Here is a 72089-nt window from a genome sequence, read left to right as displayed (position 1 = left end):
CAGACTGATTGAAGTTAGCAAAGCCAGCTGCTTTTAATAAAGAAGAGTTTGTATTTCTAAACTGCTTTTCACAATGTCAGGACGGGAAGTCCCTTACGGCCAAAGAAGTACTTTTTTAAATGTCGATCTGTAGTAATGTAGGAAAACTAGCAGCCAATTTACACATTGCAAGCTCCCAAAAACAGCAATGAAGTAAATAACCAGCTAATCTGTTTTCTTGGTGTTGGTGGCTAAGGGTTAAGTGTTGGCCAGAGCCTCAGGAAACTTCTTCTGCTTTTTAAAAATTCATTCACGGGATGTGGGCTTCACTGGCTGGGCCAGCATTTATTGCCCATCCCTAGTTGATGAGAAGGTGGTGTGAGCTGCCTTCATCAACCGCTGCAGTCCATGTGGTGTAGGTACACCTACATTGCTGTTAGGAAGAGAGTTCCAGGACTTTGACCCAGTGACAGTGAAGGAATGGTGATATATTTCCAAGTCAGGATGGTGGGTGGCTTGGAGGGGAACTTCCAGGTGGTGGTGTTCCCGTCTATCTGCTGCCCTTGTCCTTCTAGGTGGTTAGTGGTTGTGGATTTGGGAGGTGCTGCCTAAGGAACCTTGGTGAATTCCTGCCGTGCATCTTGTAGAAGCTACACACTGCTGCTACTGTGCGTCGGTGATGGAGGGAGTGAATGTTTGTGGTTGTGGTGCCAGTCAAGTAGGCTGCTTTGTCCTGGACGGTGCCCAACTTCTTCAGTGTTGTAGGAACCGCACTCATCCAGGCAAGTGGGGAGTATTCCATCACATTCCTGACTTGAGCCTTGTAGATGGTGGACAGGCTTTGGGGAGTCAGGAGGTGGGTTACTCGTCGCACAATTCATGGCCTCTGACCTGCCCTTGTAGCCACAGTATTTATATGGCTAGTCCAGTTCAGTTTCTAGTCAATGGTAACCCCCAGGATGTTGATTGTGGGGCATTCAGTGATGGTAATGCCATTGAACATCAAGGGGGCAAGATGGTTGGATCCTCTCTTGTCGGAGATGGTCATTGCGTGACACATGTGTGGTGCGAATGTTACTTGCCACTTGTCAGCCCAAGCCTGGATATTGTCCAGGTCTTGTTGCATTTGGAACAAAAACAAAAACAGAATTACCTGGAAAAACTCAGCAGGTCTGGCAGCATCAGTGGAGAAGAAATCAGTTAACGTTTCGAGCCTTCATGGCCCTTCGGCAGAACTGAAGCATAGTTAGGAGAAAGGAGAAATATAAGCTGGTTTAAGGTGGGGGGGCAGGAGGAGAGAGAAGTTGAGGGTGTGGTGATTGTGGAGATAAGCAAGCAGTGATAGGAGCAGATAATCAAAAGATGTCACAGACAAAAGGATCAAAGAGGTGTTGAAGGTGGTGATATTTGTCTAAGAAAAGTGCTAATTAAGAATGGAAGACAGGACACTCAAAGTACAGCTCTAGTGGGGGTGGGGTGGAAAGATTAACAAGGTTTTAGTTTTAGATTTAAAAATAATGGAAATAGGTGGGGAAAGAAGAATCTATATAAATTATTGAAAAAAAAGGGGGGAGGGGGGAGAAATGGGGTGGGGATGGGGGGAGGGGGAGTTTAAGATCTAAAGTTGTTGAATTCAGTATTCAGCCCGGAAGGCTGTAAAGTGCCTAGTCGGAAGATGAGGTGCTGTTCCTCCAGTTTGCGTTGGGCTTCACTGGAACAATGCAGCAAGCCAAGGACAGACATGTGGGCAAGAGAACAGGGTGGAGTGTTAAAATGGCAAGCGACAGGGAGGTTTGGGTCTTTCTTGCGGACAGACCGCAAGTGTTCTGCAAAACGGTCGCCTAGTTTGCGTTTAGTCTCTCCAATGTAGAGGAGACCGCATTGGGAGCAACGAATGCAGTAGACTAAGTTAGGGGAAATGCAAGTGAAATGCTGCTTCACTTGAAAGGAGTGTTTGGGCCCTTGGACGGTGAGGAGAGAGGAATTGAAGGGGCAGGTGTTGCATCTTCTGCGTGGGCATGGGGAGGTGCCATAGGTGGGGGTTGAGGAGTAGGGGGTGATGGAGGAGTGGACCAGGGTGTCCCGGAGGGAACAATCCCTACGGAATGCCGTCAGGGGGGGTGAAGGGAAGATGTGTTTGGTGGTGGCATCATGCTGGAGTTGGCGGAAATGGCGGAGGATGATCCTTTGAATGCGGAGGCTGGTGGGGTGATAAGTGAGGACAAGGGGGACCCTATCATGTTTCTGGGAGGGAGGAGAAGGCGTGAGGGAGGATGCGCGGGATATGGGCCGGACACGGTTGAGGGCCCTGTCAACGACCGTGGATGGAAAACCTCGGTTAAGGAAGAAGGAGGACATGTCAGAGGAGCTGTTTTTGAAGGTAGCGTCATCAGAACAGATGCGACGGAGGCGGAGGAACTGAGAGAATGGGATGGAGTCTTTACAGGAAGCGGGGTGTGAGGAGCTGTAGTCGAGGTAGCTGTGGGAGTCGGTAGGCTTGTAATGGATATTGGTGGACAGTCTATCATCAGAAATTGAGACAGAGAGGTCAAGGAAGGGAAGAGAAGTGTCAGAGATGGACCATGTGAAAATGATGGAGGGGTGGAGATTGGAAGCAAAATTAATAAATTTTTCCAGGTCCCGACGAGAGCATGAAGCAGCACCGAAGTAATCATCGATGTACCGGAGAAAGAGTTGTGGGAGGGGGCCGGAGTAGGACTGGAACAAGGAATGTTCCACATACCCCATAAAGAGACAGGCATAGCTGGGGCCCATGCGGGTACCCATAGCCACACCTTTTATTTGGAGGAAGTGAGAGGAGTTAAAGGAGAAATTGTTCAGTGTGAGAACAAGTTCAGCCAGACGGAGGAGAGTAGTGGTGGATGGGGATTGTTGGGGCCTCTGTTCAAGGAAGAAGCTAAGGGCCCTCAGACCATCCTGGTGGGGGATGGAGGTGTAGAGAGATTGGACATCCATGGTGAAGAGGAAGCGGTTGGGGCCAGGGAACTGGAAATTGTTGATGTGACGTAAGGTGTCAGAGGAATCACGGATGTAGGTGGGAAGGGACTGGACAAGGGGAGAGAGAAGGGAGTCAAGATAAGACCTGCTGAGTTTTTCCAGGTAATTCTGTTTTTGTTTTTGTTTTGGATTTCCAGAATCCGCAGTAGCTTTTAGCTTTTTGTTTTTATCTTGTTGCATTTGGACTGCTTCAGTATCTGAGGAGTCACTAATGGTGCTGAACATAGTGCAATCAACAGCGAACATCCCCACCTCTGACCTTAAGATGGAGGGAAGGTCATTGATGAAGCAGCTGAATATGGTTGGGCCTAGAACACTACCCTGAGGAACTCCTGCAGTGATGTCCTGGAGCTGTGATGACTGACCTCCAACAACCACAGCCATATTCCTTTGTGCTAGGTATGACTCCAACCAGCGGAGGGCTTTTCTCCAAAGTAGTATTGTGCCATCTTTAATGCACACCTGGGACGTTGGTTTGTGCCCAAAATTAGGCACAAAGGGGAACATGCACACACCCGTTAGCATCAACTAAGGCAGCACGTAATCTTTGTGTCACCTTCTGATTATCTAGGTCAAGCATGCGGTTGGCATTATTCATTGCCTGCACACCAGTATGGGGAGCCAGATATTGGACCTCTTTGATGTTACATAAAGGTAGCCAGCACCTGTTTAAACAGAAAGTACACCCTGGCTACAGACAACAGAGGGACAGTTGTGAATTGGAGAAATGGTTGTTCAACTTTTAGATCATGGCCCAGGTTCGCTGATGCTGCCTTGGAGGTACCTGGTCAAGGCAGTAGACAGCAGGAAGGATGCCCTCTCCCTGCCCTCCACAAATTTTATTAAATTCATTTTTGGGATGTGGGCATCACTGGCAAGGCCAGCATTTATTGCCTATCCAGCCTTGCCTTTGAGAAGGTGCTGGCAGCAGCCTTTTAAACAGCTGCAGCTGATGTGGTGAAGGGACACCCGCAGTGCTGTTAGGTGGAGAGTTCTAGGATCTTGACCCAATGAAGGAACAGCAATATATTTTCAAGCCAGGTTGGTGTGTGATGTGGTGGCTTGGAGGGGAACTTGCAGGTGGTGGTGTTCCCATGCATCTGCTGCCCTTGTCCTTCTGGGTGGTGGAGCTGATGGATTTATCAGGCCAAGCTTGCATGTTGTCCAGATCTTGCTACATGTGGGCATGCACTACTTCAGATCTGAGGACTGGTGAATGCTACTGAATTCTTGTCAAGTTGCTGCAGCGCGTCTTGTAGATGGTACATACTGCAGCTACTGTGCGCTGTTGGTGGAGGGAGTGAAACTTTAAGGTGGTGAATGAGTTGCCAATCAAGCAGGAAGGTTGCTTTGTCCTGGACGGTGTTGAGCTTCTTGGGTGTTGATGGAGCTGCACTCATCTAATCAAGTGGTGAGTATTCCTTCACACTCTTAACTTGTGCCTTGTAGATGGTGGACGGGCATGGGGGAATCAGGGGTGAGTTACTCACCACAGAATTCCTAGCCTCTGACCTGTACCACAGTGGGCTGGAGTTTCCCTGCATTACTGAACCCCAACGTTAGGCTCAAATGTGGGTCACAAGCCCGCAGTGTGTGGGAAACAGTCACTCGTTATGATTTTCCCTGGAGCAGCAAATTGATGGCCAGAGGGTGAGCTTGCCATCCTGGCAGGGCCTAAAAATCAGGCCCAGTATTTAGTGGCTGGTCCAGTTAAGATCTGGTTAATGTGAACCCCAGGATGTTAATGAATGTAATGTAATTGAATGTCAAGAGGAGATGGCTAGATTCTCTCTTTTTGGAGATGGCGTGAATGTTTCTTACCATTTATCAGGCCAAGCTTGCACGTTGTCCAGATCTTGCTACATGTGGGTATGCGCTACTTCAGTATCTGAGGATTGATGAATGCTACTGAACATTGTGCAATCATCAGCGAACATCCCCACTTCTGACCTCATTTATGAAGCAGTTGGAGATGGTTAGGCCTAGGACGCTACCCTGAGGAACTCCTGTAGTGATGTCCTGGAGCTGAGGTGATTGACCTCACAACAATCATTGGCTATTGTGCACAGAACATGCAGAGAAGGTCTCTTTGTTCACTCAAGCATTGAAACATAAAGGAGCTACTGAAAAAACTGGGGAGTGTGACATGCAAGGGAGTTACACATCTGTGAACTGCAAGGCCAGGACAATCAAATCATTGTTGAGCGATGTATTAGGTAATGCTATGAAACATGCTAATTGTTACCAAAAGGTTATAAATAATGGGTGGTACTTTGGAATTCATAATTTTGGCCGATCTAGAACACTGAACTCAGAACTGTAACACATTTTGGATTTCCTGACTATAGCTCTCAACATTTTGCAGTAAATGTTGTATCTACGTTTAATTATTGTCAACAATTGTTATTGCTTTATATGTAATAGATCTGTAAATGTCTACTTTCAACACTGTCAACTATTTTATTTTGAGGAGTAGCAGTTTGTATTTGAGAAAGGTAACATTTATAACAAAAACAAAAATACCTGGAAAAACTCAGCAGATCTGACAGCATCTGCGGAGAGGGGGACAGTTGACGTTTCGAGTCCGTATGACCCTTCATCCGAACTAAAAAATATAGAAATGAGATGAAATATAAACTGGTAGAGGGGGGTGGGAGGGACAGGTAGAGCTCGATAGGGGGCCAGTGATAGGTGGAGGCCAAGAAGAGACTGCTAAAGATGTCATAGACAAAAGGACAAAGGGGTGTTGACAGTGGTGATATTATCTAAAGGATGTGCTACATAAAGGCTAGCAAGCAGGACAAGCTAGTGGCAGATGGCCCTAGTGGGGGTGGGATGGGGGAAGGGATCGAAATGGGCTAAAAGGTGGAGATGAAACAATAGATCAAAATAAATTTTAAAATAGGTGGGAAAAGAAAAATAAATTTGTAAAAAAAAATTATAAATTATTGGAAAAGGGGGGATCGGAATGGGGTGGGGATGGAGGAGCGAGTTCATGATCTGAAACATTTATGTTGACCTAAAGGAGTGAGATGATAGTGATTCTTAAAATGTTGAAGGGTTTGATGGGGTAAATATGGAGAAGATGCTTCCACTTGTGATGGTGTCCAAAATTAGGGATCATAAATATAAAATAGTCACTAATAAATCCAATAGAGAATTCAGGAGAAACTCCTTTACCCAGAGAGTGGTGAAAATATTGCTACCACAAGGAGTAGTTGAAGTGAATAACATAATAAAAAAGACTTGCATTTCTATAGCACCTGTCATGACCACCGGATATCTCAAAGCGCTTTACAGCCAATGAAGTACTTTTGAAATGTGGTCACTGCCGTAATGTAGGAAACACAGCAGCCAATTTCTGCACATCAAACTCACACAAACAGCAATACGATAATGACCAGATACTGTAATACTGTAATTTGTGATGTTGATTGAAGGATAACTATTGGCCAGTTTATCGATAATGTATTTAAGAGGAAGCTGATTAAGTACATGAGGGGGAAAGGAAGAAAAGGGTATACCGATTGGGTTAGAAGAAGTAGGATGGGAAGAGGCACATGTGGAGCCGCTAATAAACACCATTAGAATCCAGTTGGGGTGCTTCTGTGTTGTAGATTTTATGTAATTATGTGCATCATAGAATGGAGTCTTATGGGTCGCATCCTGCTTTCTTTCATAGTGCTTCAAGCCAATTACACTGACTTTCAATTACAATTAAAATTCATCGAACAAGTCACAGTCAAAATCTAAACTACATGAAAGTTCACAGAAACTTATCCTCAAACATCAAGGGTCACAATTTGTGTTGGACACAAAGATGGATTTAAGTAGTTTGGAGAATTCCTTGATGAGGAGTCTTGGACCAAAAAGAGACTGATATAACCTGCCATGTCTTGATCAAGCAGTTGCAACACCATGTAAAATAAATCTAGTGAGAAATATGTAAGGAGTGTACCCATAGCTTTTAAAGGAATGTGGTGGAGTGGTTGTTTAGAGTTGAGGCCAGCAGTGAGAGAGGCAATCTTAAACATGGACTTTTGCCTGGTGCCCCAATGCCCCATTCCCCCCTTGTACACTGTGGCATTACACATCTTCCTTTGACCAAAGTGAAGACAAATAAATTAAAAGCTCACAGAAAACATCAGAAATTCAAATGGCTGGAAAGAAAAAATTGGTACACGCAAAAGGCTACAGGATTTCTTTTGTTTTCGTCTGTGGCTTTAAAATACCTGTGAAAAAAAGCCTGGCATCTACAGCTGGCTCTACCCCATTTCCAGCTGCAGTGTTAACCCTTTCCTGTAAGCCTTAACTTAGACTGCCTTAAATATACTACAATGGTTTTAATCTTTGTTTAACTGCAAAAGCTAATGTTTCCTTCAGGTATATTCAGTTTTACAGCCATTTGGAAAGGAGACTGAAGAATGAACAAGAGGAAGATGACTTTTGGTTCATCACTGGGTATTTGTAAGCATGTATTGTTCTACAACTTTTCATATATGCGTTTTTTATATATGTGTGTTATTTTTTGATACTGGGAGAATTTTAACCCCAAAGAATTTTTGAGTTTGGTTGGGTGGAAGCTAACAGTTTTTAAATTCTCAACTCCAATCCCACCCAGCTTCAACTTGCCCACTTCCAGCTTTAATCCATGCAGGCTGAGCTTCCCTGGCCTTAGAAGTCCTGGCAGGTAAAAGAAGATAAGAAAAGTTGGATCTCAGGTAAGTGCCTTTATTGCACCCCTTGTGGGGGTAGGGCCAGGAGTGATTCCCTGGGACCAAAAAATGTATCGCATCACCACTCCCCACGATGTCTGATTCTCTCCCAGTAATATGCAACACCCCTCCTACAAAGTCGCATCTCCCCATGATGTCCGAATCGCCTGCAATGCCCCATCTCCCCCACAATGTCCCATCTGTCCTGTAATGTTCCATCTCCTGCATAATGTTCCACCTGTCTTGCAATGTACCCGTCTCCCCCACAATGTCCCATCTGTCCTATAATGTCCTATCTTCCTCACGTTGTTCCATCTCCCCCACAATGTCCCAGCTCCCCCACAATGTCCCATCTCTCCCACAACGTCCCATCTCCCTCACAACGTCCCATCTCCCTCACAATGTCCCATCTGTCCTGCAATGTTCCATCTATCCTGTAATGTCCCAACTGCCCTGTAAAGACCAAACTCCCCCGCAATGTCCGATCTTTCTCATGATTCCCATCTGTCCTGAAATGTCCTATCTGTCCTGTAATGTCCCATTTGCCCTGCAATGTCTCATCTATCCTGTAATGACCCATCTACCCCATAATGTCCCATCCGTCTTGCAATGTACCCGTCTCCCCCACAATGTCCCACCTGCCCTGTAATATTCATCTCCCCCACAATGTCCCATCTGTCATGTAATGTCCCACCTCCCCCACAATGTCCCATCTGTCATGTAATGTCCCACCTCCCCCACAATATCCCATCTCCCCCACAATATCCCATCTGTCATGTAATGTCCCATTTTCTCCACAATGTCCCATCTCCCCCACAATATCCCATCTGTCATGTAATGTCCCATCTCCCCCACAATGTCCCATCTCCCCCACATTGTCCCATCTCCCCCACAATATCCCATCTCCCCCACAATGTCCCATCTCCCCCACAATATCCCATCTCCCCCACAATGTCCTATCTCCCCCACAATATCCCATCTCCCCTGCAAGGCCCCATCTGTCATGTAATGTCCCATCTCCCCTACAATGTCCCATCTCCCCCGCAATGCCCCATCTGTTCTGTAATGTCCCGTCTCCCCAAAATGTCCCTTCTCTTCCACAATGTCCCATCTGTCCTGTAATGTCCTGTCTCCCCAACAATGTTCCTTCTCTTCCACAATGTCCCATCTGTCCTGTAATGTCCCATCTCCCCCGCAATGTCCCATCCCCTCACGTTGTCCCATCTCCCCCACAATGCCCTATCTGTCCTGTAATGTCCCATTTGCCCTGTAATGTCCCGTCTCCCCCACAACATCCCATCTGTTCCGCAATGTCCCATTTGCCCTGTAATGTCCCGTCTCCCCCTCAATGTCCCATCTGTCCTGGAATGTCCCAGCTCCCCCACAACATCCCATCTCCCTCACAATGTCCCATCTGTCCTACAATGTCCCATCTATCCTGTAATGTCCCATCTGTCCTGTAAAGACCAAACTCCCCCGCAATGTCCTATCTCTCCCACGATATCCCATCTGTCCTATCTGTCCTGTAATATCCCATTTGCCCTGCAATGTCCCATCTATCCTGTAATGACCCATCTACCCCACAATGTCCCATCTCCCCCACAATGTTCCATATCCCCCATAATGTCCCATCTGTCATATCATGTCCCATCTCCCCCACGATGTCCCATCTGTCCTGTAATGTCCCATCTGTCCTATAATGTCCCATCTCCCCCACGATGCCCCATCTCCCTTACGATGTCCCATCTCCCCCACAATGCCCCATCTGTCCTGTAATGTCCCATGTGTCCTGCAATGTCCCATCTGTCCTGTAATATCCCAACTCCTCCACAATGTTCCATCTCCCCCATAATGTCCCATCTGTCCTATAATGTCCCACCTCCCCCATAATGTCCCATTTTCACCACAATGTCCCTTCTGTCCTGTAATGTCCCGCCTCCCCCATAATGTCCCATCTGTCCTGTAATGCCACATCTCCCCCACAATGCCCATCTCTCCTGTAATGTTCTATTTGTCCTGTAATGCCCCAAATCCCCCACAATGTCTGAACTCTCCCACAAGATGTCCCATCTCCCCCACGATCTCGCATTTGCCCTGCAATGTCCCATCTCCCCCACAATGTCCCATCTGTCCTGTAATGTTCCATCTCACCTGCAAAGTCCCATCTGTCCTGTAATGTCCCATCTGTCCTGCAATGTTCCATCTGTCCTGTAATGTCCCATCTGTCCTATAATGTCCCGCCTCCCCCACGATGTCCCATCTCCCCCACAATGTCCCATCTGTCCTGTAATGTCCCTTCTGTCCTGTAGTGTCCCATCTCCCCCACAATGTCCCATCTGTCCTGTATTGTCCCATCTGTCCTGCAATGTCCCTTCTGTCCTGTAATGTCCCGCCTCACCCATAATGTCCTATCTGACCTGTAATGCCACATCTCCCCCACAATGCCCATCTCTCCTGCAATGTTCCATCTGTCCTGTAATGCCACAAATCCCTCACAATGTCTGAACTCTCCCAAAAGATGTCCCATCTCCCCCATGATCTCGCATTTGCCCTGCAATGTCCCATCTCCCCCACAATGTCCCATCTGTCCTGTAATGTTCCATCTCCCCTGCAAAGTCCCATCTGTCCTTAAATGTCCCATCTCTCCCACAATGCCCCATCTGTCCTGCAATGCACATCTGTCCTGTAATGTCCCATCTGTCCTGCAATGTCCCATCTCCTCCACAATGTTCCATCTCCCCCACAATATTCCATCTGTCCTGTAATGTCCCATGTCCTCTGTAATGTCCCATCTCCTCCACAATAAGACCATAAGACATAGGAGCAGAAATTAGGCCATTTGGCCCATCGGGTCTGCTCCGCCATTCAATCATGGCTGATAAGTTTCTCAACTCCATTCTCCCGCCTTCTCCCCGTAATCTTTGATCCCCTTACCAATCAAGAGCCTATCTATCTCGGTCTTAAATACACTCAATGACCTGGCCTCCACAGCCTTCTGTGGCAATGAATTCCATAGATTCACCACTCTCTGGCTAAAGAAGTTTCTCCTCATCACTGTTCTAAAAGGTCTTCCCTTTACTCTGAGGCTGTGCCCTCGGGTCCTAGTCTCTCCTACTAATGGAAACATCTTCCCCACGTCCACTCTGTCCAGGCCTTTCAGTATTCTGTAAGTTTCAATCATATCCCCCCTCATCCTTCTAAACTCCATCGAGTGTAGACCCAGAGTCCTCAAACGTTCCTCATATGTTAAGCCTTTCATTCCTGGGATCATTCTCGTGAACCTCCTCTGGACTCTCTCCAGGGCCAGCACATCCTTCCTGAGATACGGGGCCCAAAATTGCTCACAATATTCTAAATGTGGTCTGACCAGAGCCTTATAAAGCCTCAGCAGCACATCCCTGTTTTAGTCCTCTCGAAATAAATGCCAACATTGCACTTGCCTTCCTAACTACCGATTCAACCTGCAAGTTAACCTTAAGAGAATCCTAGACTAGGACTCCCAAGTCCCTTTGCACTCCAGATTTCTGAATTCTCTCCCCATTTAGAAAATAGTCTATTCCTCTATTCTTCCTACTAAAGTGCATGACCTCACACTTGCCCACGTTGTATTCCATCTGCCACTTCTTTGCCCATTCTCCTAACCTGTCCAAATCCTTCTACAGCCTCCCCACCTCCTCAATACTACCTGTCCCTCCACCTATCTTTGTATCATCTGAACTTAGCCAGGATACCCTCAGTTCCTTCATCTAGATCATTAATGTATAACGTGAAAAGTTGTGGTCCCAACACTGACCCCTGCGGAACTCCACTAGTCACCGGCCGCCATCCTGAGAAGGACTCCCTTATCCCCACTCTCTGCCTCCCGCCAGACAGCCAATCTTCTATCCATGCTAGTACCTTGCCTCTAACACCATGGGCTCTTATCTTACTGAGCAGCCTCCTGTGCGGCACCTTGTCAAAGGCCTTCTGGAAGTCCAAGTAGATAACATCCATTGGCTCTCCTTTGTCTAACCTACTCGTTACCTCCTCAAAGAATTCTAACAGATTTGTCAGGCATGACCTCCCCTTGATGAAACCATGCTGACTTTGCCCGATTTTACCATGCATTTCCAAGTATTCTGAAATCTCATCCTTAATAATGGACTCTACAATCTTACCAACGACCGAGGTCAGGCTAATCGACCTGTAATTTCCCATCTTTTGCCTCACTCCCTTCTTAAACAGGGGGGTTACATGGGCGATGTCCCATCTCCCCCACAATGTCCCATCTCCCCCATGATGTCCCATCTCCCCCATAATGTCCCACCTATCCTGTAATGTCCCATCTGTTCTGTAATGTCCCATCTCGCCCACAATGTCCCATCTGTCCTGCAATGTCCCACCTGTCCAGTAATGTCCCATCTGTCCTGTAATGTCACATCTCCTCCAAAATGTCCCATTTCCCCCACAAAGTCCCATCTTCCCCATAATGTCCTATCTCCCCCACAATTTACCAACTGTCCTGTAATGCCCCATCTGTTTCACAATCTCCCATCTCCCCTATAATGTCTGACCAGCCCCTCGCTCCCCCCCCCCAACCCCCCCAACCCCCCCACCCCTCAGATGTCCCAATTCATTTCCAATGTCCCATCTCCCCCACAATGTCCCATCTCCACACAATGTCCAATTCCCTTCCACATATAGCATCCAGACCCACCCACGATATCCAAGCTCTCCCTCACCAGCACCACCTCCCCACCCACCCTTGGAACCATTGTTAATCTGGCTGGCTGTCAGGGGGTTGAAAAAAATTAAATTTGGCATGTCATGTGAGAAATCCTTACTTGGAAGTTTTCTGTCATGAAATCCCTAATTCTCCTGTTATCCCCACTCTCCCTTCCTGGCTTCGAGTTAATATTGGGGGCCAATGAATCCTGTGAGCCTGAAGAGAATTGGAGGAATTGTGGTTAAATAACCTGAGTCTACAGATCGAGTGTCTGATTAAATTATTAAATTATGAAAGCTAGAGTTTTATTATGGCCGCAATAAAAACTAAGTATTGTAAATGAACAGTCTCTAGTTGACAACATCGGATTGCCACATAGCAATTGGCACTTCTGAGTTCATCAACCGTTCCAGAGCAGCAGGTTGGTGATTAGGAGCACAAAAGCCAATAAGTGTGCAGTCTGTGCGCTCTGCCATTCATGCAAAAGCTAGTGTGGCCCATCCAGCTTTGCTTTTCCATGGGAAATGTGACGTAGGTGCTCCTTTTGATGCAGAACCTCGGTGACCTCCTTGATGTAGCAGTGGGCTGAAAATGAGAATATGTCACTGATGTCACTTGCTACAGCTCAAAAGAAGCCTGTCACATCTACATTTAGGTCCATGTCACAAGCTTTGCTGTCCATGCCCTGGTTTGAGATGTGGCTGGTGCAGGTGAAATACCTTGGTGCCAGCCTTCTTTGGGTGGTAAAGGTACCTGAGCCAATGTTTCTCCATAAACAAGGGAGCCTCCTGCGTAGTGACCGCCTCCTCCCCCTCCTCCTTTCTCGTGACAGCCACTCCTACTCAGTGGCATCTTCTTCACTGGACCCATTGTCCTCCAGCCCCAGAGGCAACACTAGGAGACCACCCCTGACTCAATCAAATTAGCAATACCAACAACAGCCAACACCAACAAAATCTTGCTTTCTTTGCACAAAGTGATTTTCATTCAGAGTGATAAAACACAACAAAGAATTGGGTAAATGTTAACCAGCAATTAACTTGTAAGGCTTCCATGATCTGTTTAAATATCAGTAGTGAAGGGGCCCTTCTTGCCTGCTATCGCCACAGGCGGGTAAGTCCAGCATGTGGTGAGCCAGGGACTGGGGTAAGCCAAAATCTTAGCAGGACTGTAATTCACCTAATGTATTGATTGTTTTAAATAGTTCTGGCATGCGCTCGTGACACTAATGGAGAAGCCTGTTCAGGCAGCAGCCTGATCCAATGTGAATTATTCTAGCTGGAAATGAGCTCCCTCTTCCTGCCCAAGATATTGATTGCTTCAAGGGTCATTAGCCCTCAAAAAAATTCAGAGCTGTGCAGTTGAATTGCTTACAATAGCTTAGGAATATCACATTCAATCTAGTAACACTGTTGTTAATAGCCGTCGTGAAGTGAACATACTTTTATGAATCTTGTGGAGTACAGTGGTGGGGCTGAGCTTGGTAAATCAGGTGCATTTTTTACACAGAGATAAAAACAAAAAACTGCGGATGCTGGAAATCCAAAACAAAAACAGAATTACCTGGAAAAACTCAGCAGGTCTGGCAACATCGGTGGAGAAGAAAAGAGTTGACGTTTCGAGTCCTCATGACCCTTCAACCGAACTCAGTTCTGTTGAAGGGTCATGAGGACTCGAAACGTCAACTCTTTTCTTCTCCACCGATGCTGCCAGACCTGCTGAGTTTTTCCAGGTAATTCTGTTTTTGTTTTGCATTTTTTACATGTTGGAATATTGTCTGGTAATTAATAAGGAGAAAATGGAGGATATCCCAAGTTATCTGAGGCTAAGTACAAAGCCTTGTATGGTACCTGGACATACAGAAGAGACAGATTCAAGCTTAATGATCCTGTTACCCTTTCTTCGTCAAGACTGTCAGTGGTCACACAGCTCTTGGGTTGGATAGAGAATAAAAACAACCAGGGTTTCCAATCAGGCAGGGAAAGGATCTGAGTTCAGCTCTTTGCCAAAGAGGCATGCAAAAATTCACCATTTAGACTTAAGTGAAAAGTGTTTAAGAGGGCTGCAGGAACATCTGTGACCATACTCCCAGCATAAGTCATAGGAATTGAATCACAGTGACAGGATAAATGAAAACCTTTTTTTCACTCCATTTATTTTGTCATTACATAATGCAACATGCCTAATGCATGTTTTAGGTAGCAGTCCACCTGGTCACCTGAGAAATGACCGATCCTAATTTTGGGCTGGAGGTTAATTGGGCATTCTTGATGTTCCAAATGCTGGCCCCTAAAGTCATTCCTCGTTGCACTAGTTCCACACCTGAAGTGGTAACTTCCTCATTGTTCAAGTATGTCCACACTGGAAGGAATTCATCATCTTCTGTGGGTCTTCAGAATCCAATGCTGGATCGGCATGGACATCCACAGAGCTGTTAGCTCATGCTGATGTTGTTGGTTCCCTGGGGGAACGTCTGCAGCTGTGCCACCTCTGATCTTCCTCTGAGCATGCTGGAGGTTGTATGTTTGGCATGCATGACCCTCAAAATACGGTGAACCCAATTTCAGTGTTTGCCTCCCGACAAGCTAGTCAGCTGAAGTGTTTTCTCCAGACAGGTGGTCTGCAATGCAAAAGTTGGTAAGGCTCTATTTTAGGCTGTCCTTGTGTCATTTGTACTGACCACCTTGATTTCATTTGCCCTGAGACAGTTCCCCATAGAAGATCTGCTTGGGGATTCAGTGATCGTCCATATGGGAGTCATGGCCTGCCCATCTAAGATGAATTTTCTGGAGGATGGTCTCCATGCTTTGAGCTCAGTATGATTAGCGACCTCATTGTTTGCGATTTTGTCCTACCATCGAATTCTCATGACGGACTTCAGGGTGTCTTTCGTGGAAGATTTCTAGAGCTTTGATGTGACGCCTATAGCAGATCCAGCATTCTTCACTATATAGCAGGATGGTAAGGACAACAGAGTTTGATTTTAGTGTTCAGTTTAATGCCGTGTTGCTCCCAGGCACGATTATGGAGTCGGCCATAGGCTGAACTTGCTTTCTGGATGTGTGTACGGATATCTTTATAAATTGTGGCAGCCCTAGAGGGCACACTATCAAGGTTCTACAACATTGAGACTGGTGCTGTGTCTGATGCTTCATGGTGTGTGCCTGGTGCTGGCTGAATCTCTGAGTCAGAAGGCTGTTGATTCAAATTTCAGAGATTTGAGAGATTTGTAGAGATTTGAGAACAAAATCTGGGCAAACACTCCAGTATAGTGCTGAGGCAGTGCTGCAATGTTGGAGGTGCTGGTTTTCAGATGAGACATTAAACTGAGGCCCCATCTACCCTCTTAGGTGGACATAAAAAAAAACCCATGATGCTATTTTGAAGAGAAGGAGCATTTGCCCAGTGTGTTGGCCAATATTTATCCCTCAGTCAACATCACTAAAATAGATTATCAAGTTATTATCTCATTGCTGTTCATGTAACCTTGCCAATCCCAAATTTTAGTTTTGCTAGGGGGTGGTGGTAGGTAATGGAGGATGGGGTTCCAGGGTGGCAGAGGCTCTGACTATTTTTGTGAACTCCAAAGGAACAGTCTTGTTCTGCCAAGGCCAGAAGAATTAATACAACATTTACTTTTGGTGGGCTTTCAGCTCCACTGTCCATGGAACTGGTGCAGGCTCAAAGAATTCTGACCTAAAATGGCAATTGGGGTCCCACTTCAATCATAGAACCCCAGTTTCTATATTAAAAGTTACCTATTGCCTGAACCAACAATGGGGCTGTAATGGCCTCAAAATACAGACAATAACCTTACCAGACCATTAACATTCACAGTGCAGCAACTCCATTCTGAAAGGGACATCCTGCCAGATGCTTTGAACACCCACAAGTGGGTTCTTTTCAAAACACAACCAATGTTAATGGAACGGTGAGCTTAATGACCCCATTAACACCAGGTGAAGGCAGGTGAAGATCAACCTTGTATGTCAGGGGTTTAACCTGCAGTTCCTATTCACTTAATGCCAAAAAAATAACCATTCGATTGAAATCTGGGTTGGACAGCTGATGGGATGAATGTCCTCTCTCTGCTAACTAAAAACTGACAAACAGCTTCAAAAAAGTTGACAACTAAAAAAAATGATGCAGAGCTGAAAAACTACCCTGAAATATGGATGGTGATGCTGAGAGACCAATGATAGTAATTGGAGATTTCAACTTAGACAAAATTGACTGGGACAGTGATGACTACTGGTAAGTCAGGGAAGCGATATCTAAATCTAATGGCAGGCTATTTCATGGGTTAGTCTGTAAAAGAACCAATAAGGGAATAAATCCATCCTTGGGCAGAATTTTGTCCTTGGTGGGTGTGCTTGGCGGTTGCGGGCAAGGGCGGTCGGAAAGCCGACTGCCGCCCACGATCGGCACCACACCGCATTTTCATACTGCTGGGCCAATTAAGGCCCACCCAGCATGAAGCACAAGCAGTAGCGCTAAGCACTGCCTGTGCAGGAGGGGGGGAGGAGTGCGAGCCAGCCAAGCACGAACTTCACGCATACACGCGAGCGAGCGCTGCATAATCTCCATGAGGAACTCCCTCAGGGAGATGAAGAGACATTTAAAAAATAAAAATGTAATAAAACATGTTCCCTCATGTGTGACTCTGTCACATGAGCAGGGACATATTATTAATGAAAAATTAAAGTTTTATTTTATTTTATTTACTTTTGGAAACTTCATCCTGTCCATGGACAAGGTTTCCAAAAAAAATGCAAAGGTCGCTTGGCCTTTTTGCCTGCCCGTCAGCCATTAGGTTGGACGGGCAGTGAAAATTTTAATTTACTTGATAACTTAATGGCATTAACAGGCTTTTTAATTGTCGGCAGGCGCACTGCCGGCTCCAGTGCGTGCCTGCCAACTGAACTATCGCGCAACTGCGCGTTGACATCGGCACGCTCAGCTGATGTCATTGCGCATTATTTCACGCTTGAGTGGGTCAGGCGCGCGCCCACCCGCCAAGCGAAATATTCTGCTTCCTGGGTAGGAGTAAAGAACCAATCAAATGCCCAACATCAAAATGTAGGGTTTTAAGTACCAGTGATCATATGTGATCACATTTGACATTACAATAATTGGAAAGGTTAATAAAACATAAACACAACTGTCAAATTTTAAGATTTCAGCATTCAAGCATAGAGAGCTGTATATTTAAATTTGATGACAACGCTATGTTGGGTAGCACAGTAAATAGTGCAAATGGGAGCAGAAAGTTGCAAAGTGACATTGATAGGTTGTGGACAAAACTGTGGCAAATGGAGTTCAACATTGGGAAGTGTAAAGTCATCCACCTTGGACCAAGAATAAATTGATCAGTATTTTCTAAATGTCGGGCAACTAGGAAATGTGGAAGAACAAAGTTTTAGGAATCCAAGAATAGAAATCATTAAGAAGCTAGTGGGGATTAATAATAATTGATGGTTACTGGAATTTTGGTCTTTATCTCAAGAGGGGTTGGTTGCAAAGGGTTGGGAGTTATGGTAAAGCTGGACAGAGCTCTAGTTAGTACTGAATTCAATTCTGGACACCACAACTCAGGAAGAATATATTGGCACTTAAGGGCATGCAGCACAGATTCACCAAAATGATAACAGGGCTACAAGGGTTAATTTTGAAATTAGATTGCAAAGACTATATTTATATTCCCTTGAATGTAGAAGATTAAGTGATGACCTAATTGAGACTTTTAAGACAATCAAAGAATTTGACAGGGTGAATAGAGAGAAACCTTTCCTCTGGTAAGACAGTCCAGAACAATGGGTCACAACCTTAAAATTAAAGCTAGGCCATTCAGGGGTGATTCAGAAAACATTTCCTCACACAGGAGTCAGTGGAAATCCAGATCTCTCCCCCCCTCTCCCCCCCACCCCTAAAAAGCTGATGAAGCTAGATCAATTGACACTTTCGATGACCCACTCCTGTTCCTATAATCCTATGTTAACAGTCTTGTTAGAGTGGGCCTGGAAGATTTGAACATGGTTAGAAGAATAGAGGAATTGTTATATTCCTTCAAGGAGGTGATTTGCAATACAATGAAGCAATGTGTATGTAAAGCGGAGGTACCAAGCTTAAAAGCACCCAGGCCTGGTTAAATAGAACTCACAAGCAAATCTTAAAGAAGGGGAAAAACACTTAAGGCTATGAAGGAAAATGGCAGCAAAGTAGTACCAGAAGTCATGAAAAAAGAGTGCACATTGAAAGAAAAAGAAATTGAGTGATGGAACAGCGACATTGAAAGTGAGATTGGGAATGGGCATGACAATTGATATTACACATCATCTCCACTTCACTCTAACAGTGCTAATTAAGTTTCTAGCCTCAGCATTTAGCAAGGAGGAGATCTGGAAAAGGAACTAGCGTTGCAGAAGTAACACTATTCACATTACTACCAACATCGTTGCCAAACAGCTGTGCAAACTTAAGGCAAAGAAGTCTCAGGGGCCGGTTGCAATTCATCCAAAGATTCTTAAGAAAAGAAGGGAGGAAATTGCAGGGATTCTGGCACAAATATTGCAGAAACCACCAAATACTGGCGAGGTGCCTGAGGACTGCAGAAAGACAGATGTTACTCCTATTTTTAAAAAAGACTGTAAAGTACCCCAGGAAAATACAGACCAGTGAATTTGATTCCTGTTATGGGTGAAATAATGGAAATCCCAAAGGATATGGAGCATCTGAATAGAAACAAAGCCATAAGAAGATAACCAATATGCATTCATGGAGGGAAGGTTTGCTGATCTAACGTACTGCTTTTCTTTGAGCATGTGGTAAAGGAACTTGAAAGGGTTAACGAGGTAATGAATAAAGAGTACTTAGACTTGTAGAAAGCTTTTGATTCAATTCCTCTGGAAAGGCTGGTAACGAAAATGAAGAAAGCAAGGGTCAGTGGAAATATTTCCGATGAGTACACAAATGGAAGACCAATGGAACCAGTGGGCACTGACTCACAGGTTGTCATCAACCTTAGAAAATGTTGCCCATGGGGTCTCTCGGTTAGCTACCATGCTTCTAGCTGAAGCCAATTTTGGGAACTCTCCCAAAAACATTTTTGTATTGTTGACGGAAAGACCAAGGTTAAAGATTGTCTTGCTGTATAAGAGCATATATTTTCTGTCCTCGACATGAAAAGTCTGTACTGTTGTGCTGTGAGCAACCATCTAGATCTGTCTGTGACCTAGTATGGCATGCCTGGTCCTACTTGAAAATATATTTTTGTTTAATATCTTATTAAATCATTTGGAGCTAGCAATCACAAGCACAATGATGCTACACATTGCAGATGGTACAAAGCTAGTGAAGTTGGTAGATCACAAAGCTCAACAGGATAAGCTACAGGCGGATTGAATATATTTGAGAATTAAGTGGACAGATGGCTGATGAAATTTAATACAGAGAAATGCAAAGGGTTTTCACATGGGGACAAAATATCCAAGAAGATACTGTTACTTATTAGAGAGAGAGAGAACACTACGAAAATGGTGAGAAGCCCAAGAGCACAACGGAGATAGATGGAGCAGTGAAGAGAGAGAGAGAGAGAGAGAGCACTGCAAGAACAGTGGAAGGCTCAAGAGTACAGTGGAGATAGAAACAGCCACAGAGAGAGAGCACTGAGCGAACAAATCAACAAAAATATCAAGGAGCGATGCCGCCGGGCAGTAGCCAAGTGATTGTTTTTTTGGAGAACCCAGAGTAAGAAGCAAGCATTTGAAGGAGATATTGGTAGCTGATGAGTTTTGTTGTATAGGTCTGCAATAAGTTTTTAGATTATTTCTGTTAAGTTTAGTTAGTCTAATAAACAGAGGCATGACAGGGCACCTCAGTCCCATGGAATGCACATCCTGTTCCATGTGGTAATTCCAGGAGACTTCTGGATAACCAGATGTGCAGGAAATGCCGACAGCTTGAGCTCTGGATTTCAGAACTTGAGCTGCAACTGGTCTGCTGACAGGTAATAGCAGAGGCACTGTCAGCCGTCTTAGAGCAGGTAATGAATTTTCTCTCAGCTCTAGGCATCAAGCCTGAGAAATAAAACCTAACCTTAACCCTAACCTTCCAATACAGTTATAAAAATATAGCAATTAAAAAGGAATAATGAGTACACATCGCATTAAACCATTACTAATTTTTTAGGATCTATCTTAATTTAATTTTTCATAAAATGTCACTTCACAGTTGCAATTTGTGAGTCAGTACAGCTACTGCCTAAAGTACCAGAGACTGAAAACAGTGGGGTTTTCAGGGAGTGCTGCCTGCAACTGCTAAGTATGGAAGATATATCCACGCATTTCCACGTTTCTAGTCCCCATTAGTTCACAGTAGGGCCTACAAAACAGCTGATATCTGGGAACCACCAAAGTTTTGCCCATGTGCAGATTAGATGTATCTCAATGCATTATGAGATCAGCCCAGAAGTCCTCAAATAAAGTGTTCTGTTGATCGCCACATAAAGAATACTAGTGCCATTTTTAACTTGGTACAGGACTTGGGCAGGGGAAGGGTGAGACAAGCACTAAATCTGTCTGACTTCAGCAGCCTGAGGCCCATGCAATTATAAATCCTGGGGTTTATCTGCATGCTCTCAGTCAACAACCCACCTCAAATGGGCAGGGAGTGCAAACTGGGCAGTATTTTTTGGGCAGCAGAAGGCAGCTGGCTTGCAAAGGGAGGCTTCATGACACTCAGGCAAGGCAATGGAAGGGGGTTTCAGGAGGCCTCACAGGAGGGGGAGATGGGAGCCCAGGGCAGAGGACATCTAGAGTTCTTTTGTGGGGCCTGGAGGGCAACTGCTGCTCCTGACCCTACAAGGAAAGTTAAAAAAAACACCTTAAATGGTCTTTTAAGGACCTTGATCCTATTTGCTCTGTCTTCACCTGGAGGGAAAGCCACAATAGCTTCCCTACTGGACTAGGAGTAAAATTGCAGTCAGGGCCATCAATGGACCCCTATTTGTATATTTAAAGAAGGACTCCACCTTCCCCCTGGAGGTGTCAGCTGTGGCTCAGTTCATAGCACCCTCGCCTTTGAATCAGAGGGTTGTGGGTTCATGTCCCACTCCCGGAAACCAAGAACTGTGATTGTACTCGAAAAGAGTTGCAATCTGTGACTGTTGGTAACTCGAAAGAGTTTCCCCATGAGGAGTTTTAGAAAATTAAACTTGAATACATTGGATATCAGCAGATAAATTACTTGGTCAATTTGAACTACTTGTCTGCCAGGAGGGTAGAGTTAAAATCATCCCTTGCGTATCCAGTCCAAGGACAGAATTTAATGTAGGCAACGGGGGCCTCAACTGCCAGCTGGAGAGCCAGCGAGAGTCCCGGGTCACCTACTTTCAGGAAGGCCAATCTGGCACTTAACGTGGGGCAGAATTTTGCCGTCAGCGAGCAGGGGGCGGGGCCCGCTCGCTGACGCGTAAAATGATGCAGGATGACGTCGGGTGGAACCCCCAATGTCATCCCACCACATTTAAATTTTCAGGAAGGCGGGGGCACAGCAAAATCAGCTGTGGGCCCGCCAACCTGTCAATAGCCAATTCAGGCCATTGACAGCATAATTAAAACAATTAAAGGACCTGCCCGTCCAAACTTAAGGCTGGTGGGCAGGCCAGGAGCCCCGGCGGCAAATAGAGAAAACATGAAACCTCATCCACCGGCGGGATGAGCTTTCATGCAGGGTTTTAAAAAGTTTAATAAAGTTTTAGTGTAAATTATGAACATGTCCCATCTCATGTGACATTGTCACATGAGGGGGACATGTTAGGGAATTTTTTTCTTTCTATTTTTAATATTTTTAAAAGTGTAAGCGACCTCCCTGAGGCGGCACTTAGCCTCAGGGAGATGTGCGCTCTATCGTGCGCATGCGTGAAAGAGCATACTCGCGCTTTTGGGGAATTCCCCCCACCCCCGGCCACACAGGAACCGCAAAGCGTTTTCCGATGGACGTCACACTGGGTGGGCCTTAATTGGCCCGCCAATGTAAAATGGCAGCGCGGCCCGCTTCTCCGGTGGGAATCGGCTCCCCGCCTGCCGGAGATTGGGTCGGGCCCACCCGCCCGATAGGCAGAAAATTCTGCCTTTGGTAGCAGCAGGCCTTCCCCGAGGTCAAGAACCCCAAGCTTCTGGCCAATCAGAGGCTGTCAGCTGTGCATTGCTCAGCAGTGCTGCCAGAGCAGTTGCTGATGCCTGTGATGCACCCATCTAAGGCTCAGGATTGCCGAGCGATCCAGGCTGCGGGTGTGTGATGGGAGGACGGGGGTCATGGGAGAGAGGGGAGGGGAGCCTGCAGCAAGAGCAGAGGGGCATTCTAAGTGGGACCACCCTTCCTGATGCCAGGTCCCTCGATCAGGCAGTGTCCCAGCAGGGTTTGCTTTTTGGGCTCTCCACATGGCAAATCTCCCACCCGCTACTCGGTGAATACCAATGGTGGCAGAATGAGGGTGTCAACTGGACATTAATTTCCCATTGAAGGCCCTCAATCAGCGGCAGGAGGGAAAGCCGAACATGAGCCTTTGCTGAATTTAACGATGAAGAGATGGGAAGGCAGGGGGTCTCCACCTATTACCCTCCTGCCATATTAAATGTGCTCTATCACCAAACTCACCTTGGAGGAGGGCATTAAATTCTACCCCAAGAGTGGACAGATGACACCTACGAATATGAAATGAATTTGGACAGTTTCAACCATGTTCCCAGCAGGCTTAAGCCAACGGCATACAACTTTCACGAATCTGCCACTAACTGCAATTTCACAAAGAGAGGCTATTAAAAAGGCAAATGCTGAGGCTGGAAATCTGCAATAAAAACAGAAAATGTTGGAAATAGTCAGCAGGTGAGACAGCATCCGCGGAGCGAGAAATAGAATTAACGTTTCCGACCTATGAGCTTTCGAAAGGTCATCGACCTGAAACGTTAACTCTATTTATCTCGCCACACACGTACACACACATGCTGCCTGACCTGCTGAGTATTTTCAGCATTTTCTGTTTTTGTTCCACAAGGATGGCTGATGCAAACAAAGCATGTTGCACTAGTTCAGTTGAAGGTGTTTTTGCAAAATCAGGAGCAGGACATGTTAGTTAGACAGAGTAGATGAAGGAATTCTTATTTTGCTGTACCTGACTGGGAGCACTTGGTGCCTCAGCAGAACATCCTAAATGTTTGTAAAAAAAATTACTCAGAATGGCAATAATTATCTCTGAGGCATCTGGTGCACCAATGTGGAATGCTAATACAACGGAAAATTGCTGATGCAGATTCTACAAAGTAATCTTCTTACATTACATTGAAACCCAGGAAACATACATAGACCTAATTAACAAAGTTTCCCTTGTACTCATGCTACAGGAAGGTTAGGTTTAAATGAGCTGGCATTGCTTGCGTCAAATTTTCTAAAACTGTAAAATTTTCCTTCATACTACCTTGTACCAGATTTTTTTGATGTTAGAGCTTCTGTGATTTCTAGCAGTGCCAGGCAATCTCTTTGTGGAATGACTATTTGCATGAATAGAAGCTTTTCTAGTTTAGATTTGCATTGACTGAAAATGAAAAGTGTTAACTTTCAGTTCCTTTTCAATTACCATGTAATTCAGAGGTACGAGGTAAGGGCTACTTGGCAGACCTAGGCGGAACAGAGCTGTTACTATATGCCTGCTTTCAGGAAATGATGGCATTGGAGGGTTTAAGCAGCTGGCATTAGTTCCAGGCCACTTGAGAAAACAGAAAACCAGCAGCTCATCCTGTTCTCGAATCTAGATCTGCCTGCACTTTCATCAATGGAATCCCTGCTCTTCGGGCTATTTTTACTGCTATCAGGTAAATAATCTTCACATAACTCTTAAAGTCTCTTATTTTATTTCACTTCTGTCCCTTTAATTGGAGATATTTAAGCACTAATACTTTGCAGGGAACAGTACTTCTATTAACATCATAAAGTTCTACAAGAAACACAGAAAGAATATTTAGGGTGAAACTAACTGTGCATTTCATATTTCATATTTAAAGATTGTAAGTGTTCCAGCAAGTTGTTGAAAGAATTTAACTACACCGGAACTTTCTTTCTCTGTTTTAACGGGGGACACCCCAGACAGATCGCATAAATTGGTGGCTAATTGAGCGTTCTCAACTTTTGAACCTAAATCTGTGATGCAGCAATATCCTGGGATAAAAGATAAAATGAAAATAACATCAATTGAGCTTGATTTTTCGGGTCTGTGAGATTGATTTGCAATAGATGGGATGGATTTTTTTTTTTACATGCTGTTTCCTGTGAAAATTCTGAAAGATAATCAGGAAGCTGGTTAATTGAAGTACAGATAATAGAGATTCTGTAGATTGCACTGTCAGATTGCTCTTTTTTTCTCTTTATGCTCACTGATGGTCATCTTAGTACATAGGTTAACGCCTCCCATAAAGACAATGCATTTCAGTCTGTTATACAGAGCCATGCCCTGGAATAAAGAGGTTAACAGGTTAATGATCCTTTATTGTTGTTTTGTATTTTGATTTGGTTTGTTCTAACTCCACATGGGCCTCATTATTTATAATTTGGGTGGTTAATTCAAGGTCTGCTTTACTTCCTTTTGCACCTTGTGGTGCGACTTCAATGTGGCCCAAGTTGCCATTATTTTTTAGACATGTGCAATGTCAAGATTAGCTGGTGCTAATACAATGACTGACCGGTATGCACATCATTTTCTCAGTGAGATTCCTGAGAATGGTTAATTGACGTGTGTTTTTGTTTTATAAATTGTAAATGCAGCAAATTTTTGTTATTACAATATATTATAATGACCAGACAGCAACAAGTCAGTGTCATTGTATTGAAATTACATTTTCTTTTGGTGTTGAATGTATGGCTTGCAAAACACAGTGCGGAACACAGGTCAGTGCATGACCAGAAAAGACTCTGCAGTGCATCTGGTTCTAAAAACTAATACATAGGAACATGAGTAGATCATTCAACCCTTTGAGTCTGCTGCCACTCAGTGAGATCATGGCTGATCTGTATAACTCCATCATCCTGCGTTGCCTCTATATCCATTTTTTTTTTATCATGGGGTGTGAGTGTCGCTACCATTGTTGCCTTTGAGAAAGGGAGGTGGTGAGCTGCGTTCTTGAACTATTGCAATCCAATGCGACGGAGGTTATTCCCTCAGTTTTGTTAGGTAGGAAATACCAGGACATTGACTCAGCAATGAAGGAACAGCGATATATTTTCAAATCATGCTAGTGTGTAACTTGAAAAGGAACTTGCAACTGGTGATGTTCCCCATGCACCTACTGCCCTTCCCCTTCCAGGTGGTGGAAATCGCAGGTTTGGGAGGTGCTCTTAAAGAAACCTTGGCAAGATGCTGATGTGCATCTTGTGGTTGGTATACACTGTGTGCTGGAGTGAATGGTTAAGTTGGTGGATGGGGTGTCGATTAGGCTGCTTTGTCCTGGATGGTATCGAGCTTCATGAGTGTTGTTGGAGCTGCACTCATCCAGGCAAGTGGAGAGTATTCCATCACATTCCTGACTTGTGCTATGAAGTTGGTAGAAAGACTTTGGAGAGTCAGGAGGTGAGTCACTTGCCACAGAATACCCAATTCTGACCCGCTCTTGTAGTCACAGTATTCTTGTAGTTAGTCCAGTTAAGTTTCTGGATAAATGATGACCCTCAAGTCGGTGACCATTCATCTGGTTTTGTACCATTGCCTGGTATCAGATGGCTTCATGTCTGGTATTTTGTGCCTTAGTGCACTCACCGCATTGAAGCATTGCCAGGGGCCTGTGCTCATTCCCTTCCCTGTCCGTGGTAGCCTTGAATCCCATTGAGACACAGAAGGCAGAGGTTGGTTTTCATCCCAACCCCTCTTCCTTAGTCATCCCTAATTTACTTGCAGACGGGCCTTTTCCATCTTCAACTGCGATGCACCTCCATACTTGATGAAGCTGCCTTCATGCTTGATGTCATCACCTCATGCGTGATGACGACATTGCCACCGTACGTAATGACATCATCCCCAAGCGCCTCAGCGTTGGCCGGTATTAGTGACCTCTGGCAGTGGCTACCCTATCCCCCTGGATGGTGGTGAGAGGTTCGACAATGGTAGTGGTGGTGAATGTAAATTGGAGGTGTTTACACCCTCTTTTGGTGGGGATGGTTATTGCTGAGTACTATCAACCAAAACCTGTATGTTGACCAGATCTTTCCGCGTTAGACAAGGGCTGCTTCATTACCTGAAGAGTTGCAAATGGTCCTGAAAACTGTATAATCATTGGCAAACATGCCTGCTTCTGGCCTTATCATTGATGAAGCAGCTGACGATGGCTGGGCCTCGGACACTGCCCTGAAGAACTCCTCCAGCCATGTTCTGAAGCTGGGATGATTGGTCTCCAACAACTCCAACTATCTTCCATTATCCTATTATATCCTTGCCTAAATGTCAAAAACCTAACAATCTCAGATTTAAAACTTTAATTGAGCTTGTATCTACTGCTTTTGGAGAGGTTGGTGGGGGTGGGGTTGGGAGGGTGGTGGGGGGAAGAGTTTTAAGCTTCTACCAGCTTTTGCATGATAAAGCATTTCCTGAGTTCTCTCCTGAATGACCTGGCTCTGATATTAAGGTTATGTCCTCTTGTTATAGACTTCCTCATCATTGCAATCAGACATTCCTTCAAATATTTATACAACTACCAATTTTTCCATATTATTTTCCTGCACTTTCTCCCTGCACAGTTTATTTCACGCCTACACTATCTGTTGTGTAAAGCGTTCAAATCTAAACTCTGGCTCAGATTTTCTCTCCCGGGTCGGATACACAGAGAATTCCCAGCTGTGTGAAGCCAACCTTTAAAAATGGCTGCCCGCAGGTCAGATTTCCGGGGCTGGGGGGTGTGGGCTACATTAGAAGTCGAGCCTGTCTGCCCTGGAATGAGTGTGGAGGCTGCCAGGCGTAGAGGTGGGCTGGGCGGAAGGCCTGCTTCTGTGCTCTGGAACTTTGTTTTAAGTTTTTTTTTAAAAAGGTTAAAACAAAAAACAGCCCTCCAGCCCTCACCCACTCAACCCTCCACACACCCCCTATGCCCCATCCATGCCTCCCACCCCTCATGGCCCTTCAAAACTCCTATATCAACCCAAGCCCTTCTACCAACGCCCCATGGCCCCTCATACCCCCAATGCTCCAAATATCTCCATGGCCTTTTATAGCCCTTTTCATTCCAACTCATGGCCCCTGTCCACCACCCTTTGCCCTTTCCCCCTCTATGCTAACTTCACCTAGTATACTTTGACTGTTCCTTGACAGCTTGGCAGCTCCTTGACAGCTTGATAGTTCTTTGACAGTTCTTTGACAGTTCTTTGACAGCTTGACAGTTTCTTGGCAGATTGACAGTTTTCTTTGACAGATTGACAATTCCAATGAGTTTATGCACTTTTAATGCATAATCATGTTTACTTTTACCAATCCCAAAGGGCACCTTACCTCTCCAAAAGTGTGCCTTACTTCTTCCAAATGTGTCCCACGACCACATCCAAAGGGGTACTTTACCTCTCCAAAGGGGTACCCTGGCTATTCAGACAAATCTACCAAGTTCAGAGCCCCTCTTACCTGGTCTAATCTGCACACTCCAGGTTTTGGACTCCTGGCCTAAACTGCGCATGTGCAAACCCCACCCTGGCTCCACAATCTCCCCCATAAAAATGGAACATAACATGTTCGGAGGCAGGATTTAGGATTTCTGGCCATTTCCAGGATTTTTGACACTACAGAGAGGCTCTTCATTGTGAAAATCTGGGCCTCTGTGTGCATCTTAATTTGGTATTCTAAATAAGTTTTGATGCTATTCCACAATGACATGCACCACGGCAGTGGTGTGGCACTGCAAGTTACCATGAGCTAGTGTGCTGTCCATTTATTTATCATGTTTGGGTTCAAACTCAGTCTTTACTGCTGGGAAGAAAGTTTTCTCTGTCTGCTAAGGTTTCCATCCATGCAATGTGGGAGCTGTGCAAAACTTGGCCTGGGAGTTCTTTGTGCTCATTGAAGACATTGAAGTGAAAGAAAATCCACCCCCAGAACTAACATCCTTCAAGCTAAAAAAAGTTTACAAACAAAAAGGCTCCATTGAACCCAATTCCCTTGCGTCTGCTAACTCTGAGAGTCAGATGAATCTACCGCAGAATATTATGCTTAGCGCACCTTAACCTTGGGTTGGGTAAATATTCATGTCAGAAATCTGAAGTTTGGTTTAAAAACAAATATTTGTTGAGAAAAGATGTCTATGCATGAATGAGTCTTCATGTCTCAATGTTCAAAAATAGGAGGAAGGCTGTGGGCAGGAGAGCTGTCAGCCATGTTTTTATACAGAAAATACTGGAAATACGCAGCACACCACTCTGTATTTGAAAGACAAAGACAGATTAACATTTTGCAAACCTTCATCAGAATTGGCCTTTAACTTTAACTTTCTTGGGGGGGGTGGCAGAATTTTAACTGGGAGATGGTTTCAACTACATGGGGCCGGGCAGAATATGGAGTTTAAAGCCAACCAATGTCATCAGCTTGAGGCTTAGGCTATTTTAATTGATGAGCCTCATTTGCATCCCAGCAACTAACTGCCCATCCAAACAGGTGGAAAGAGGTAGGTGTCCAGCTTAGGACAGGTTAAAATTGCAGGGCCCAATGTTCATCTACTGGCAACAAAAAGGGACGAGTGTGGGGATGGCTCGGACTGTTTCGTTTTTATTCATTCTTGGGATGTGAGTGTCGCTGGTAAGGTTAGCATTCATTGCCCATCCCTGATTTTCCTTGAGTAGGTGGTGGTGAGCTGCCTTCTTGAAACTCTGCAGTCAAGCAGGAAGCTGTGGGCAACATTTTCACCTCGGCAGGTGGACGAAAAGGCGAAGCGGCCTTTGCATTTTTTTTTGGAAACCTCATCCATGGGCGGGATGAGATTTCCAACAGCAAATGAAAATAAAGTAAATCTTTTGAAATTTCAGACAGAGTCACATGAGGGGACATGTTTTATAACATTTTTCTAACATTTATCATTGTTTTTGAAAACTCTTTATCTCCCTGAGGCAGCTCTGTGCACACTGCACAGGCAGCGCTAAATGCTGCTGCTCGCGTTTCACGCTGGGCGGGCATTAATTGGTCCGCCAGTATGAAATCGCCTGCTGGCCTCGATCACGGGTGGTGGTTGGCTTCCTGACCGCCCCCGCCCCCACCCGCCCCTGCCCCCGACCCCTGAGGTCAAAGTTCTGCCCTGTAAGCCAGTCAGTCTAACATCTGTCCTTGGAAAAATGCTAAAATCCATTATTAAGGAGGTAGTCGCAGGACGTTTAAAAATCATAATACAATCAGGCAGAGTCAACATGGTTTTGTGAAAGGGAAATCGTATTTGACAAAATTATTAGAGTTCTTTGAGAATGTGACAAGCAGGGGGGGGGTTAAGGGGTACCAGTAGATGTAGCGTGTTTGGATTTCCAAAAGGCATTTGATAAAGTGCCACACAAAAGGTTACAACACAAGACAAAAGCTCATGGTGTTGAGGGTAATATATTAGCATGGATAGAGGAATGGCTAACTAACAGGAAACATAGAGTTGGGATAAATGATTCATTTACAGCTTGGCAAACTGTAACTAGTGCAGTGCTGCAGCGATCAGAGCTGGACCTCAACTATTTACAATCTATATTAATGACTTGGATAATGGGATGGACTGTAATGCAGCCGGATTTGCTGCTGATACTAAGATAAATAGGAAAGAAAGCTGTGAGGAAGGTACAAAGAGTCAAGATACAAAGGGATATAGACAGATTAAGTGAGTAGGCAAAGAATTTGGCAAAATGCAGTATAACATGGGAAAATGTGAGGCTGCCCACTTCAGCAGGAAGAATAAAAAAGCAGAATTTAAATGGGGAAAGTTTACAGAATGCAGCAGTATAGAGGGATCTGGATGTCCTTATACATGAATCACAAAATGTTAGCATACAGGTACAGCAAGTAATTAGGAAGGAAAATTGAATGTTGGCTTTTATTGCAAGGGGGAATATAAAAGTAGGAACAACTGTACAGGGCATTGGTGAGACTGCACCTCGAGTACTGTGTGCTGTTTTGGTCTCCTTACTTAAGGAGAGATAAATGTGCATCAAGGCAGTTCAGAGAAAGTTCACTAGGCTTATGGCTAGGATGAAGGTGTTGTCTGTTAAGGGAAGATTGAGAAGGCCGGGCCTATACTCATTGGAGTTTAGAAGAATGAGAGATGATCTTATTGAAACCTATAAGATTCTGAGGGGGCTTGACAGGGCGGATGCTGAGAGGATGTTTCCTCTTGTGAAGGAATCTAGAACTAGGGGACACAGTTTAAAAATTAGATGGAGATGAAGAGGAATTTCTTCTCTCAAAGGGTTATTATTCTTTGGAATTCTCTTCCACAGAGAGCAGTGGAGGCTGGGTCATTGAATATATTCAAGGCTGCGATAGACAGATTTTTGATCGACAAGGGAGTTAAGGGTTATGGAGGCAGGCAGGAAAGTGGAGTTATGGTCACAATCAGATCAGCCATGATCTTATCAAATGGCAGAGCAGGTTCGATGGGCCAAATGGATTACTTCTGCTCCTATTTCTTATGACCTTATGTTCTTACGATCAGTCCGTGTTGTGTAGGTGCACCCACAGTGCCTTAAACACAATGTTTTGTACATGGGAAAGAGGTGGCGAGGGGGTGTATGGGATTTGGCAGCAGAGGTGCAGACTTTCCTTTTGAGGCCCGGAGAATCACTTTTACTTCTCCTGACCTTGCTGTGGAATTATTTTAACTTATCTCAGGGGGTCTCCAGTCCTTCCCCTATCGCATCAGTTGCCTGTTATACACTGCGCCCCATAATCTGTTCTATTGACCTGAAAAGATCTAAATATCAGATGTTGTGTATAACAGTTGGCAAATGTGGCTCCATTGGCTTTTGTCATTGTCACTGTCCAATTTCAGCCCCTACTGATTTTGTCAATGACTGCGGGCGTGGGAGAGGATTGTGCGTGGTACACATCGAAAATATCGTATAATTTTTACTGAGAATAGGCATATTTCATGCACATCAATGTAATTCTGTTTGTGGTCATCATCCAGTGCATGTCACAGCCATGAAAGAACATCGAAGAAGGCAAGCAAGAAGCATTTTCGAGCTGGTTGGAATGGTTCAGTGTAGCACTGACCACTCGCTTTCTTACCTCATGTATGGTTGTTACTGCGGAATTGGAGGGAAAGGATGGCCACGGGATTGCACAGATTGGTAAGGAAGGCTCCTGTACTCTGTAGTTACTAGGAGGTGGGGATTTGTTTCTTTGGGGATTAGACTTTGAAAGTCATCAAATTTTTTATAAGCCAGAGCCCAGTCTTGACAGTGAAAACAATCTGACAAAAATGCCACAGAACGTGAGTGAATAAGCCTCACAGTCACCAGATCCCACAGTATCCACCTGCCACCAGTGTCTGCTCTCAGATGTTCAACATCACCAAGGCCAATGGTGCTCACAAACATCTATTCACCACTGGTCTCAGGAATGAGATTGCTTCTCCCAATCTGAATTTTCTGGTTTAGAAAGAGATGTGTAAATGGCACCTGAATGCTAGCAGTAATAATTTAGCAATTTAAACGACTTTCTTGAAATAAGATATGCTTGTTTATTCTGTCCTTCTTCCTCCCATCCAAATCAGTCGTTCCTTAAAAGTCTGGGAATAATTTCAACGTTTATTGCTCGGAGAAAAGATTTAAATTTCCCTGGGATCTGCTGCTATCTTAATAAAAATCTTTTACATGTTGCCACTAGTATCTGCCATTGAGATGTTCGATGCCTCCTGATAGCAATAACTAATTAGGGAAATAAAGAAAGGCTACGTTTACATATCATCTACAGGATGTCCCAAAGTGCTTTATGGTCAGTGAAGGATTTTTGAAGTGTATTCACTATTGTAACAGGAAACTCGACTGCCAATTTGCGTATTATCAAGGTCCACAAACAGCAATGTGATAAGGACCAGATAATGTGTGTTTGTGATGTTGATAATTTAAATAAAGGTCTCACCATCCCTACCGGAACATGGAGCCTGGCTTATTTCTGCAGGATGGAAGGATTTATCTGCCCAACTGAAAATCAATTCCCAAATCATTCCTAGAAATAAAAAAATCAATAAGACCAGAGCTGAACTTCCTCATTAACTCCACTTTCCCGCCCTATTCACCTGAAGAACTTAAAGGCATTAGTCTTCGTAAAGAAATGGTACTGGAGAAAGTAATGGGACTAAAAGTCAACAATCCCCTTAGACCTGATGGCCTACACCTTAGGGTTTTCAAGGAGGCAGCCACAGAGAAAGCCTTGGTTTTGATTTTTCAGAAATCCCTAGATTCTAGATTGGTTCATGGGGTTTGGAAAGTAGCAAACATGAGCCTGCTATTCAAGAAAGGCGGGAGAGAGGAAACAGAGAACTGTAGGCCAGTTAGCCTGATATCAGCCATCAGGAAAATGACCCAGTTATTCTTAGGCTTTGTTTTATCTGTTCTCTGACTTGTGCTGAGTTAAGGCAATCTCAGGCAGGATTACAGTGGGTTCACTGCAAGAGGCCTGGGTTAGGAAGAGCAACATTGAGTCCGGATTCCTGTTGCAGACTACTATCCAGTGACTTCTGCTGGTTAATGCATGTGTGTAGATGCTGGGTGAGGCTCAGCTATAATGATCAAATAATCTGCTGATACTCACTATCTAGGTGAGCAAAAGCCAGTGAGTGAGGTGCGAGAGACACTCATAGAATTGTGCTCCGAGTGAGAGTCAGGGCTTTCAGAAGCAGAGGAGAAAAAAGTGTTGGGGAGGAAAATGACCACTTCTCACCTGCTTCTGTTATGTCGGCAGACACCGGCATCCATGGAAGAAAATATTTTGGTGAGACACCAGCAGAACATTTTGACCCTCCAGACACTCACATTAGACTCAGTACCCAACCAATTGGTTACTTTTCTCATTCATTTATTCTTTTTTTGGCTTAAGGTGCTGTTTTACTCACGACTGCTGCTACGCGAAAGCAGAGAAAGCAGGTTGTCGTCCCAAAACAGACAGTTACGACTGGTATTGCAACTATGGTACTCCTAGATGTGGTGAGTAAGAGGTTACTCTTCAAAGGCTAGATTTTAACAGGAGGCGGGACTGGGATGGTGCATGAGGCCGAGATGAGTGGTGCACCTGGAAATTGGGAATCAAGAGAGGCCTAGTCGTTTTTTTAATGGCTGGGCCTCATTTAAATGGAGCTTGTCAGCTTCCCAACTAAACCCACTACCTGGCCAATCTACCTAGGATTTCTGACACCAGTCCCCGATACTAAAGTAGGTTGATTGGTGATAGAGGAGGCTCAGGGTGTGGGGAGGGGTGGCGGGGGGGGTGTCGTCCAACAGGACTTGATGACCAAGGAAAGTGCATACATGGCCAAACAGGTTGATTATCAGCCTGTAAATCTTTCCAGTATGCCTGATGGCAGGCGGTAAGAGTGGGAGAGTTTCCTGGTCAGCCATACTGCAGAAGGCAATGGCAAACCACTGCAGTAATTTGCCAAGCATAAACATGGGCCAATCCAATGGAAGTCCATGGTCACCAATGCCCTTTTAGGACATGGTACCTGGAGGAGGAGGACATATGGTGGGCTGATTTTGGCACCCGTCCACCTAGCATATTATGGGGATCCGCTTGGGGGTGGGCAGGAAGATGATGGGCTAGTCACCCAACCTATTTTACATGCCCTCCCCATCGAAAACATGCCTGGTGGGGGCACGTAATCAGGTATTGGGAATGGATTTTTTTTGTCCTAGGCTTACCAAATGTTAAAACATGGCCTGTTTTAATGGTTTTTCATTTTCTGGACACTGAAGCCGCAATGTTTGTAACAACAATCACTGTATCAGAATATTTGTCCTGTACAAGCATTGCTAAGTAATTGAGGATGTTCTAGTTTGTAATCAAACAACCGATTCAGATGTAATATTTTAGAAATGTGGTGCTCCTTGGGAGGAATTTAAACTTTCCTCCAGGTTTCAAAAACATCAGATCAGTGTTGGCAAAAAAAATGTCTACTTTAGAATTAATGATGCGTTTGAAGGGGGAGGAATGCTGGAAACAATTCTAATCTAAAAGCAAATGGGAGCCAACTCCCTTTGCAGCCCTTGAGACTGATCTCACGGCTTGAAAGCTATTAGATGTTGAGATGCCCAGAGGCACAGTTTGAACATCATGATAAAACAATGCACAAAATTCACACTTGTTTTGGTTCACCAAGTTTATTGTGGAGAACATGATGAGTGTTGAAAAGGGCATTCAGTACACAAAGGGGAAACATCACGTCTATAACCAGGTTCAAGTTTGCACTCTGGAATAATGTACTCTAATGAGCACCACAGGAAACTTGCAAGGAATTGTTAAGAATTCCCCATTGTTTGACTAATGCAATTTATTTCATAAGACACAATTTTTTTGTGTGTTGTTCCCAACTGCTTAATTTCCAAGAGGCGATCTAACCAGGAATCCTTTTAAAAAATCAATTGCAAAAATTCATTACTTAAGATTACTTTTTCAAAACACTATTAATTAACATCTGCTGAACGTTCAATTGTTGTTGAACAGTGAGTGCTAACAATATCAAGTGAATGGGGCTTAGAAGTTACTGTACAAAACAGCTAAATTAATATCAAAGATACAGTCACTCACTTAAAGTGCTCCAGTAATTATTTTAGTTTGACTATGTCTGCTAAATAAGTGGCTGCTTAAGCCCAGGTCTCTCAGTAATTTAAACAGAACTCACTTATATTTCTTTTGTAAATCTATAGAAGTGACAGAACAGAGAGGTTTAAAGACTGATTTACATATTATTTTCAGTAACTCTTCAACAGATGGTATGTAAAGTCATCTGCATCAAGAGAGCAGGTGTGCAGTCTACTTCCTCACACTGAGAATTGAAAATGTCTTTAATAGAAGTTAAGAATAGCTGGGTCAAGAGGCAATGAAAGCCCAGCAAAGTTCTCCTAGTTTAAGCTCGAAACTGATTTTTTAACATGAAAGCTAGTGAACGTTACTCTTATGTATCTCCATATTTATACTGCAGAGAAACAAGAACCTGTAGAGTTTAAGGAGGGATTTAAAGGGGGATTTGCAAAGTCAGGGTCCTATCAGCAATCAAATGGCTACTGGCCGGAGAGTGACACTGAGCATTGGAGCACTAATTATCCAGGCTCAGGCTTTCCCTTCTTCCCTGCCTCTGCAGAAGGTGACATCCATTTGGTAACTCTCACCAGTGCTGCTGAGACAATGGGGATCGTACCTATCCTTGCCCCATTCTATTGCACTAAAAGTTAGTGTTCGATTTCTCAAAGTCAGCACCTTGTCTGTAATAATTTAACTTTTAATAAATCTAGTGGAACCGAGACAACTTCTCCCTTAAATGTTATTTCTCTGCAGAATAAATATGTAACCCCATTTTACCTTGAATGAATCAAACTGTGAACTGTCATATCACTGAATTTTTAATACTTCTAATGGCCCCGCTACTCACGATGATATTTTTGAATTTCTGATTGGGCTGTAGCTCCCTTACCTTCTGAGTGATTAGAGTGCCTCAGTATTACAGTGTGCATGGCCTCAGGAATGGACAAATATCTTTTAGTCAATTTAGTTACCAACTCACTTGCCTCATGACAAGTCAATTGAGCAAACCCTTTAATAATGCTTGCTTATATGGTTGCAAATCTCATTTAACAAGGCTCTTAAATTTCAAACAGAGCATTTTAACGTCTGAAGCTCATATTTACTTTCATTTGATCTTATTTTAATACAGTACTGTATCAAAACAAACAGAGCTGCCAAATCTTGGTAACTTTGAGTGAGGTGTAGTAACAGATGTGGATAGTGAGTCTTTTGCATTTACCATTGTGCTACACAAAACCAAGAAGTGACCTGTGCTGCTATTTCTGAGTTAGGTTTGATCTGAGTGTCCACTGAGCGTCCAGGGCTGTTCGTTCTCATTTCCTCTTTCTTTATAAAAAGAAAAAAAATATGTTTCAAAGACCTGCACTGGAATTTTTCTTTTATTCTTTCATGGGATGTGGGCATTGTTGGCAAGGCCAGCATTTGTTGCCTATCTCTAATTGCCCTTGATCTTAGTAGCTTGCAAGGCCATTCTAAGGGCAGTTAAGAATCAACCATAAATAAGAACAGAAAGTGCTGAGAAATCTCAGCAGGTCTGGCAGTATCTGTGGAGAATGAAAGAGGGTTGACGTTTTGAGTCCAAACATCACACTGGACTTGAAACGTGTTTCTCTCTCTACAGATGCTACCAGATCTGATTACTTTTTTGAGCACTTTCTGTTTTTACTCCAGATCTCCAGCATCTGCAGTATTTTCCTTTTATAAGAGTTAACCACATTGCTATGGGTCTGGAATCCAGGTAAGGACAGCAGACTTCCTTCCCTAAAGGACATTAGTGAACCCCAAATGGTTTTTTACAACAATCAATGATAGTTTTATGGTCACCAGTACTAAGATCAACTTTCAGTTCCAGATTTAATAATTTAATTTAAACTTTACCAGCTACCATGGTGGGATTTGAACCCATGTCCCCAAAGCATTAGCCTGGGCCTCAGGATTACTCATCCAGTGACATTACAACTACACCATCACCTCCAAGTCTTGCAGGATAGCCCTGGAAAAACCACTTAACAGGTTGTTTAGTTTATTGAGGAAGTTGTGCTTATGTAGCTCCTTGCACATCACCGACATCCCAAAGCACTCCACAGCCAATAGCTAACTTTTGAAGCATAGCCATTGTTGTTCTGTACATTGAAAGGTTCTGCAACAGCAGTGAGATAAAATGGCCAGTTAAGTTTTTTGCTGGTGTTGGTTAAAGGATGGATATTGATCAGGACATCAGGATAAGAACAATCTTCATGAAACGGTCCTCTGGGATTTTTTACACTCATCTATTTTACGCTCAGCTATTTTACCTAAAACAATGGCACCTGTAGCAATTCAGCATCCCCTGATGACTGCACTGGTGTCAGCCTAGATAATGTGCTCAAACCCTGGAGCGAGGTTTGTTCACACTACTTTCTGATTCAGGCAGGAGAACCATCAACTGAGTACTTAATGCCAATTACTTAGCATCAAGATTTAAAAAAAAAAATTTGTTTTTATTATAGGGATCCTCTTTGATCGTTGCAAAAGGATGGCTTGCGAATGTGACATGAAGTTATCAAACTGCTTGAAGGAAACTGGATACCAGATGAAATATGCACTGTGGCCCAATTTCCTTTGTGGAAGGAGAAGACCACAATGTTAATATTGTTAAAAATATGGGTATATTCTGAAATGTGGGTCGTGGTTGAATGTAGAGCTAACTTTGAGTTGACTCAACACATACGCAATCAGCAAAATTCTATCTAAAAATGAGGTGTTTTTTTTTCATGATCCCACAATTACAGCAGGACACAGGGAGTGAATTGTAGGAAATTACTTCCATGCTGCCTCTGATATTCCACACTTTAATATTAATGAATGGAAAATCACAGACTGCACAGTTATGATATGCTCCCTGTGAGGATAGCTGCCTGCTGGAGTGTGTGATTCAGTTCTGTACATTACCTTATCTTGATAAAATTGTGCTTTAACAGTGGTGTTAGACTACATCTCATTTATAGAGTTCCAACATTTTCCACACACAAAAGAGTACAAAGGCAACAACAACTTACACTTAGTGTCTTTAATGTAATAAAACAGCCCAGGAACAATTATCAAACAAAATTTGACACCGAGCCACAAAAGGCGTTATTAGGGTAGATGGCCTAAAGTTTGCTTAGAGAGGGAGGTTTAAAGAAAGACTTAAAGGAGGAAAGAGAGGTAGTGAGGCGGAAAGGTGTAGGGAGGAACGCCAGATCTTAGGGCCTAGGCAGATGAAGGTTGAGCCACCAATGGTGGAGTGATTAAAATCAGGAATGCTCAAGAGGCCGAAATTGGGGGAGTGCAGATAACTCAGGAGGCTGTAGGGCTGGAGGAGATTACAGAAATAGGAAGCGGTGAGGCCATGGAGAGATTTAAAAGCAAGGATAAGAATTTTTAAAATGAGGCATTACTTAATCAGAGCCAATGTAAGTCAGTGAGCACAGGGGTGATAGGTGGACATAACTTGTTATGAGTTAGGATACGAGCAGCAGGCTGTCCTCAAATTTACAGAGGGTGGAAAATTGGAGGCTGGCCAAAAGAGCATTGGAAAAGTCAAGTCAAGAAGCAACAAAGGTCAGGCTGAGGGTTTCAGCAACATAGCTGAGGTAGGACAGAGTTGGGTGATGTTACAAAGGTGGATTAAGTGACGGTTTATATATGTGGCCAGTAGCTCATCTTGGAGTCAAATATAACACCAAGATTACAAACAGTCTGGTTCAGCTTCAGATAGTTGCCAGGGAGAAGGATGGAGTCAGTGGCTAGGAGTTGGAGTTTGTGGCAGGGACCAAAGATAGTAGGCTGAATTTTATTGGCCCCCAGGTGGTGAGGTAAACAAGGCTGACACTTTTGTACAGATACCATAGGGCTGTTGCTCTGTCGAAGGTGTTGTCTTTCGGATGAGATGCAAAAAGTCCTGTGGCCAATTTTCGAAGAAGAGCAGGGAAGATCCCCTCATGATCTGGACAGAATTTATGTCTCAACCACCATCACTTCATCTGATTATCTGGTCATTAATCTCATTGTTGTTTGTGGGGGCTTGTTGAGCATAAATTTGCTGCCATATGCCCCTACATTACAACAGTGACTACACTTCAAAAGTACTTTATTGGCTTTAAATTACTTTGGGACATCCCTGGCATTATGAAAGATGCTTTATAAATGCAAATTCTTTCTTTCTAATCCAAATGGTTCAACAGGACTACCTAGTGGAAGTGAATTTACCCATTAAGCCAATTACTGGTACTGCACTTGATACTAAGTTCAAATTGTGTTCATTTTTACATTCCAATATTTAGTTATTGATTTGGGGCATTCCAATCATTATTGGACTCAGCTACGAAGCCAGAATTGCTCACTTCCTATACTGCCAGTTGAAGGTACAGAGATTAAACCAGGTTGGTGTTTATGCACAGTGACCTCATCATATCAACAGCACCATATCACAGAATCACAGAGAAAATTTTTTAAAATCAGGGGTGCAATTTCCTGTGGGGGCGTAATCAGTGGTTCCACACAAAATTACACCCAATCATGCAACCATTTTATCAATGTCAATTTATGAAATCGTGCCGATCTCGTTAGCATATGTCAGAAGGTAAAAATCAACTTAAATACGTGAAAATCAGTGCAAACAATCAAGACGCAAGGAAAATATCAGAGTTACGCCTTTTATCTCTTTTTTAATTCCGGGAATTGAAGTTTAAGCCACCTAATCATCATTCAGGTAAATTTAGACACAGAATGTTTAAGAATACAGGATACAAGAAGGCGTTAGTAAACTTGCAAAATAAGAAAGAACTTTAATATAGATATGCATAAGGTGGTTTTTAGTAGGGAGGCCACATCTGCTTGGAAAATAAGTGTCAAAATGGGGTGGAAGTATAGAGGAATATGGGGATATAGAAACCCAAATCACCCAAAGTAGCAACACAGGTTAATAAAACAAAAAAAAACAACGTGTTCATTTCTAGGAGGGAAAAATCAAAAGCAGAGAAGTTATGTTCAACTTGTATAAAATTTTGGAGTACTGTGAACAGTTCTAGGCTCCATACTATAAATAGGATATAGAGGCCCTGGAGAAGGTGCAAAATTTACTGTATGATACCAGAACTGAGCGGCTTTATCTATCAAGAAAGACTGAACAAGTTAATTGGGGCTTTTTTTCCTACTAAAGAGAAGACTGAGGGGTGATCAGACAAATATCTTTACGATTATGAAAAGTTTTGATAGGATCGACACAGAGATGTTTCCACTTGCGGGGTGGGGGGTAGGGGGATCCAGAACCTGCAAGGACCATAAATATAATAATATACAATCATTAATAAATTCAATAGGGAATTCAAGAAAAATGTCTTTACCCACAGAATGGTTAGATTGTGGAACTCATTTTCACAAGGGTCCGGATGATTTGTGTCCCATACTGCTGAGGGAGGCAAGGGAAGAGATCACAGGGGCTCTGATCCAAATTTTTAATTCCTCTCTGGCCACGGGGGAGGTGCCAGAAGACTAGAGAACAGCTAATGTGGTTCCACTATTTAAGAAGGGTTGTAGAGAGAAGCCAGGGAACTACAGGCCAGTGAGTCTCACGTCAGTGGTAGGGAAACTATTGGAGAAAATTCTGAAGGAGAGAATCTATCTCCACTTGGAGAGGCAAGGTTTGATCAGGAATAGTCAGCATGGCTTTGTCAGAGGGAGGTCATGCCTAACAAATTTGATTGAATTTTTTGAAGAGGTGACCAGGTGTGTAGATGAGGGTAGTGCAGTTGATGTAGTTTATATGGATTTCATCAAAGCCTTTGACAAGGTTCCACATGGGAGACTTATAAAGAAGGTAAATGCACATGGGATACAGGGTAATTTGATGAGATGGATTCAAAATTAGCTTAGTTGTAGGAGGCAGAGGGTGATGACAGAAGGATGCTTTAGTGACTGGAAGCCAGTGTCAAGTGGCGTACCACAGGGATCTGTGCTGGGTCCCCTATTATTCATCATTTATATAAACGACATAGATGACTATATGGGGGGCAGGATTTGTAAGTTTGTGGATGACACAAAGATTGGCTGGGTGGTTAACAGTGAGGTTGAGTGTCTTGGGCTACAGGACAATATAGACTGGATGGTCAAATGGGCAGATAAGTATCAGATGGAATTTAACCCTGAAAAGTGTGAGGTGATACACTTTGGAAGGAGTAATTTGACAAGGAAGTATTCAATGAATGGCATGACACTAGGAAGTTCTGAGGAACAAAGGGAACTTGGCGTGTGTGTCCATAGATCTCTGAAGGCGGAGGGGCATGTTAGTGGGGGGTGAAAAAGGCATGTGGGACACTTGCCTTTATCAATCGAGACATAGATTACAAAAGTAAGGAGGTCATGTTGGAGTTGTATAGAACCTTGGTGAGGCCACAGCTAGAGTACTGTGTGCAGTTCTAGTCACCACAATATAGGAAGGATGTGATTTGCACTGGAGGGGGTGCAAAGGAGATTCACCAGGATGTTGCCTGGGATGAAACATTTAAGTTATGAAGTGAGGTTGGATCGACTTGGGTTATTTTCAATGGAGCAGAGAAAGCTGAGGGGCGACCTGATCAAGGAGTACAAGATTATGAGGGGCATGTACAGGGTGGCTAGGGAGCAGCTGTTCCCCTTAGTTGAAGGGTCAGTCACAAGGCATAAGTTCAAGGTGAGGGGCAGGAGGTTTAGGGGGGATGTGAGGAAAAACTTTTTTACCCAGAGGATGGTGATGGTCTGGAATGCGCTGCCTGGGAGGGTGGTGGAGGCGGGTTGCCTCACATCCTTTAAAAAGTACCTGGATGAGCACTTGGCACGTCATAACATTCAAGGCTATGGGCCAAGTGCTGGTAAATGGGATTACGTAGGTAGGTCAGGTGTTTCTCACGTGTCGGTGCAGACTCGATGGGCCGAAGGGTCTCTTCTGCACTGTATGATTCTGTGATTTTGTGAAGGGTTAGTTGAGGTTACTAAGATATACACAATCAAGAGGAAGCTAGATAAATGTATGAGTGAGAAAGAATAAAAGGATATGTTGATGGGTTGAGATGATAAAGGGTTGGCGGAGGCTTGTGTGGAGCATTAGCATGGACTTGTTGGACTGAATGGCCTGTTCCTGTGCTCTAAATACTATGCAATACAATGCAAGATGCAATCATTCAAAACTTCTCAATTTTTAATGTGACCTACACTGATTAACTAAAAATGTTCTCAAAGAAACAGAAAATACTGTGCAGATCTCAGTCAGGATAAATAACAAAAGCTTAAAAAAGAATTTAAAAAACCCAGAAAAATTACCACTTCCTGTTGCACTTAGAACTCTGCACGTACGTTTACCCACACACTGCATGTGGATAATTCCAGGAAATTTGCTTGTTTGATTCTTAAACCTGTGGGTGGAGCCATCATAGTGAACTGAGATGTGTATGGGATGTTAGGGATCAATAGATTGAGAACATTTTGGGAAGCTTAATCACATATGCAACAAACTTTCACCTGAGTTTTCTTGATCTTTTAGTCTGCATATTTGCTTTTTGCCCAATTATTTGTGTATCTGTGCAGAAATATGCAGGAATTTCCACGGCTAGGTGTCAGATGGATTGTTCCGCTGCCAGTGAGTAAAAGATTAACATGGTAGGTTGGTTGTCGACTCATTTGAAAAATATAAACAAATGAGAGTTCTTGTAGGACTACTTACACTTTGAGGGGAATTTTAACGACAAAAATATATCTGTTTGTGTTGAGTGGGATGTAAAAATGTTTTTAAAAATTTGGAGAAACAGATGCCTGGCCATTTGTTTCTGTTGATACAGCTCACAGATGGCCTCATTATGAAACTTGGCTGAGTTCCAAGACTCACTAATGCATTAGCCCAGCAGGGGTCTGTTTTCATAGGCTGAAGTGGAATGTTTGCTTTGTTTGTTTGACCCCTTCATGAAGTTATAACAAGTTACTCTTTGGGAAAAAAAATTCAATGTCTATGTGTTTATTTGGACAGGATTAAGAGGTGTGAAGTGAGGTAAAGCTTCTATTATTGAAACTATGAATGGCTCTGTTTGATTGACACTTTTATAAGGTTCTGAGAACAGCAGTTGTTTTTTTGAAAGCAGACTTCTGAATGGGTGTATTTTTAAATGTATTTCAAGACTTTTCATTGTTATTATACGGCTCATTGGTTCTGTTCTGCATACTGGATGAGTGGGCATGGAGGGTACAGAGGGGCATGAAGAAGGCATTGAGGCAGCATGGGGACATAAAGAGGGAATGGAAGAGCATAGGGAGTGGATGGAGTGTGAAGGGTAGAGGCCTTTAATACAACTGGGACAAAGCCCCAGAGAAGTGAGGCAGACCTTCTAACCAGCCTGCCTCAGCAATTAGCTGCCTCTGTGGTCACATCCAAATTGCTTCTGGGCTTGGTGGGTCCAAGTGGATCATGCCCCTGCCTTCCTGGAGCCAAAATACTGCATGCGGGAGCCATTTATATGGAGACGGAACTGCTACGTTGGAAATTGCTTGACTTGAGATTGCCACATTGAGGTGAAAATCTGCCTGATCTCTCTTCCAGTTTTAACCCAGGAAGATTGGGGTTCCTGGGCTTCAGGAAACACAGCAGCTTAAAGGAGGTGAGGATTTCTGCATGGAGGAGGTAAATGCTTTTTCAGCACTGACTGTGGACCAGGAGGAGCAAGAGTGCTTCCTCCCGGCCCATAAAGTTAACCTGCTTCATTCCCCGTGATCAGACTTGTTTGATCACCACTCCCCAACGCCCCCAACAATCACTGACCCCCACTTGACCATATCTCTGTCTCTGATCTTTGGATGACCCCCCGCAATTGCTATTCCCCTGACCGTCAGAGTCACACTTACAACCTTCTCCCTCCCCTCACCACCTCCACCATTTCCCACCATCTCTACTAGCAGCACAAGCTTACTTACCCCTGGGCTGCTACATCTTCTGCAGTCTTCCCAACCAACAGGGAGCCAAGGCTGTCAATCAGACTGGCAGAGATCCTGCTGAAAAAGAAGACACACATGAATATTCCACAGTACTCTATCCCCAGCTTGGAAATTCCACCCTAGTAAAGATCAGGGTCAATATAACTCTGTTAGCACAACCAAAAGTTCTTGTTAACGTTTCAGGTCAATTACTTTTCATCAGAACTGAAACAACCTGAAAGGGAAATTCCGTTTCCCTCTTCACCAATGCTCCCAGATCTGCTGAGTATTTGCATTTTCTATTTTTATTTCAGATTTCTAGTGTGCACAGTAATTTGCTTTCGTGCTAGCAAATTATACTGTCTCAGTGTTTATTCCTGCTGATTTTCAGGATATTTAACCTAAGCCATAAGCTTGAAAATGTGATATGCAAATAGTAGAAAGCCATGTTAAAGGATTTTTTAAAAAACCATAGAAAGTGGCTAATGACAGAGCTCTAAGTACGCAGGACATGAGAGTGATTGATAGCCTGAGTGTGATTGGGATCTGACTAGCTGCCATGGAATATAACCCAGAAGGAAAACACAGTAAAAACTGGGAAATAAGGATACTGGTCCAAACTGGTCTTGTATACCTTAAAATTGAACACCAGCAAAAACTGGGAGATAAGAGTACTGGTCCAAACTGTATTAATAGTTAATAGGCCATCTGATTCACACAAGGTTAGATACCCTTTCACACTGAATGATGTGTTACATACGTCATAGTGAAAAACACAATTAGGAAAAGAATTTAGTCACAAAACTGATCTTAAAAGGTCAATTTTATGCAGATTGAAAATGTTTTTTTTCTAGTTAAAAAGATCATGGTGATTAGGAGCTTTGTTTCTGCTTGCGCGTTTTTTGTGTAAAATCTGCCATTGTTCAAGTTTTCTCATTTGCAATGCACACTCAGATGTAGCACTGTTAGATTGCCACATTTTGTACTACAATAACGTTATTAAGGGATGGATTTTATCCAATTTGTTAATGTTAAATTTCTATGTTTACTCGGAGTTAAATGCCACAGCAAAATGTACTGAACAAACTGTCATGTATTCTTGATTACTTTTTGGACCAATGCCAAATATCAAATGAAAAATATTGCAATGTTGTGATTAAATTGAAAAGCAAAAACATTGGAACACACAAATCTTCGATGTTTGAGGAAGTTTTTTGTCTTCGTGTGGGAATGCTACATTGTAATATTTTTAGTTTTACTTTTATTACTTCACATTAATTCTCATCTTCTATGGATAGAATATATTCAAATTCAAGTATTATGCCAAAAACAGCAATAATTGCAACACCAATTTTCTTTATTTTCCAATTTTTAAAAATTAATTCATGGGATGTGGTCGTTGCTGGCTAGGCCAGCATTTATTACCCATCCCTAATTGCCCTTGAGAAGGTGGTGGTGACCTGCCTTCTTGGATCGCTGCAGTCCATGTGGAGTAGGTATTCCACAGTGCTGTTAGGGAGGGAGTTCCAGGATTTTGACCCAGCAACAGTGAAAGTACGGTGATGTGGTTCCAAGTCAGGATGGTGAATGGCTTCGAGGGGAACTTGCAGATGGTGGTGTTCCCATCTATCTGCTGTCCTTGTACTTCACACTCCTGACTTTTGCCTTGCAGATGGTGGACAGGCTTTGGGGAGTCAGGAGGTGAGTTACTTGCCACAGGATTCCTAGCCTCTGACCTGCTCTTGTAGCCACAGTATTTGTATGGCTAGTCCAGTTCAGTTTCTAGTCAATGGTAGCCACCAGGATATTGATAGTGGGGATTCAGCGATGATAGTGCCATTGAATGTCAAGGGGTGATAGTTAGCTTCTCACTTGTTGGACATGGTCATTGCCTGGCACTTGTGTGACGTGAATGTTACTTGCCACTTGCCAGCCCAAGCCTGGATAATGTCCAGGTCTTGCTGCCTTTGGACATGGACTGCTTCAATATCTGAGGTGTCGCAAATGGTGCTGAACATTCTGCAATTTGAAATGGCCTAGCAAGCCACTCAGTTGTATCAAACTGCTAAAAAGTCAATAAAAATGAATGAAACCAGATGGACCACTCGGCATCGGCCTAGTGACCAGAAATGACAATGGTAAACCCAACCCTGTTGACCCTGCAAAGTCCTCCTCACTAACATCTGGGGGTTTGTGCCAAAATTGGGAGAGCTGCCTCACAGACTAGTCAAGCAACAGCCTGACATAGTCATTCTCACAGAATCATATCTTACAGATAATGTCCCATACACCACCATCACCATCCCTGGGTATGTCCTGTCCCACCGGCAGGACAGACCCAGCAGAGGTGGCGGCACAGTAGTATACGGTTGGGAGGGAGTTGCCCAGTTGCTTCAACATCAACTTCGACCCCATGCAGTCTCATGGTTTCAGGTCAAACATGGGCAAGGGAACTTCCTGCTGATTCAGTACTCCTCCATGTTGAACACCACTTGGAGGATGCACTGAGGGTGTCAAGGGCACAGAATGTCCTCTGGGTGGGAAACTTCAATGTCTATCACCCAGATTGGCTCGGTAGCACCACCAGAAACCAAGATGGCTGAGTCATAAAGGACATAGCTGCTAGACTGGGTCTGCGGCAGATGGTGAAGGAACCAATAAGAGGGAAAAACATGTTTGACCTCATCCTTACCAACCTGCCTACCGCAGATACATCTGTCCATGACAGGACTGGTGGAGTGACCACCGTACAGTCCTTGTTGAGACGAAGTCTCATCTTCACATTGAGAATACCCTCCATCGTGTTGTGTGGCACTACCACCGTGGTAAATGGGATCAATTTCGAACAGATCTAGCAGCTCAAGACTGGGCATACATGAGGCGCTGTGGGCCATCAACAGCAGCAGAATTGTACTCAAACACAATGTGTAACCTCATGGCCAGCATATCCCCCACTCTACCATTACCACCAAGCCAGGGGATCAACCTTGGTTCAATGAAGAGTGCAGGAGGGCATGCTAGGAGCAACACCAGGCATGCCTAACAATGAGGTGTCAACCTGGTGAAGCTACAAAACAGGACTACTTGCATGCCAAACAGCATAAGCAGCAAGTGATAGACAGAGCTAAGCGACCCTACAACCAACGGATCAGATCTAAGCTCTGCAGTCCTGTCACATCCAGTCGTGAATGATGGTGGACAATTAGACAACTCACTGGAGGAGGAGGCTCCACAAATACCCCATCATCAGTGATGGGGGAGCCCTGCACATGAGTGCAAAAGATAAGTCTGAAGCACTCGCAACAATCTTCAGCCAGAAGTGCCAAGTGGATGATCTATCTCGGCCTCCTCCAGAGGTCCCCAGCATCACAGATGCCAGTCTTCAGCCAATTCAATTCACTCTCACGTGATATCAAGAAATGGACACCACCCTGAGGAACTCCTGCAGTGATGTCCTGGAACTGAGATGATTGACCTCCAACAACCACAACCATCTTCCTTTGTGCTAGGTATGACTCCAACCAGCAGAGAGCTTTCCCCCGATTCCCATTGACTCCAGTTTTGCTGGGGCTCCTTGATGCCATACTCGGTCAAATGTTGCACTGTTGTCAAGGGCAGTCAATCAGTCATTCTCACCTCACCTCTGCTGTTCAGCTCTTTTGTCCATGTTTAGACATGTTTGAGATCGGGGCAGGATTTTCCTGTCAGCGAGTGGGGGACGGGGCCTGCTCAGCGACACGTAAAATGACGCACGGTGACATCGGGCGGAACTCCCGACATCACCGCGCCTCATTTAAATTTTCAGAGGCGGGGGCACAGCAAAATCAGCTGTGTGCCCGCCGATCTGTCAATGGTCAATTGAGGCCACAGACAGAGTCATTGAAATAATTAATGGACCTGCCCGTCCAACCTTAAGGTTGTCGGGCAGGCCAGGAGCCCTGGCGGGTATTAGAAAAAGCATGAAACCTCATCCATAGGCAGGATGAGGTTTCATGTAGGTGTTAAAAAATTTAATAAAAGTTTTTTAAAAAGTTATGGACATGTCCCAGCTCATGTGACACTGTCACATGAGGGGACATGTCAGAGATTTTTTTTTTTCTATTTTTAATATTTTTTATTGCAGAGCCGAACTCCCTGAGGCAGCACTTAGCCTCAGGGAGATGAGTGCACTCTTTCATGCGCATGCGCGAAAGAGTGCACTCTCGGTTTAGGGATACCCCTCCCCCGCTCGCACAGGGAGCGCATAGTGCTTCTGTGCAGATATCGCGCTGGGTGGGCCTTAATTGGCCCGCCCATGTAAAATGGCGGCCGATTGGAGGTGCGCCTCCTGCGTGCCTGCACTTCAACATCCCCCCCAAGGTGGGGGAAAACCTTGCTGCAGGAGCTGAGGGGCCCTGGTGGAGCCCAAACTGAGCGTCAGTGAGCAGGTTATTTCTAAGCAAGGGCTGCTTGTTAGCATTGTTGCTGACCCCTTATGTCACTTTACTGATGATCAAGAGTAGACTGATAGGGCAGCAATTGGCCAGATTGGATGTGTCCTGCTTTTTGTGTGCAGGACATACCTGGGCAATTTTCCACATTAGTAGGTGGATGCCAGTGTTGTAGCTGTACCGGAACAGCCATAATCTCTTGGGAATTATAGTATTTACAGGATTTCTCTGTAGGGGATTCAGTTTTCTAGTTCTTGCACATTACGCCACTACAGACATGGGAACTCTGCTCCTTGCTTAAAATGTCCCTGGACTTCTCATATAGTCCATAGCAGATGAAAGCAATGGGCCCTGACCTCATTTCAGCCTTGGTTTTGCCCTGTGGGCAATTCTGCAAACACAGACAGACACAGGTTTGTATCCTGCTACACCCCTCAAGGCCTGTGTCTGTGTGCTTTTCCGTTGTTTAGTTAAAAGTGGTTCATTTTTTTCAATTTTTGACTTACTTCATTTGGAATCATTCCTATGGTGTAAGACCCGGGCTGATCAGAATTTGCATTGAGCATTCACAGAATAGATACACTATAGAAAGAAACCATTCAGCCCTTGTGTCCCTGTAAGACCAGATCAGGTAATCCCACTCTCCTGCCTTTTTCTTTAGCCCTGCAATGCTTTCCTTTTCAGATAATTATGAAATGCCGTTTTGAAAGCCACTCTTTAATTTGCTGCTGCCACAATCTCAAACTGTGCATTCTCATGTCGCCTTTGATTCTTTTGCCATTCACCTTAAGTCTGTGTCCTTTGGTACTCGACCTTTCACTAATGGGGACAGTTTCTCCCTATCTACTCACAGCAGACCCCTCATGATTTTGAACACTTCTATCAAATCTCCTCTCAACCTTCTCTTCATTAAGGAAAACAGCCCCAGCTTCCCCAAGCTATCCATGTAACCGAATTCGCTCATCCGTGGAATCATTCTCGTAAACCTTTTCTGCAACCCACTAATGCCTTCATATCCTTTCTAAAGTATGATGTCCAGAATTGGGCACAATACTACAGTTGATGCTGAACTGGTGTTTTATACAGGTTCACCAAACCCTCTTTGCTTTGTATTCTATGCCTCCATGATCCTGAATGCCTTATTGACCACTTTCTCAATTTGCCCTGCCACCTTCAATGACTTGTGCACTTAAACCCACAGGTTCCTCTGCTCCTGCACCCACTTTAGAATTATACCTCTTATTTCACATTGCTTCTCCTCATTCTTCCTCCCAAAATGTATCATTTCAGGCTTCTCTGCATTAAATATCGCCTGCTACATGTCCACCATTCCAGCAGCCTGTCTATTTTCTTTTGAAGTCTATCACTATCCTCACAGTTCACAATACTTTTGAGTTTTGTGTCATCTGCAAATTTTGTAATTTAACCCTGTGCACCCAGGTCTAGGTCATTGACATAGATCAAGAAAAGCAGTGGTCCTAGTACTGATCCCTGGGCAACCCTACTATATAACTTACTGCTGTCCAAAAAGAAACTGTTCACCATTTTTCTCAGCCAACTTTGTATCTGTGGTGCCACTGTCCCTTATATTCCAGGGGCTTCAACTTTGCTGACAAGCCTCATATGTAGCATTTTATCAAACATCTTTTAGAAGTCCATGTACACCACATCAACTGCATTATCCTCATCAACCTTCTTTGTTACCTCACCAATAAACTCAGTCAAATTAGTTAAACAGAACCTTTCTTTAACAAATCCGTGGTTACTTTCCTTAATTAATTTACACTTGTCCAAGTGACTGTTAATTTTGTGCCAGATTATCATTTCTAAAAGCTTTCCTACCACTGTGGTTAAACTGACTGGCCTGTAATTGTTGGGTTTATCCTTACAGACTTTTTTGAACAAGGATGTAATGTTCACGATTTTTCAGTCCTCTAGCGCCACCCCTGTACGTAGGAGGATCGGAAGATTATGGTCAGTACCTCCGCAATTTCCACCCTTAGATCCTTCTTTCCACCCTTAGATCCTCCAGGATTCTCAGGTGCATTTCATAAAGTCCTGGGATCTTATCAATTTATACTTCCAGCCTTTCTATTATCCCGTTTTCATCAATTTTTAGCCCATCCAGATCTCACCTACCTCCTCTTTCACCATGACTTGGGCAACATCTTCTTGCCTGGCAAAGTATCAATTTAACACTCAAGCCATGTCCTCTGCCTCTGTGTATAAATCTCCTTTTCGGTCCCTAATTGCCCCCATTCTTCCTTTAACCATCCTTTTATTATTAGTATGCCTAAAGAAGACTTCTAGGGAGGTCTTGTGGTGTTCTTACCTCTGGGCCAGAAGCTTCAGCTTCAAGTCCCACCCCAGGACCTGATGGCCACGGAAGGTATGTTCATAACATGGCCAAACAGGTTGATTATCAGCCTGTAAATCCTTCCAATATGCCAGATGGCAAACAGTAAGAGTGGGAGAGTTTCCTGCTCAATCATACTGCAGAAGGCAATGGCAAACCGCTGCAGTACTTTGCCAAGCATAATCACGGACCAATCCAATGGAAGTTCATGGTCGCCAATGCTCTCTTAGGGCATGGTATCTGATGGAGGAGAAGACTTTAGTATTCCTTTGATGTTAGGTGTTTGCCCCTTCTCATACTTTCTTTTAGCTTCACTTATTTCTTTGTCCACTCCCGCTCTTAATTATCTATATTCAGCCTTATATTATCAACCTGATATCTGTCGTACACACCCTTTTCTCTTTCAACTTTCTCGATCTCTTTTGTCACCTAGTAGCTCTGGCTTTGTATGTCTGACCTTTCCCCCTTGTGGGATTGTACCTCGGCTGTACCTAAACCATCTTCCCTTTGCTCCATTACAGTTTTGCCTGACAATAATTGATTCAAATCTACCTGGGCCAGACCTGTTCTCACCCCCATTGAATTTGGGCCTCCTCCAATTAATTATTTTTACTCTAGATTGCTTCTTGCCCTTTCCCATAGCTAATTAAACCTAAGTTCACTACTCCCTACTGAAACTTGATCCACTTGACCCACGCATTCCCCAGAACCATATCTAGTAATGCCTCCTTCCTCATTGTGTCAGAAACATAAAGATCTAGAAAATTCTCCTGAAAAACACTTCCAAAACTCTCCCCTCTCTCTGCCTTTTAAGCTATTACAATCCCTCATTATAACTATAGTATAGTTTTTGCACCTCCATATAATATCCTTGCAAATTTGTTCCTCTATATCTTTCCCACCAGTTAGTAGCCTATATAGCATCTGCTATTTGAGAAAACATTAACTGATGCTTTCAACACATGCACAACATCATGAGTCTACCTAATCGCCCCAATATTCAGGGCGAGCTATGTTCAGATCTTGGGCGGGGAGGGGGGCAGTGGTTGGGTGAGGGGGAGTGGAATGGAGGAGCGGGGAATGTTCTGGATGGGAAACCTGGAAGTATGAATTTTTCAGATGTTTTGCAGGTTCTTAAATTACAGCAGTGACTATACCTCAAAAGTACTTAATTGGCTGTAAAGCACTTTGGGACATCTGTGGGTGGTCAGGAAAGGTGTTAGAAATGCAAAATCTTTCTTTTAAATCAAATTAGAACTGTCCTACACATGAAGATGAAAATCAGCATCACATCTTCCAGCAGGGATCACCGGATTGTAATTAGGAGAGGAATCCTGCCTGATAATTCCACTTCCCAGCACTATAGTTGGTTATAAACTCATCTGCTATCCTGGCTTAGATCAGTAACCAGATAACTAGTCAAACCAGGGAGCTTCCCGTCGGTCCACTTTAGTCCAACAGGGTAAAATACTTTCTCCCACTGAGCAATTTGGAAAACTTAAATGAAAACAGAAAATGCCATAAAGAGTCAGCTATTCAGCACCTCCTATATGAGAAAACATTAGCGGATGCTTTCAACACATTCACAAGATTCTCCTAATAGCCCTGATACTCAGGGAGAGCTATATTCAGAGCTTGGGAGGGGAAGAGGGGACAGGGGGATGGGAGGGATGTTCTGGATGGGAAACTTGGACGTATGAATTTTTCAGACATCTTGCAGATATTGCCATAGTCAAACAGGTAGGGAGGGAGAGATTGGGGGTGGGTCCCATCGTCTCTCAGGTAAGATCAGGGTCAGAGGGGAGAGAGATCATGGGATTGTCAGAGATCATGGAGCTGGAAGCAGATCAGTTTATAAGGCTGGGGAAAACACTTCTCATGCCCCACAAGCAGTGCTGTAAATACACTTACCGTATGGATGCACTCCTTCTCACCCCCTTTTTACCTTACGGATTTTCCAAGCCTGGGAAAGCCATCAAAAATAGGTTAAAAATAAAAAACCTTGCTAAAATGGAAGCTTGCAGCCTTCTTAAAAACTGTTACCGATTGACACACACCACCCTGCCCACCATCCCCACCCTCACCACCCCTCCACCCCTCTTTCCACACCCAACCCCAGGTCCTAGTGCATGAATCCCAAAAGGTTAATATGCAGGTAAAGCAAGTAATTAGGAAAGCTAATAGAATGTTATTGTTTATTTCAAGGGAATTAAATATATAAGTAGATAGGTTATGCTTCAATTGCACAGGACACTGGGGAGACAACATCTGGAATACTGTGTATAGTATTGGTCTCCTTATTTAAGGAAGGATGTAACTGAGTTAGATTTACTAGACTAATACCAGGAATGAGCAGTTGTCTTATGAGGAATGGTTGGACAGGATAGGCTTGTATCCGCTGGAGTTTAGAAGAGCAGGAGGTGACTTGATTGAAACATATAAGATCCTGAGGGGTTTTGACAGAGTGGTTGTGGAGAGGATGTTTCCTCTTGTGGGAGAATCTAGAACTAGGGATCACTGTTTAAAAATAAGGGGTCACTCATTTAAGACAGAGATGAGGAGAATTTTTTTCTCTCTGAGGGTTGTGGGTCTTTGGAACTCTCTTCCTCAAAATGCGGTGGAAGCTGATTCCTTGGATATTTTTAAGGCAGAGCTAGATAGCTTCTTGATTAGCAAGGAGGAGAAAGGTTATCAGGGGTAGGTGGGAGGTTACAATCAGATCAGCCATGATCTTATTGAATGGCGGAGCAGGTTCGAGGGGCCAAGTGGCCTACTCTTGTTCCGAATTCGTATTTTTGTATGTCCTGACAGCAGGTTGGTGGCCTATCCCCCCCTTGGTTAAAACTGGAAGTGGGCAGGTTGGGGTCGAGGTTGAAATGTTAAAAATTGTGTCTTTTCAGCTGGCCCAAACCCACCGTCTCTTCCATTTAAAATGACCTCCACCACTTGTGCTTGCCTACAGGTGTACTGGTCATATAAATCAGAGGACAATAATGGACATAGTTTATTGAAGAAAATTCTAAGCTATTGAAGCAAAATGACACAGGAACTTCTGTGTACTTTTGATGAAAGCTATGAACACATTCTGAGGCTATTTGCTAAGCCTTGATCATTAATGTGCAATTATGGTGCGTATGACAGAAAAAAGGGATATAAGGTCAGAGGGATGAGCAACAATAGAAAAATGATCTAATTTTAAGAACACAAGAACATAAGAAATAGGAGCTGGAGAAGGCCATTAGTGAATAGCCTAGTCAGCAAGTCAATATCCTATTCATTCTTTAGCTCTAAGTGCACGTGAGTGATGCATTTAAAGGTAGCATTCGGCATAGTCACGTGTATCCACAGAATAGATACTTGACTGCAATTCTGGGCTTGTCCGACACTGGGTGCAGGAGAAATGCGCTGGTTATTAATATTGACTTTTGTATTTGTATATAGTTGTAAATTGAAAGGCAGAAATTGTGTCAAGCGGATAATTGAATCCCTGCAGAATGGACTAATGAGAAACTGAACCTTGGGCAGTACAGGCTGACATAAATTCAGTCTCCAAGGGACTGTAAGGGGAGATGGTAGTGTCGTGGTAATGTCACTGGGCTAATAATCCAGAGGTCCAGGCTAATGCTCTGGGGAAATGGGTTCACATCCCACCATAATATAAGTGGAATTGAAATTCAAATTAATTTTTTTTTAAATCAGGCATAGAATGATTATCTCATAAAACTTGTAATATAAGGGTCTGGCACACAAAGGGTTAATGTGGGTACAGTACTGCCCACAGTGATGTAAGGGAACACATAACTTGCACCTAGAGGTCAGAGTTGTGTGTGGAGATAGCTCCTAGCTTGGAAACCTTGTCAAGTAACTTGACACTGTACACATGTATATGAATTAGGAGCAGGAGTAGGCCCCTTGAGTCTGCTCTGCCATTCAATAAGATTGTGGGTGATCTGATTGTAAACTCAACTCCATGTTACTGCCTACCCTTAATAACCTTGCTTATCCAGAATCTATCTAGCTCTGCCTTAAAATATTCAAAGACTCTGCTCCCACTGCCTTTTGAGGAAGAGTTCCAAAGACTCATGATCCTCTGAGAGAAAAAAATTCTCCTCATCTCTGTCTTAAATGGGCCACCTCTTACTTTTAAACAGTGAGCCCTTAGTTCCAGATTCTCCCACAAAAGGAAATATCCTCTCCACATCCACCCTGTCAAGACCCCTCAGGATCTTAAATGTTTTAATCAAGTTGCCTCTTACTCTTCTAAACTCCAGCGGCTACAAGCCTATAGTTACTAGTAGTTAATATATACTTCTTGTTGAACTACCTCAAACTACATATACCTTAATAAGGCCTGCTGAACTAGACCCAACATCTTACAACAAATCTATCATTCATCGTCATAAAAATTCATCTGTTTTAGGGAAGGAAATCTCAGTCTGGCCTACCTGTGACATATGAAAGTGGTTGACTCTTAACTTCCCTCTGAAATTGTCTAGCAAGACATTCAGTTCAATGGCAATTAGGGATGGGCAGCAGTTGCTGGCTTTGCTTATTTCCCATGAAAGAATAAAGAAAGTTAGAGTTAAACATAGCTCTTGGGGCGAAAGGGATCAAAGGGTATGGGGAGAAAACAGGAGCAGGCTATTGAGTTGGATGATCAGCCATGATCATAATGAATGGCGGAGCAGGTTTAAGGGGCCGAATGGCCTACTCCTGGTCCTAGTTCTATGTTTCTATGTTTCTAAATAAAACTAAAGAGAGACACTGTACTGTCAAACTGCAGCAGCCCTAACCACCAAACCTTAATATGGAGAGAGAGATGGCGGCACAGGAGTAATTTCACTGGACTAGTAATCTAGAGGTCCAGAGGAGAATTCCCTGGGAACATGGGTTCAATTCCCACCATGGGAGCTGGTAGAATTGAAAAGCTAGTCTCAGTAATGGTGACCATTACTTTTGTAAAAACCCATCTGATTCACTAATTCCTTCCTTTAGGGAAGGAAATCTGTCATCATTTGCTGGTCTGGCCTACATGTGACTCCAGACCCACAGCAATGTGGTTGACTCTTAACTGCCTTCTGAAATATCCTAGTAAGCCGCTCAGTGAAGGGCAATTAAGGATGAGCAATAAATGGTGGCTGTGCCAGTGACGCCCACATCCCATGACAGAATAAAAACAAACACATGTTTACATGCACAATTCCCCAGAGGGTCAGTTCTCAATCCCAACTGTGCCACCACGAGACATGCCAAGCAGAGACACAGGGAAGGGGGAAGAGATTGAAGGTGTCCATCACTCTGGCTTGTTCCTGCCAACCTCTTGATGGCCATCTGTAGAGGCCCGTTAACAATCTCTAGTTGGTTCTTGAAACTGGCATGGAGAGGGCCTGCTGCAGATTTCTTGAGTGAAATCCCACACTGGGCCTTTTCCCATTACAACTCCATTATTAATTTCTTCAAGTCATTGGGCATAGACATGAGCACATATGTCCTAACCATACGTTTCCAGATATGGTTAGACCAGATGAAGTCCTTCCTTTCCTGACCCTCATGCTGGTGACATTGTAAATGGTTCCTTCTCCTTAGACACTTTCCCCATTCGATTTTTCAAAATCAATGTCATCACCCCCTCTTAAATAATCCACCCTCAACTCCTCACCTTCCTAACTACCGCTTCATCTTCACCCTCTTCACACTCGCTGAACTGTTGTCTGCTCCCAGATTCATGCCACCTCATCTGGAACTCTGTTTGAATCCTTCCAATTAGATTTCAACACCTTCTGGGGCATTGAAATAGCACCAGCCATGATAATTTCTTTCATCCGTTCATGGGATGTTGGCATTGCTGGCTAGACCAGCATTTATTACCCATCCCTAATTACCCTTGAGAAGGTGGTTGTGAGCTGCCTTCTTCAACCACTGCAGTCCATGTGGTGTAAGTAGGCCCACAATGCTGTTAGGGAAGGAGTTCCACGATTTTGACTGAGTAACAGTGAAGGAATAGCGATATATTTCCAAGTCAGGATGGTGAGTGGCTTGGAGGGGAACCTCCCGGTGGTGGTGTTCCCATGTATCTGCTGCCCTTGTTCCTCTAGATGGTAGTGGTCGTGGGTTTGGAAGGTGCTGTCTAAGGAGCCTTGGTGAGTTGCTGCAGTGCATCTTGTAGGTGGTACACACTGCTGCCACTGTTCGGTGGTGGTGAAGGGAGTGAATGTTTGTGGATGTGGTGCCAATCAAGCAGATGGCTTTGTCCTGGATGGTGTAAAGCTTCTTGAGCGTTGTTGGAGATGCATCCAGGCAAGTGGAGAGTATTCCATCAACTCCTGATGGTGGACGGGCTTTGGGGAGTCAGGAGGTGAGTTACTCTTCGCAGGATTCCTAGCCTCTGACCTGCTCTTGTGGCCACAGTATTTATATGGACAGTCCAGTTAATTTCTGGTCAATGGTAACCTCAGGATGTTGATAGTGGGGGATTCAGCGATGGTAATGCTATTGAATGTGATGTTAGATTCTCTCTTGTTGGAGATGGTCATTGCCTGCCACTTGTGTAGCGTGGATGTTACTTGCCACTTGTCAACCCAAGCTTGTCCAGCTTTTGCTGCATTTAGACATGGACTGCTTCAGTATCTGAGGAGTTGCAAATGGTGCTGATCATTGTGCAATCATCAGCAAACATCGACACTTCTGACCTTATGATGGAAGTAAGGTCATCGATGAAGCAGCTGAAGATGGTTGGGCATAGGACACTACCCTGAGGAACTCCTGTAGTGATGTCCTGGAACTGAGATGATTGACCTCCAACAGCCATAACCATCTTCCTTTGTGCTAGGTACGACTCCAACCAGCGGAGAGTTTTCCCCCTGATTTCCATTGGGTCCAGTTATGCTAGGGCTCCTTGATGCCACACTTGGTCAAATGCTGCCTTGATGTCAAAAGCAGTCACTCTCACCTCACCTCTGGAGTTCAGCTCTTTTGTCCATGTTTGAATCAAGGCTGTAATGAGGTCAGGAGCCGAGTGGCACTGGTGGAACCCGAACTGAGCATCAGTGAACAGGTTATTGCTAAGCAAGCACTGCTTGATAGCACTGTTGATGACCCCTTCCATTACTTTACTGATGATTGAGAGTAGGCTGTTGGGGCAGTAATTGGTTGGGTTGGATTTGTCCTGCATTTTTTGTGCAGGGCATACCAGTGTTGTAGCTGTAGTGGAACAGCTTGGCTAGGGGCACGGCAAGTTCTGAGGCACAAGTCTTCAGTACTAATGTCGGAATATTGTCAAGGCCCATAGCCTTTGTGGTATCCAGTGCCTTCGGTCATTTCTTGATATCACGTGGAGTGAATCGATTTGGCATAAATGACATTCTCTGAGGCTCTGGCACTTTGCCCTTCCTCAAACACTTTGTAGCTTTTGACATGGTTGACTACACTGTATTCTTGCAGCATCTCTCCTTTTCTGTCCACAACAGTGAGGAACACTATTCTCTTCTGGTTTCAATCTTATCTATCTAATTATTATCTATAGGGTTCTTTCCTAACCCTATACTGTCACCCTAACCATCAACCCTTGGTTGTCTTCTCTTCCTTGTTTTTATACTGCGCCTTGGCAACATCTACATGCATAGGGCACCTTTCACACAGATGCCCAGCTCCACCTCTCCACCACCTCTCTCAATTCTTCTACTCCCTGTGTGCTGTCGGGCTGGGTGTTCAGCATCCAGTCTTGGTTAAGCTGCAACATTCTTATTGTCGAAGGCTAAGATAACAAAAACCGATGTCTTTGGCCCCCACCACAAACTTCCAGCTCCTTCCTGGCCAGGCTCAGGTGGAAGGAGACAGGGCAGCAGGAGGTATGGGAATACCATCATCTTCCGGCCACACACTGGGCAGACTTTAATGCCCTCTCCAGTGGCGAGTTTGGTGGCAATTTTTAATTATTCAGCGGAGTGGCACCACCTTCCTGCCTCTGCCTAGATTAAGTCCGCAACAGGAAGGCTCGTGGATGGCCTTCCTGCCCCACCGCCAATTGAGGCCACTTATGTGGGCAATTAATACGCACTTATGGGCCTCATCCAGCCACCGCTTGTATTCTCCCAGTGGAGAGTGGGGGTCTCACCATGCGAGAAGCCAGAAAAGCTGGTATAATTGCTTGTGAGCTTCCAGGGGAGGTACCTTGTTCAATGGCACTCAGTGCCTGATCCTGGGACCCAGCATCGGGAATGGGTATGCTCCCCGAGAGCTACCCCTCTGCTCTTGTTGCTGACCTCCCCCTCACCCATGACCCCCACCTCGTGATCCCTCGCCCACCATCACCTGCGGCTTGGGTCTCTTAGCGATCCTCGGCCTGTTGCAGGTGCATTACCAACAGCAGCCAGCATCTCCTCGGTGGTGCTGCCAAGCAATGAAGAGCTGATGGCTTCTGATTGGCTGGCAGCTCTCGGTGGGTTGGTCTTCTGACCCTGGGGTCCTTGATCCTGGGGAAGGCACACCTCTGCCCAGTTAAGTGCCTAATTGGCATTTAATGCAGCAGGCCTACCTGAAAAGTGGTGACAGGTGGCTCTCCAGCTGGTGGGCATGCCCCCCGTCGCCTTCATTAAATACCGCCCCACCCATTCTGACTTGGACACATATCAGTGTTTCTTCACTATCGCTGGATCAAAATCCCGGAACTCCCTCCCTAACAGCACTGTGGGTGTACCTACACCACATGGGCTGCAGCGGTTCAAGAAGGCAGCTCACCACCACCTTCTCAAGGGCAATTAGGGATGGGCAATAAATGCTGCCCCAGCCAGGGTTCCCCATATCTTAATAATTAAAAAAAAAAATATATATATATATATATTTAAAATGAGTTGGAAAGAAATGTGCTTTAAAATTGATTTTTGCTCCAGAGATTTAAAACCTTGCTTCAACAAAATTAGTTGTGGGCCTGAATGCCTCTGCCACAGATTAACCCTTTTAGCTTGTATTGGTAGCTGCAATGTAGAGTGAGCATATAGAAGGAAATGTTGAACTGCTGTTGCTATGTTTTCTGAGTTATAAAATGGACCTAGTGAAATTTCACAGACAAAAAATGTAGTTTGAGCCTTTGACCTCAGTGTTAAAAAGTTAACCAGGACTCTTGTTTTTACAAGATATAATTTCTTCCAGTTAATCTCCTCTTTGTCTAGATTACGTAAAAATCAAAAAGCATAAGAGTTTCCACTCCTTGCGTTCAGCAATGACCTATTTACAGATGATCTGTAGCCTGCATTGTTTACAGGTGTCAGCACATAGCTGAACTACAGCTTAATCAGCATAAAATATTTACTAAACTAAAAATGCCAGTAAGTAAAATGTGCGCAAATGAAATATGATGAATGCCACAAAACAAAACAACGGCCATTAGTAAGTGTGTCTTCTATTTCTGCACGTTACAGTTCAGAGAGGAATGTCACCCCTGGGAAATATCATTCCTGGAATGATTGTGAATGCTGGACACCAGTGCTCATAGGGCTAAGCGGCAGCTCTACTGAAGGAAATACAAGATCTCGTCTGTAACTTACTGGTCAAGGTCTAATTGCAGTTCAAGTTACATGCCCTTTGTTTAACCACAGACTTGCATAGTCTTAAAGCAGGGGTGGGGGAATTTTCTTATCACTTCATTTACACATAGATAAAATCAGTCGTGGGCCACACACATAAAAAGCAATTTAATTTAGTTCTTTTTTAGAATGAATATAGAAATGTTCAACGCACCTGCTGTTTTAATGCGATGGCTGAATTTGAATATTATATTGTTAAATATTATTATAGCAATTTAGCTGATGCTTTTATCCAAAGCAAATTTATAAAGATGATGATAAATGCTACTTTGAAGGCACAGCTGTTGTAGGTCTATATTTTTAGGAATCTTGCTGTGAGCCAGATGAAATTGGACAATGGTCTGGATCCGGCCAATGGGCTGTAGGTCCCCCAACCCTGCTTTAAAGTTACAATGTCTCTTTGTCTCTCTTCACTGCTTCAAGTGTCAGGGCTTGGACAGGACAACAGACTTGCACAATATATTCTCAGAGCAAGGCTAGACTTTCTCTCAATGCTATTTATCTTCTCCTGTATATCCTTGAGCATGGCAAGAAAAAAAACGGGCACAAGTGAGTTATTTTTGGGGATACGTTATCCACCAATATCTATAAGGCCGCCAACAACCACAACAGACTTTATTCGGCCTCCTCACTTCCCACTTCCTGTAGGTATGCAGTTTCATTCTCCAAGTTTCGCGATCACTGTTTCAGCTGTTCTGAAGATGTCACCTTCCACAGCCGTGCTTCCTTAATCACCAGCCGAGGATTCCACTCCACTGTTGCAGGACCCTCGACTATATCCATCCCATTTCCCGCGATTCTACTCTCATCTCTTCCCCTCTCTCCCAGAATTACAATGCCATCCCCTTTGTCCTCACTTTCTACCCCACCAGCCTCCACATTCATGGATCATCCTCCCTGATTTCCATCATCTCCAACAACATTTTCCATTCCCAGCCCCTTCAGCATTCTAAAGGGACCGTTCCTCTATGAGACCCTAGTCTACTCCTCAATCATCCCCAACAAACCTGCCACTGCCCAACGCCCCCTCCACTACCCGGCACCCCCTCCTCTACCCTACACCCCCTCCTCTACCCAATGCCCCACCACTATCCAACGCCCCCTCCTCTACCCAACACTCCCTCCTCTACCCTACACCCCTCCTCTAACCAACGCCCCGCCACTTTCCAACGCCCCCTCCTCTACCCAACAGCCCCTCCTTTACCCAACACTCCCTCCTCTACCCAACACTCCCTCCTATACCCAACACCCTCTCCTCTACCCAACACCCCCTCCTCTACCCAACACCCCCTCCGCATCCAACACTCCCTCCTATACCCAACACCCCCTCCTCTACCCTACACCCCCTCCTCTACCCAACTCCCCGCCACTATCCAACGCCCCCTCCTCTACCCAACACCCCCTCCTCTACCCAACACCCACTCTGCTACCCAACTCCCCGCCACTATCAAACGCCCCCTCCTCTACCCAACACCCTCTCTTCTACCCAATGCCCCGCCACTATCCAACACCCCCTCCTCTACCCAACGGCCCCTCCTCTACCCAACACCCCCTCCTCTACCCAACACTCCCTCCTCTACCCAACACCCCCTCCACTACCCAACACTCCCTCCTATACTCAACACCCCCTCCTCTACCCAACACCCACTCCGCTACCCAACACTCCCTCCTCTACCCAACACCCCCTCCACTACCGAACACTCCCTCCTATACCCAACACCCCCTCCTCTACCCTACACTCCCTCCTCTACCCAATTCCCTGCCACTATCAAACACCCCCTCCTCTACCCAACACTCCCTCCTCTACCCAACACCCCCTCCTCTACCCAATACCCCCTCCTATACCCAACACTCCCTCCTCTACCCAACACTCCCTCCTCTACGCAACACCCCCTCCTCTACCCAATGTCCCCCCCACTTCCCAAGATCCCCTCCACTTCCCATGAAAACACAAGGGGATGCAAGACTGCCTTTTCAACTCTTCCCTTGGCACCACCCTGGGCCCCAAACACCCCTTCCAGATGAAACAGTGATTTACATGTACTTCTTTCAATTTTGTATGGTGTATTCTCTGTTCACCATGAGGTCTTCTCTACACTGGAGAGATCAAATGCAGATTGGGTAATGGCTTCGCTGAATACTTCTGTTCAGTTAACAAGAGTCACCTGAACTTCTGGTCACTTGCCACTTTAATTCGCCATCCCACTTTCATAATAATGTAAAAAATAGGAGCACGAGTAGGCCATATGGCCCATCGAGCCTGCGCCACCATCCAATATAATTATGGCTAAACTTCAATCTCAAATCCACTTCATATTCAAAGATGGAGCAACCACAACCCTCTGGGGTAGAGAATTTCAAAGATTTACAACACTTTGAGTGAAGAGGTTTCTCCTCATCTCAGTTAAAATGATAGGCCCCTTATCCTGAGATCGTGTCCCCCCCCCCTAGATTCCCCCCCATGAGGGAGAACAGCCTCTCAGTGTCAAGCCTTTCAGAATCTTGTGTGTTTCAATCAGATTACTACTCATTCCTTTAAACTCCAGAGAGTATATGTCTTCCTCCCCCTTTTATCCTCTAATATTAGGACAATCCTCTTGCCTCAGGGACAAATCCAGTGAACCTTCACGGTACCGGCTCCAATGCAAGTATACCCTTCCTTAAATATGGAGACCAAAACTGCACACATTACTCCAGGCGAGGCCTCTCCAAAGCCCTGTATAATTGTAACAAGATTCCATATTCTTGTACTCCAATCCCCTTGCAATAAAGGTCAACATGCCATTTGCCTTGTGAATTGTTTGTTGTACTTGTCTGCTAACTTACTGTGCTCCTTTCACAAGTACCCCAAGATCCTCTCAACATTTACAGGTTTTATCCGTACTGTTCCAGTGAAGCTTAATGAAAGTTCGAAGAGCAGCACCTTATCTTTCAATGTCTTTAGCCTGAACATTGAGTTCAATTTCAGATTATCATCACCAATCCCATGTTCTTGGACAGCCGATACTGGTAATCACTCTGCTGTGACTATTTACACCTCCTCTGAACTAATCTTTTCTTTCATTATTGAGTATAACGCAGAAAATGCTGGGAGTATTCAGCAGGTCCGGAAAACATGCCAAACCTAGTACTTCTAGCATTTCCTGTTTTTATTTCAGATTTCCAGCATTCACAGTATTTTCCTCATATTTTTGTTTCTTTATTGTTACCTTACCAGCTACTTTTACCTTCCATATCACCCTTTTGGCATTTAATCACTCTTTCTCTCTACCTTATCTGAGACCTTTCTTCTTTCCTCCTCCAGTTGCCTCAGTGCTTGCCCATAAGCCATTATCTAACTTCTTCCAGTTCTAATGAAAGGTCAGCAACCAAAAACTCTGTGGGGTGGGGGGCGGTTTTATGGAGGCATTGAAGGTCTCAGTCACTGGAGAGCCGGTGAAACACCCTCATTGCCTCCTTTGGGGAAAGCCCGCTGAATTACAAGCCAATCAGGCAATCAAAAGGCCATCGGTGAGCCAGTGTTGGTATTCCTCTCATTTCACCCATGCACTTCAATGTGAGAGTGAATAGTTACACATCAGACTCACATTGCCCTGATCCTTTGAAGGATGATGACGCCTTGGGAGCCTGTGTCCTCGCTGAGATGAGGTGTTAACTGGAGGAGGGAGTCCCAGCATCAAACGTCAGAAGGTGCTGCCTACTCAAGCGTCTCTCCAGCATCCCAGTCGCAGCTGCAGCCAAGAGCCAGGAGCTGTTCCACTATCCTCAGTGGACTTGTAGCTGTATGCCTTCAATGTGACATGGTCCGTTCAGTTGCTTTGCAGGGTCATGTCATCTTTATTCTTGGCTATGTAAGATTGAGGCAGAGGTGTTCCCCAGTCTCGTCTGCATTCTTGAAAGGTGAAGGTGTAGTGTACAAGGAGAGATGTGTTAACACATGGAGAAGGGTTATATATGGTGCAACTCCACGTGCTCTCTGTCATCCGGCAGGGTTTTCATGCTATCTCAAGGAGATCCATCTGAAGCAACGGAACTACGCACTCTGTGTGACGTCGATGGTGAATCAGATAATTCACACTTGGGCAAGGCAGCTGATGATGTTACGTAGCTGTGAATCCATTTAGAGATGACTCAGTCGTCTGTGCTGTATTCTTCCAAATCACACTGATATCTGGCACTCTCAGTTAGGGGCCCTGGGCTGCATTTATCCTCAGCTTGATATGGATGCAGAGCACCTGAGCGTGATGATGTCAAACACTTCCCTGCCGCACACTAAAATCTCTCCTCTTTAACGTGGACATTGCGCCCTCATGGCCAGCCCTGGTCCTTGTCAAGTCCACACTGCACATACACCATGAAGCCCTCAAGGGCCCACGTCGTTGCTAATAAAGAGCACACTTCAGCTTCAGTACATCCTCACTCCTATCCCATTGCTCCCCTCCACACTGCCTAAAGCAGCCAAATACCCTTCCAGAGCCTGCTCAAAGCCTGTGTTGCCTGCCAGAAAACACCATTTTGGAATTAACATCTGTGACCTGGGCGAATGCTCAGGTGAGTCCTGAGTTTGTGATGAGAGCTTTATCCCCCAAGACACACAAGCTCAGGGCGAGAGACACTCAAAGTTGTAAGTTTGGGTGCCAGGACTATAATGCAATGAGAGGAGTCAAGCTTTGTCGTCTTGAGGTGGCAAGGTACTCCCACTTATTGGTGAGCTTAGCAGATGTACACTCGGAAAGTGGCTGACTGGAGCACACATGAGCTCTGAGTATGGGTCATAGCATGAAAGTCCTGCAGAGAGCACGTGGAGTTGCACAATATATGACCCTTCCCCATGCATTAACACATCTCTCCTTGTACACTACACCTTCACCTTTCAAGAATGCAGACGAGACAGGAGAACGCCTCTGCCTCAATCTTACACAGCCAAGAATAAACGTGACATGACCCTGCAAAGCAACTGAACGAGGTTCATTCCACAAGCACACTTAACATTAAGGTCGAGACATCACTGATGTTGAGAATGATGTGCAAAAGGGACACACACTGTGGTGATATGGAAGCCCACAACATAGACAAGAGGCCCATGATAGTGACACCTGCGATAAGTGTGGGGAGGGACCATGGGTATCTCACCTGATAGACAGCAACACAGCTCATCATTAAAAAGGAGGCTTACACAAGAGGAGATGTGAAATGGGTGCGATTCTATTTACATTTGAGAACATTATATACATGTTGTGAACACCCATGCCACCGCTGTGCTCCTAAATCTTTTTAACTCTCCGAACCCCATCGCTACATCTGGGTGCATCCCCGACATCCACAGCAGAGGTGGAGGTAGCCTGCAGACTGCTACGTCCTGTTGTCTGTGATGACTTTGGCGGGGGTTCTCTGGAGATCCCTGGCCTGCTTTGGATGTCCTGCTGTGGGACAGGTGCACCCTCCTTGGCCTGTGGAGCTGGAGGTGATGGGGTCACAGGAAGAGGGGATTGGGATCAGCCGAACAGTCCCGGAGTTGCATGGATGGATGGCCCTGGGGTGTCCAGCTGCTGGTCGTCCTCCGTATGGGCACCCGAGGGCCCTTGGCTGACTCTTTGAGGGGAAGGGGTAGCTGCAGTGAGATCCAGGTGCCCGCCCCCCTCTTGCATAGCCACTGATGGATGCCACCAATGGCTACAGCAATGAAGTACTGCTCCTGCAGCAGTGCAGGGCCTATGTCCTGAACCAAGGTCTCCATGGCGACCACGATCCTACCAGTGTTGACACCGGTACATTGGCATTCCGGTGCTATCAGCTCAGACTGAACAGACTCCATTCACCTCAGACGGACTCCTCCATCATCTGTTACAATCTGAGGGATGCAGCTTCCTGATGTTTCCGTGATTGTCGCTGCAGCTTCACCAACTGATTTAGGACCAAGTCCAGAGGCTCGTCACCTGACTCGGACTCACAGAATCCTGGCCTCCAGCAGTCCTCCGAGTGCTGGTGACCTCGGATGTCCCTGCCTCCACCTGCCGTGGACCAGATTGTGCGCTGTGCTCACCAGATTGTGACCCTGAAGCTGCTCTAGAACTAGGTCCCACCGAGGTGTGTGTCTCTGTGCTGGTGGAGGGTGTGAGTGAGCACTGTGATGGGTCTTCAATGGTGCTCTCCTCTGGTTCCTCATTCGAGGTGTCCTCGGGGCTGGAGCTGAGGCTTGTGGTTGCCATCGGGCGCTTCCCAGAGGTGCCTATGAAAGAAAGGAGAGATAATTAGTATATGGCAGGCGACTCTAAAACAGAGCAAAGCACTCATGGCATGGTACTCTGAGGGATGAGCTGGTGCAGGATCCCCACTTGGGTGTGTGCTGCCCACCTCACCATCACCACAGGCATGGCCCACATCCTCTCCGGCCAACTCGATGATTCAATTCTCGAACTCTGCGAGGACCTTGGTGTCGGGCAGTGCAGTGAGCTGACAGTGGGGCAGGTGAATCAGAGGCCTCCTGTCAGCGGCCTGGCGCTTTTCACACACGCGCATAATTAATGAGGCGGGGAACAGGTGATATGGTGTGAAAACCCATCATTGCGCCTGGCACAACTTTTTTCACGCCCACTCCTGCACGTAGTGTAATGGAGGGAAATCCCGCCCGCAGAATTACCCCTCTCATTTCATCCTCATTTAGAATACACATATCCTGCCTTTTGGTTTACACAGTCTACAACATATTACAGTTACATTGCTGCATTAGTGCTGGGGCCTTGACTATTTACGATCTATATTAATGACTTGGAATGAAGAATGGGGTGTATTGTTTTCAAATTTGCTGATGATATGAAAATAGGTGGGAATGCAAGTTGTGAGGAGGATACAAAGAGTCTGTAAAGGGATATTGATAGATTAAGTGAGTGGACAAAAAATTTGGCAGTTGGAGTATAATGTGGGAAAATGTGAGGTTGTCCACTTTGGTAGGAAGAATAGAAAAGTGGAATATTATTTAAATGGAGAGAGTGCAAAAGGCTGCAGTACAGAGGGATCTGGATGTCCTTGTACATGGATCACAAAAAGTTAGCATGCAGGTACAGCAAGTAATTAGGAAGGCAATGGAATGTTGGCCTTTATTGCAAGGGGGATGGAGTATAAAAGTAGGGAGTATAAAAGTACTACAGAAATAGGTGAGACCACACCTGGAATACTGTGTGCTGCTTTGGTCTCCTTACTTAAGGAGGGATATACAGAGAAGGTTCACTAGGCTGATTCCTGGGATGAAGGTGTTGTCTTATGAGGGAAGGTTGAGTGGGTTGGGCCTATACTCATTGGAGTTTAGAAGAATGAGAGGTAATCTTATTGAAACATAGAAGATTCTGCTGGGGGTGGGGTGCGCTTGAGAGGGAGGATATTTCCTTTCATGGGGAATCTAGAACAAGGGGGCACAGTTTAAATATCGCCCTGTATGGAAATGAATATGGAGATTCAATATTTAATCAGGATCACAACTAAGTTCAGTACTAAATCTAATGGACGATACTTTAAATTGTGCAATGTTTTGATCTGAAACTACCTGTAATATTTTTCCAAAGAATCAGTTGGATAAACCAATGAATAGCTGGCTCCTGGCTACATGTGTTTTTTAATGCTGGGTTAGCTGATCTAAGAGACCAATCAGTCTACCTCAGCGTTTTTGAGTCGGTGAGTAAAGAAAGTCAGCCAGTGCTCGTATTCCTGATCAATAACCAACAGCTCATGTTAAAAATCTGCAGGAATTCCCTCTGAAGCGCCCTGTTCCCAGAACTTCACTGGAAATGCAGCGGTAACTCTCTTTGAGCTGTAAACAAGGATTCCGCCGATGGAGTGGGTGCAGCTTCAGGAGGTTCCCAGCCGACATGTGTAGGAATTAGGGGGGAGGATTTTCCCCACGTTGGGCGGGCGTGGCAGGTGGGCCCCAGGAGTGGCCGCGCAACGGTCTGCCGCCAGTGATCAGGCCCCAGGCGCGGTTTCACGCTGGCCGGCCAATTAACGGGCATCCAGCCTGAAATGCGCGCTGATCACCTCAGCACTGCCGGGGTGGGGGCAGGAGGAGCGCTAGCGCTGAAGTCTGCACATTGCGCAGAGGTGCGCTCAGTGAAAGCTCCCTGAAGGCCCAGAGCTGCCTCAGGGAGCTGATTTTTAACATTAAAAAATAAAGACTTCAAAAATAAGGAAAACACGTCCCCTCATGTGACTCTGTCACATGAGCTGGGACATGTTAAAAATGAGTTTTAAAATGTTTTATTGTTTTTTTAATTACTGTTCGAAACCTCATCCCACCCGTAGATGAGGTTTCCCCATAAATGCGAAGGCCGCCTGGCCCATTCGCCTGCCCACCAACCGAACGGTCAAGGAGGCAGTGACAAGTTCACTTTAATTAATTACTTAAGGACCTTAATAGGCCGCTTAACTGTCAGCGGGTGCACTGCCACCTGCGGGATGAAAAACCCTGCCCCAGATGAACAAGCATCCCCCGCATTCCTGGGAATGCTGCCGTTGGAAAATCCTTACCAGAAAACAACATTACCAGGCAAAACCACCAGGGGGTGCCCATTCATTGCACTTAAAGGTGAGGGGAAGTTTCAAAGATTCACATTGAAATATTTGACTTGTGAGAGATTCAGATTGGAGTTTACTTGGAAGTGTCCAGCTACAAACTATTTACACCTATTTATATTAAATTTTTAAAAACTTGTCTTTCTGTTACAGAAGGGAACGCTGATGATCTGTGAGGCTCAGTCATTATGTTCAAGACTGAGATCGATAGATTGCTACATATTACAAACATATAGTGATACGGGGATAGTGCAGGAAAATGGTGTTGAAGTAGGATGACAGAATCACAAAATCTTAATGGCACAGAAGGAGGCCATTCGGCCCATCATGTCTGCACCAGCTCTTCAAATGAGCATAATGACCTAGAGCCACTGCCCTGCTTTTCCCCGTACCCTTGCACCTCAGCATGGGAAGATCAGCATGATTTCATTGAATGGTGGAGTGGGCTTGAAGGGCTGAATGGCCTACTCCTGCTCCCATTTATGTTCCTATGACAGAAGACCATTGGAATCGATACAGCCAGAGATGGCTATTATTCAATGATTATATTAATGACAGGTCTCAGTCTCAGGATAAGGGGCTGAACATTTAGGGCTGAGGTGCAGAGAAATTACTTCACTGAAAGGGTTGTGAATCTTTGGAATTCTCTACGTCAGAGGGTTGTGGGTGCTCGCTCCATTGTTGAGTATTTTTAAGGCTGAGATAGACAGATTTTTGGTCTCTCAGGGAACTAAGGGACATGGGCAGCGGACAGGAAAATTGAGTTGAAGCCCAAGATCAGCCATGATCGTAATGAGTGTTGGAGCAGGCTCGATGGGCCTTGTGGTCTACTCCTGCTCCTATTTCTTGTGTTCTTGTAAGGACATGATTTTTAAAATGGCTTTTACTTTAATTCCTAGACCTGTGTTATTCTCAACATGGCTGATCTATGATTTACAGAAAGTGTACAGAACTTTTGTTTTTCTTTAGTTGTCTCAATGTTTATTTAACTTGTATCTCTTTCACAATGGCTGATTTCAGTTCCCGTATCTTGTCCCAAGTTTATTATGTATTATAATAAAAATACTTCATGAAGTTACTTTGCAGTTTGAAACACAGAGGTTTGAGGAGGTATTGGGAAGCCTCATGTTGGAGGTCACAGGCTGTTTGGATGGGATAAAGACCATTTGACCAAGGGATCTGGCTTTAGCTGGCCCAGGAGTCATTGATGGCCCTGAATTAAAGTCAACTCTCTCAACATTCAGTTTGTGGTGACGGTAGACCAGAGTGTCCCCGCGATCATTACATCCACAGCCTGCAATGTGAGTATTCCTTCAGGGCTCAGAATTTACAGTCTAGAGGCCAAATATACATTAACACCATGAGCATCCACCTCAGCTGCACAGCAGGACTTTGAAAGTTAATTAGCTGCTGACATTTACTGTGTTGCTTCAATCAAACACACTTCAAGCTGATCTTCCCAAACAGCGCGTTATAGGCAGTCAAAGTTAAATGCTGTATTCAGTCAAAAAGTGATGGGGGAGTGGGGTGGGGTAACCAATCCAGACAGGTTGGGGGAGAAAGGAGAAGGGAACTGGGATGAGAGAAAGGAGAATTTAGAATGGGTAAGGAGGGGGGGATCTATAGGAGATGGCAAAGGGATGGAGATTATGGTGGGGGAGGGGGGAGGTGATGAGGACAGGGGTGAGAAGGGACAGGGGAAGGAGGGTGCCATAGACAATGTCTGGATGATTAGTTGGCACGAAAGATGGAACCTGTGCCAGGGATGATTTCCCTGCTCAGTAGGAAACTCTTTCAAGTTACCAACAGTCACAGATTGCAACTTCTTTCGAGTACAATTACAGTTCTTGGTTTTCCGGGAGTGGGACATGAACCCACAACCCTCAGATTCAAAGTTGAATTGGGCCAAAGTCAATTAACCTCTCTTTCCATTGAGACTGGGGAGTAAACATTGGTCCTTGCTCAACAGTGACGTTTTACATTTAATTATAAATGTTGATATTGTCTGTATTGACCTATACTGATATGACTGCAGGCACAGACGATTAGGCTTCTTCGCGGACACAAGCCAGTTATTTGGACATTTGACACAATTCACTATGCGATCCCTGTTGTTTCAATAGCAAAGTTTACATAACATTCAACTGAGAAACACTATTACAGTGTCACTTACAGGAGTGAATTGCGTCTGTAGTTAAAACTTGACACTTGTGTTTTGATGATATCAGGCTATTATATGCACTTTAAAATGAAATGTTGTAGTCCACTCAACTGTTTTAATATATCATAGATAGATATCAACTCAATCATTTCTCCTTTGTGCCCAAGTGTTTGTCATGTTGTGTTGAATAAAATGAATTGCAATTTATGCATTTCTAAATTCACTAGAATCACAGGTAATGTTAAAATCACCTGGAAAGTTGTTAAAACACATGGTGATTGATTTGCGTTCCCCTGCAGTTTGCCAAACATTTCTTCGGCTATCTTTCACTGTATTGGCTTTACTTCTGCTCTGCGTTTTCTGCTTTGCAAGCACAGCTAAGCTCATGCAACTTCCCAATAAAATGAAGTGGATTCCATTTGAGATTTCAAATTGGCTTTCTCAGAGCTCCCATAGAATAGAACGTACTGGACGTGTTTTGTTAGATTTTGAGCTCCTCTAGAACCTCCTTGTAATAAGCTATAAACTGATTTGTATTGCCACAGCAACATTATGCAGGAGTCCAGGGCTGTCACAATATATCATTGATGTGAATGAAGAGAATTGGCCTTCTAAACATGATTAATAACTGTTTACACATTTAAAAGTCCTACTTCTTCTGTAAACATGCAGCGGCTGTAATGTAAATGATTCCACTCATACCTTTCACTTATACAATACAGCTGGTCTTTGCAATGATTTAATGGATTTGCATTTCATTGGGATAATTGCTGTCATGCTACCTCAAATATCAACAACCTTTCTTTAATATACTGCTAAAATGTAAAACCTCCCAGGTTGCATTAAACAA

At 44.5% G+C, this 72089-nt stretch overlaps 1 protein-coding gene across 1 annotated transcript; it reads left to right on the top strand.

Annotated features, from left to right (window-relative positions):
* Positions 1-24149: 24149 nt before the first annotated feature.
* On the top strand, positions 24150-38053 carry pla2g10 (phospholipase A2 group X). Its single transcript, XM_078558694.1, has 4 exons — positions 24150-24284; positions 31584-31746; positions 33497-33603; positions 37684-38053. Exons 1-4 carry the CDS (start codon positions 24245-24247, stop codon positions 37821-37823), a joined length of 450 nt encoding a protein of 149 aa, XP_078414820.1. The 5' UTR covers positions 24150-24244; the 3' UTR covers positions 37824-38053.
* Positions 38054-72089: the final 34036 nt, after the last annotated feature.

This window comes from Cetorhinus maximus, chromosome 15 (assembly GCF_964194155.1).
Source record: "Cetorhinus maximus chromosome 15, sCetMax3.hap1.1, whole genome shotgun sequence".
Taxonomy (NCBI): Eukaryota; Metazoa; Chordata; class Chondrichthyes; order Lamniformes; family Cetorhinidae; genus Cetorhinus; species Cetorhinus maximus.
This window is presented reverse-complemented; position numbering and strand designations above follow the sequence as displayed.

Coding starts and splice junctions, on each gene's coding strand:
- pla2g10 (XM_078558694.1), top strand. CDS start 24,245: ATGGAATCCCTGCTCTTCGGGCTATTTTTACTGCTATCAG. Junction 24,285..31,583: donor GCTATTTTTACTGCTATCAG/GTAAATAATCTT, acceptor GTCATCATCCAG/TGCATGTCACAGCCATGAAA. Junction 31,747..33,496: donor CCACGGGATTGCACAGATTG/GTAAGGAAGGCT, acceptor TTTTGGCTTAAG/GTGCTGTTTTACTCACGACT.